Source organism: Rhipicephalus microplus, chromosome 6, assembly GCF_043290135.1.
Source record: "Rhipicephalus microplus isolate Deutch F79 chromosome 6, USDA_Rmic, whole genome shotgun sequence".
NCBI lineage: Eukaryota > Metazoa > Arthropoda > Arachnida > Ixodida > Ixodidae > Rhipicephalus > Rhipicephalus microplus.
The window spans coordinates 141,147,099-141,219,187 of record NC_134705.1 but is presented as its reverse complement, the minus strand read 5'-3'; the positions used below and the strand labels follow the sequence as shown (position 1 = coordinate 141,219,187).

The following is a 72,089-nucleotide window of genomic DNA, read 5'->3' as shown; positions in this document are numbered from 1 at the left end:
ACGCACAGATGGGGCTTAAATCCTGGTCCCTGCCGATCTGTGAGCGCCAGTTTTAAGTCGTTTTTAACAAAGTCTTCAACTGGGCAGAAGAAAGTGGGTTCACACTGAACCCACAAGAAAATACGTGCTTACGTTTTTCAAGAGATGCCTGCACCCCGATCCGCCAATTTCTACGAAGGGTCAACGTCTACCTGTCAAACCAGAGCATTAATTTTTATTGATTATTTTAGACGCAAAGCCCACAATTGTAGAGCAAATCAAGTACCTCAAAAGCAAGTTTCTGAAAACAATGGCCGTTCTGAGGGTACTCTCACGCACAACATAGGGCAGTGAGAGGAAACGTCTCATGAACCTACACAAAAGCTTATTAAGCACACGTATGGACAATGAGGCTGTATTTCATCAGTCTGCCACACCAAGCGTTTTAGGGCCAAACCTCATAAGCGCGAAAATGCACGCGACAGCGACGAGCGATGCTATGAGCGACGAAACAGGGCGTTCGCGCGACGTGTCGCGTGCTCGTTCTCGCGCGATCGCTCAGTTCTCCAGATTTGGAAACCGTCACTCATCGCCCGGAAGTGCTGGGCTCAAGCAGCCAATAGCGAAAAAGCGGAAAAGACAAAGACTACGCAGGTGCACGTGACCCTGCCCGAGTCACGTATGCGCAACAAGAAATAACGCAATGTTTACGCATGTGCATATAAAAAAAGTGCTGCAAGGCATTCATAAACACTTTCAGTTTCATTATACAACAATATATTTTATTTTTAGATTGCATACCGTTCACTACGCGGTTTTCTTAGTGCGAGTAGACGGCCTCATGCCAGCAACAGTGGAATTCGCTCGCCGAAGCCGTCGCGTGAATGAAGTTTGCCTGCGCTAGCGACTGATCGCGCGAAGATGATCTACGTCACGTCGCTTGTCGCTGTTGCGTGCATTTTCGCGCTTATGAGGTTTGGCCCTTAGCGATGTTGCACCCTGCCCACCATAGATATATGGCTTTCCACAGGCGCCTTTAGGACAAGCCCTGTGGAAAGTCTTTATGTTGAATCAGACGAGTTGTCACTACACTTACAGATATTGTACTTATCATTCGGCCATTTTCTAAAAGTAAACTAAAAGAATGAACATTCTTCATATTCTACAATAAACGATCTGTCCGGCTCTCAACTGTCCCAAAACCGTCTGGCAGTGAGAGAGCCCTCCTCTCTCCGTGTAAGAGAACTGACTGACGAAACAGATGTTCCTTTGCTTGAGCACCAACTTATAGCTCCTTAAAATTAGCTCCCGCAATTAAACTGGCAGGTTAATGACTGTGGCATTTGTTTTGTCGATGTTACAAAGCATGCCCCTCACGCACGTGTCTGTGTTCTCTTTCTAGAACTACAGCACAGACACTCCTTCGCAGAGTTTTTCACGGATGCGTCAAAGATCTATGCCGATGTATCTCATGCAGCGGTAGGTTGCTCTTTTTTTGATTCTGGCACGCTGCTTCCAAACACATGCATATCCACGAACATTCACAGCAGAGGCTTACGCCATGTTATTCACTGTTAAGCATATCAAAGTGACGAGGATACGAACATTACTTATATACAGAGACTCTCTGGGTGTTTCAACAACAATAAAATTAATTAGGAAGCACAAAAACCCAGTGCTAATATCACTCTACAAACTCCTGTGCGCTGCTTATGCTTCGAAGTGACATGTCGTATTATGGTGCGTACCAGGGCACTGGGACATTGAAGGCAATGTGCTGGCAGACCAGCTTGCCACCTCCATCGATAGAAAAGCTGGATACCGATCCATGCCTCTCCATTTTTTTCGATGTGAAGCCTTATATGCATAAGATACTACGGATGTACTGCCAGCGCCTGTGAGGCGCCAAGTCTAACAATATACATCAACCTATTATTCCGCATCTGGGGTATTGACCTCCTACCATGAGATCAAGACAAAACAAGGTTGTATTTGCGAAGCTGAGGACATAATTAAGGCACCCCCAACCATACTTTAAATGGCGGTGAACCTCCAACCTGCAGTATGCGTGCAGAGACACTGTTCATGTCTTAATATTGTGGGCAGGATTTGAATAGCTCAGGAGAAAGTACTTCTCTAAATGCTACCGTGAGCAGAACCCGCTTCATCCAGCGATGTTTTTAGGTAATCACGCATGCTTTGATCATCGGTCTCTTTAAAGGTTTTTTAAAGAGTCCCACGCATTTAACAATATTTATACCCTTTTCAAGAAAATGCTGCAACGACATTATCTGTTTATGCACTGCCCTCTAGTCCCTTGGGCGCAAGGTTTCTTGAGAGGTAGTAATTCTGTGTACGATGACAACTCTCAAAGTGCACTCTGCACATGTTGAACTTTTATCCTAGTCCAGCCAATACACTTCATGCCCCTAATCATCTTAATTCGGTGATTCTACGCAGCTTTAGTGCGCATGATTTTAGGCCCCTATACAGCAACCAAGAATCATTGTCCTCATCGCATATCATCACATGGTGCTCTTTGGTTATCGCTGACCCTTGCCCCATAAAGCCCCATATGCCGTCATCATCATACCTTTACAAGATTGACAACTGTTAGAAAGGAGTCTTAGGTAATTGTGCTGATAAAGTATTTTTATGCGAATCATTACTTCTAGTGATGACGGTTTTGGAATGGGGGCAACCACTGTGAGCAAAAAAATGAAAAAAATGGACGAGAGCTCAATTTTACTAGATAATTGCCACAAAATAATTTTGCGGAATTACTGGAAATTCCCTTATTATTTCTAAGGAAGCACGTTTGGTGACAGTATTTTCCAAGATCCGCAAAAGCACCCTTAAATTTTTTGTCAAAGAACTCAAAGGTTGAAAAAACGGTAAAGCCTTGTGTTGGAAAAAGATCTATGAAGAAGACAAATAACTGTATTTCGTTCAATTCACGCGCCGAAGCAACAATCAATGGATTCGGGCTGCGATTTATTTTAAATAAAACCATTTTTCTACTCATCAGAAGGCTCGATTTACTTCACATGGTGCCGAAACCCATCGAAACAGTGAACCACGATGATGGCGCCAAAATAATCAATCGCCTTCTCGCTTAGAACCGCCGACATAGAGCTGCTCATCACGGACATGGAACGTGAAAGGTCTGAAGCTGAAGCGTGAAACCGAAAATGCTGACTTAACACGACTCATCAAAGAGGCTGAAGCAACGCTCACTCCAGATAGCTTTACGGAAGAGAAGCCCGAAAGAGCAAGCGCGTGCTCTGAAACTTATGCAACAGAACTCTGATATCTGAGCCTTACCATTCAATTTTTGTTTTTTAAAATGCGGTTCATGTTCTAGGAACTGAACACCTCTTCAATTTTCACGGTGCAGTGTAACCGCATTACTATTTATGTTAGGTTCACCAAAAAGGACATTGGAAGGCTACAAAACAAGACTCTTCACGCCTCTATGTCACACCAAGTCACAAATGATATATAGTTACCAAATTGCTTGTCGTGGGTCAAGGCCTGTAACAAACACGTCTCAACAGTTCCGTTCGCGACCAAGCCCGCTGCTAAGCCAACGCATGTGTGTCTCAGTAACCACTACACGTTGCTACGGGTGTATCTTAAAGGTGCGTTTACACTAAAAAACACGACGCCGATTTTGGTCTCCAGGCTGTCTTTGGAAGTGTTTTTTGTCTTGTTGTCGGCCGATGTACATTGCAGAGACACAAAAAGTCCCCTGGTGGTCTCTCAAAGACTCCGACCGCACCTCGTCGTGCTCACAGGTTTTCGTTGGCCAATCCTGTAGTCACATTGGAGATACACGCAGCGACACGAACTATCGTGCACACCTGCACCTCAATTTCAGCCATGCTCCGTGCTCTGCCATTGTGCCTTTCCGGCAACGTCGCGCAGCCACCACCATAATCCATGATAACAAGGGACGGGGTTGGGAATACACAATACGGTCACGAAGAAAAGACTTCGGTTGGGTGCTCCAGCTGCCTATTCAGGCGCCGCGGAAGCCTCGGAGAGGGCATTGTTAACTACCCCGAGATTGCCCACTACGTGGTCGTTTGGAGTAACAACATGAGCGAATTTTCGCTCAGCCGCAGATCTTCCGAAGACACGCCGACGACAGGTCTGCGGATCTGTTTTGCTGGCCTTTTCGGTCATTCATGACTCATGACGTTACACTATGATGAATTGCTGTCTTTTGAGGCGTCGTCGTCGTCGTCGTCGGAGTAGTGTGACCATGGGGTCTGACGACTTCGTTAGTGGGCGACTCGTCGGCCGAGGGTTAGCGTGTGCTTCGTGTCTTCATCGGGGCCACGTCAGTGTCGTGTCACTCTAGTGTAAACGCGCCTTAACCGGGAGCTTGTTGACTTTCTGCCGTGGCCCATTGTGTCTGTGAGTAGCTGCTTATCTGAAGAAAAATATCACCCATACTTCTCTTTCGTGCCTCTTCCGACTGCGCAGGTCTGAATGCAGGGTTGATGATCATGAACCTAACGCGCCTGCGTGCCTTCGACCTGGAGGACCACATCACACGTCAGCTCGAGGAGTTCCAGGACAGAATTAGTTTTGGAGACCAGGACCTGCTGAACGTTTTATTCGCCCAATATCCTCAAGGATTATTCACCTTCTCGTGCCGCTGGAACTACCGTAGAGAGCACTGCCTAGGCGACGCCCTGTGTGCGGATGGCCCCATCGCTGCGATACACGCCTCGCGAAAGGTGGGCCACCACAAGATAGAGCCGGCATTCGTCGCTCTTCATACGGTCATGACGAACGTAAGTGTTCCTTCGCTCATAAACGGTGACGCGTTCGGGATTTAAGCGAAGTTCTCGTGAGTTTATATCTCGGTGGTGGCAGTGGCACAGTACGCTGAAAACCAGGTGCAGGTGACTCTACAGAATGCGTTGTGAGGGGTTCCACCAAGTTTCGAAGGCCAGCACAAGAAAATAACGTACAGTACAAGGCCTGAGTGGATAGAAACGCGCGTGTACACGAATTCGATTATGAAAGGTGTACTGGTCGCACGTCTCTTTCATTTCGTTTCATTGATTATCATCTCAGTGGTATTCCATTTCATAGATTTTATCGTTTCGCGCGTAAAATTCACTGTAATGCGCGTGAAGTGTGGCGCTGCCAAGAAATCCGATAAATGTCACACTCCTGCACGAAACAAGGAAAAGATACACGCATCTATATGAAGATGAAGCAAATCGTGCCAAATGGGTGAAGCACTGCAGGTGGTTCGGTGTTACTTTAAATCACCCGTGACATTGCTCAGTCTCTACGCAAATAAGTGTCCACCTTTGGTAGAGAACGCTTCAGCAGGCGTTTTTTCCACCTTCAACTCTGAGCTAGTTTGTTTGCGTTGCCACTTTGCCGCTCTTACGGTGCTGTCGTCTTCTATTTCGTTCTGGTTGGTGGCCTTACGTTTTCTTCTTGTGAGCCTTTTCTTTTCCGCATATGCTTTTATTAATGGCAGGTTCAATGTCAGTATGTTTAGGGTGTTGTGGCCTTTTATTTGGTTTGTTCTGGCTAATAACCTTTTGTTAACGTTTCATTGTTCACAAATTATCTTGGGTTGCTCACATGCACTTGCGCTACGTGTTCTGTATACGCCAACCGTTGGATTATAGATGGAGGGACATTGTTTAAGGTTCTGGACCCTAAATGTTACAGCACGTCCTTTAACACTAGAAACGCACACGCCAGTATTAAATCAACATGTTAGCTGAGAGCAGTGTTAAATTAGAACTTGAATCAATGTTAAGCTCGCATTATTGTCAAAATGTTATAACGGCTCCTACGCGAATCACTTCACAGTCATCAACACTCTTAGATCTTTTTATAACAAACTTTGATACTTCCCTTGTTACGGCTGGCACTTTGATTCACAATATTAGTGATCACATGCCTATATTTATGTTTGTTAACCAACTCAATAACGTACCCAAACAAGTGCGTGCAGAATTTTCCTATAGACTTATAAATCCTGAAACACTAACCCTCTTTAGAGAGCGCTTAGGCAGAACCGACTGGAGCAATGTGTTCGCAGCGAGTGCCGCCAATTTGGCATACGATTTATTTATGAACAAGTTCACCGAAATATACCTTCAATGTTTTCCCCTAAAGTCATTTAAAACATTTAAAAAAAGTCGGAAACCTTGGGTAAATAAAGAATGCCTTAAGCTAATAAGAAAGCGGGACCAATTGTTCAAGGCATTTATTGTGAGTAAGTCCCCTGAAGCCCTCAAAGCATTTAAAAAGCACCGAAACTTTGTCACCAAACGCCTTCGTGATGAAAAGAAACTATATTATTCGAACCTGTTTAACTCAACGCAAGGGCGTACAGAAAACGTTTGGAGGGCAATTAACAGTACGCTTAATAATCCACCGGAGGAATTAACCAAAATTGTGAAAGATGGTACAGAAATTCAAGGGCCTGATTTAGCTGATGCATTTAATGACTTCTTTTTGTCAGTTGGCGGCCCTACAACCAGTAGTACTTCTTTAAAATATATAAATATTCGAAATAACCAAACAATATTTCTAGAGCCAATTTCAGAGAGTGAATTAGTGGCGACATTTTTGACACTCAGTAATAGCAAAGCCACTGACGCGGACAATATTCAGATGAAACCTGTTAAGTATGTTATTGACATACTAGCACCCTGTCTTGCCTACATTTTTAACATATGTTTGTCCACAGGACATTTCCCGCGAAACATGCAGATAGCAAAAGTGACAGTTATCTATAAAAAGGGTCCCAGAAATGACATGTCCAACTACCGCCCTATATCGATTCTACCTGTATTCTCTAAGGGTCTGGAAAAAATAATTTTGAAACGTTTGAACTCTTTTACTGACAAGTTCAACTTGATTACTTCAGCGCAGTATGGCTTCCGGAAAAATAAATCTACTGAGCTCGCGCTACTGGCACAAAAAGAATACATTCTAGAGAATTTTGAATCCCGAAATATGGTACTCGGTCTTTTTCTTGATTTCTCAAAAGCCTTTGACCTCATTAATCATAAAATTCTCCTACAAAAGTTGGACCATTACGGTATAAGAGGCGTTGCACACAAATTAATCACTTCATACTTGCAACACCGAACTCAATTCGTCGTAATTCAAGGCAAACATTCCGCAACAAAATCCATTAAAGCAGGCGTCCCGCAGGGAAGCATTTTGGGACCGTTTCTCTTTATACTTTACGTTAATGAGATAGTTCGTATTGATGAATCTGCCCATTACATTATATATGCTGACGACACAAGTTTGTTTTTTTCAAGCAGATGTAGCAGCGATCTAGGTAGCCGAGCGAATAACGCACTGTCTAAAATTAACACATGGGCCCAAGAAAACTCTCTAAAACTAAACATAAAAAAAACAAAAGCTGTTTTATTTCACCCCCGCCACACACAAGTTCAGTTTCCCATCATTTCGTTAAATAATTTAGAAATTGAAGTCGTCAAAAGTTTTAAATCATTAGGCGTGTATTTTTCACAAAACATGACATGGGATGATCACGTGAACCATATTATTACTAAACTATCTCGTATAATCGGCGTCATGCGCCGTCATTGCTACTATTTTCCTGTTTCTGTAAACATGCTCATATATAACTCGTTGTTTTCTTCATTATTGAATTATGCCTTTCTTGTATGGTCCACAACGACAACTGTAAACGTTTGCAAACTTACCATCTTGCAAAAGAAAGCTTTGCGTCTTGCCTCTAAATTACCACATCGCAGCCACACAGCAGAATTGTTTAAAAAACACTACATCATTCAGGTTGCATCAATATATGATTATAAACTAAGCCGTTTATATAAGTTCGGTTTATTGAAAAATAATGATACGATTGCTAGAATAGCCAGGTTAGAGAAAAATTTTCCTGCTTATAATGTACGTCAACCTGAAGTGTGGCACATATCAAAATGTAGAACGAAATACGGAAATCAAATGTTAAAGTTTCAACTGCCTACACTTCTAAACCGCATAATTAGGGAACATAACATTGATATATCTAGCATATCACCAAAAAAATTGCGATTAGTGTTTATATAATAATGTGATCTAGCGACTACCTCGGTGATCTTTCATTGTAATCTTTCATTGTTTCTTTTTTTAGTGCACATTGTGAAACACTTTTATTTTGGTTGTCCTTAGCCGCACGTCTTTCTGTGCTACCCTGTGTACTAGGGGGTCAGGGCTTTTCAAGCTGTTCTCACAGCTTTTACCTGCCCTCCTCGTAACATGTATTTTGTTGTTGCGGAATAAATTTCAATTCAATTTCAATTTCAAATGGGGCCCATTGTTCCGATACGGGTAGGGCTCGTAATTTCTTTTTATATTGACCATAGGAATTTTTATGGACACAGTGTGTTCTGAACTGGTATTCATGCCGTTGCGATTGACCCTTGGAGATGGTAAAGTCAGGAAAGAAAGGCTAGATTTTCTCTTACCGAAGTGCACGCCAAAAGTATGGTTACACGAATGAGAAACTGTAGATCAGCTCCCAGTGCTAATAGTGTTGAACTCTACACATGGCAACGTGTAACCTTATGGCAGTTTAGAAGTTGGCAACAATCGCTTAAGTGCTCCGTATAAAAGTAAAGACAACGTTGTTTGGCAGCACCTTCAGGATTTCGCAATGCCGCTTAAACGGGCGCCACTCAGTTGGCTGATGTTCACAGTTAGGCAGGTTGCGCAAAAAGCTTCGGAACAGAAAGACTAAGATTTGCTCTATTTCTCTTTCAACAATCTCCCCCTCTCCCCTCCCCCCAGAAGAAATTGTGCACCTACGCACTAGTGCGAAGACTAAACGGTGTAGATGCTGACATTCCCCTCCTCCTTTCTGCCCACAATCACTTCTCTTCCCCACTCCTCGATATACTGAGTTATAACTTACTTCACCTTTTACCCTAGTCCTACCAGTGATATTTCCTCTCTTTCCCACCTCCTTCTTTTTCTATGCCTTACGTGACAATGGTCCGCTTTCTCTTAGACGACGATAGTCTTTCTTGGAATATTTCAACAAAAAATAATTGGCTGTCTCCACCCGATTCTACCACCCAGCCAAAGTTTAAGCACTCACTGAAAGCAAGGTCATCTTGAAAACAGGTGGCTGTGTTCACACTTGCAAACATCGTCCATCAAAAAAGCAAATAGTACGCAGATCTGAGGCGCAACATCAACACGTAAGTATTAGGTGATGTGTTCCTTCACTACTCAAGAGGTACATACATATTTCTAGAGTGTGTAGTGTTTCTTTCGCCGTTCTGAAAATGCAACGCTATGCGCTAAATAAACATGGCCGACAGAAGACTACCGTCTTTCGATGACATTTGCAGCAAGGCATGCTGACACGGGACCAATTCTTCTCTCTTTCTTTGTCGGCTTTTCTCTTTTTGCCTCCATCCGTTTCTCAGTCTTTCTTCGATTCTCTCTATTTTCCTTTCTGCCTTTCTCTGCGTTTCTCGTTTTTCTGCCTCTTCCTTCTCTTCCTTTCTCACTATTTCTCCCTTTCTATCTACGAGCTCGTTCTTCCACTCCTTTGTGTTATTGCAAAGAACACCTAAAAAATCGTGGTCGCACGTGTCTTGGAACGGAGGGAAATGAAAAGCAGAGGGCGAAGAGAGTGCGTACCGGCCGAGCAACACGCTCAAAAGCACAGGTCTTTATTGAGTATGATAGATTTTGTTCACATGCATTACCTCAACCTGGGGTCAAACAGCTCCAGTGTTAAAGTAATCTTTACGTTATTACTTATTTTAACGTTATTTTTTCAGTTCAAGCTTGGTCAAAATCTCGTGGATGACTTTATCGCTCCTCTCCGCACAAGTCTTCGGAACACAAATTTGACAGGCTGCACCAAAGAGCTCAGGAAGCAGCTACATCTACTTCGGCTGGCTGCAAGTCGTGTCGACAACAAGACTGCCCAAGCTGCGGCCGCAAACGAAATGTAGTCGCACAGCCCACGACCGCGTGGCTGCAATAAATGTTTACTGGTGGCGTTGTTTTGTCAGACATTGCCTATATTACAGTAGTTTTTTTTGACTTGTTAAGTGCTATCAACCCCTGTAGTCGGATGGACATTTCAATTAACCCGCTTACGGTGCACGTAAAGTGATAGCTGTTTCACCGTGGTAGTGGGTGAAGCAATTTGAGTCAAGTTTGTTGCATAAGAAAGAGAAGGCTTTTATACCACACAGTCGAGTTATGATGTAACATCTCATAGTTTTTGTGGACTTTCCCGAAGTGTTCAAGGTACAGTGAGAGAACAGTTGAAGTGTTGAGGCAACTTATATCAATTTAATCTGCAGAAACACACACACACACACACACACACACACACATATATATATATATATATATATATATATATATATATATATATATATATATATATATATATATATCATTATCATTATCATAAGCCGGACTACGTCCACTGAAGGGCAAAGGCCTCTCCCATGTTCCGCCAGTTTACCCGGTCCTGTGCTTGCTGCTGCCAATTTATACCTGCAAACTTCTTAATCTCATCTGCCCACCTAACCTTCTGTCTCCCCCTAACCCACTTCCCTTCTCTGGGAATCCAGTTAGTTACCCTTAATGACCAGCGGTTATCCTGTCTACACGCTACATGCCGGGCCCATGTCCATTTCCTCTTCTTTATTTCAACTATGATATCCTTAACCGCCGTTTGTCCCCTAATCCACTCTGCTCTCTTCTTGTCTTTTAAGGTTACACCCACCATTTTTCTTTCCCTTGCTCGCTGCGTCGTCCTCAATTTAAGCTGAACCCTCTGAGTAAGTCTCCAGGTTTCTGCTCCGTAGCTAAGTACCGGCAAGACACAGCTGTTATATACCCTCCTCTTGAGTGATAGTGGCAATCTACCTGTCATAATTTGAGAGTGCTTGCCCGATGTGCTCCACCCCATTCTTATTCTTCTAGTTACTTCAATCTCGTGGTTCGGCACTGCGGTTATTACCTGCCCTAAGTAGACATAGTCTTTTACAACTTCAAGTGCACTATTACCTATCTCGAAGCGCTGCTCTTTTCCGAGGTTGTTGTACATTACTTTCGTTTTCTGCAGATTAATTTTAAGACCCACCTTTCTGCTCTCCTTGTCTAACTCCGTAATCATGAGTTGCAATTCGTCCCCTGAGTTACTCAGCAATGCAATGTCATCGGCGAAGCGCAGGTTACTAAGGTATTCTCCATTAACTCTTATCCCTAACTGTTCCCATTCTAGGCTTCTGAAAACCTCCTGTAAGAACGCGGTAAATAGCGTTGGGGAGATTGTATCCCCCTGCCTTACACCCTTCTTGATTGGTATTGTGTTGCTTTCTTTATGAAGCACTATGGTAGCAGTTGATCCCCTGTAGATCTCTTCCAGAATGTTTATATATACTTCATCTACGCCCTGATTCGGCAGTGTCTGCATGACGGCTGATATTTCTACTGAATCAAACGCCTTCTCTTAATCTATGAAGGCTGTGTATAGTGGTTGGTTATACTCTGAGCATTTCTCGATTACCTGATAGTATAAATGTGGTCAATTGCTGAGTATCCTGTTCGAAATCCTGCTTCTTCCTTTGGTTGATTGAATTCTAATGTTTTCTTTACTCTGTTAGCAATTACCTTTGTAAATAACTTGTATACTACAGAGAGCAAGCTGATCGGCCTGCAATTCTTTAAGTCCTTGTAATCTCCTTTCTTATGTATTAAGATGATGTTAGCGTTCTTACAAGACTCTGGTACTCTCACCGTCAGGAGACACCTCGTAAACAGGGTGGCTAGTTTTTCTAACACAATCTGTCCTCCAACTTTCAGCAGATCTGATGTTACCTGATCCTCACCAGCAGCTTTGCCTCTTTGCATGCTCTCCAAAGCCTTTCTGACTTCTTCTATCATTACTGGTGGGGAGTCATCTGGGTTACTGCTAGTTCTTATATAGTATTAAGGTTGTGGTTGTCTCGGCTACTGTACCGATCTCTGTAAAACTCCTCCGCCATTTTAACTATCCTATTCATATTGGTAGTTATTTTGCCTTCTTTGTCCCTTAGTGCATACATCCGACTTTTGCCTATCCTAAGTTTCCTCTTCACTGCTTTGGCGCTTCTTCCGTTTTTCAGAGCGTGTTCAATTCTCTCCATGTCATACCTTCTTACATCGCATACTTTACGTCTGTTAATCAACTTCGAAAGCTCTGCCAGTTCTATTTTGTCTGTTGTACTTGACACTTTCATGATTTGACGCTTCTTAATTAGGTTCTTCGTTTCCTGGGAAAGCTTGCCTGTGTCCTGTCTAACTACCCTGCCTCCAACTTCCACTGCACACTCCGTAATGATACTCGTCATATTATGATTCATTGTATCTACGCTAAGGTTGGTTTCCTCACTAGGAGCCGAGTACCTGTTCTGTAGCGACACTCTGAATTCCTGTACTTTCCCTCTCAGTGCTAGGTCATTGATTGGCTTATTGTGTATCAGTTTCTGTCGTTCCTTTCTCAAGTCTAGGCGAATTCAAGACCGTACCATTCTATGGTCACTGCATCGTACCTTGCGAACCACTTCCACATCCTGCACGATTCCTGGGTGTGCACTCATTATGAAGTCTATTTCGTTCTTATTTTCGCCATTAGGGCTCCTCCATGTCCACTTGCGGTTTTCTAGCTTTCGGTAGAAGGTATTCAAAATTCATAAATTATTGCGTTCTGCGAATTCTACTAGTAGCTCTCCTCTGGCGTTTCTAGTACCGATGCCATAATCTCCTACTGCCTGGTCTCCAGCCTGCTTCTTCCCTACCTTTGTATTAAAGTCGCCCATCACTATCGTATATTGTGTTTTTACCTTACTCATTGCTGATTCCACGTCTTCATAGAAGCTTTCAACTGAAGCGTCATCATGGCTGGATGTAGGCGCGTATGCCTGTACCACTTTCATCCTGTATCTCTTATTCAGTTTATTTACGATACCTACCACCCTTTCATTAATGCTATAGTATTTTTCTATGTTGCCAGCTATGTTTCTGTGAATTAGGAACCCCCCTCCCAGTTCTCTTCTGTCAGCCAAGCCCCGATAGCAAAGGACGTGCCCATTCTGTAGCACCGTATAGGCCTCATCTGTCCTCATAACCTCACTGAGCCCTATTATATCCCATTTAACATCCTCTAGCTCCTCGTATAGTACAGCTAGACTTCCTTCCCTAGATAAGGTTCTAGCATTAAACGTTGCCAAGTTCAGGTTCCAATGGCGGCCTGTCCGGATCCAGAGATTCTTAGCACCCTCTGCTGCGTTGCAGATCTGACCGCCGCCGTGGTCAGTTGCTTCGCAGCTGCTGGGGACTGAGGGCCGTGAGTTATTTGACGTATGCATGTGGGAGGTAGGGGCCAGATACTGCACCAGGTTGGCCAATCCTTCTCTGGTGAGGGAGTGCGTTCCCGGCGGTGGTTACCGGTGAGGCCGCACCCCAGGCCTCTTAATGCAGTTCCGTCAGCACGCGGATTTTTTTTTATTCCGGTTGGGAAGTGCGCGGCACCGGGATTTGAGCCATGGACCTCTTGCATGCGAGACGGATGCTCTAACCACTACGCTATCGCCGCACCTAAATATATATATATATATATATATATATATATATATATATATATATATATTACAACTGCGCTTTTTAATATACTTGAAAACACCTCTCTCAAGTAGAGGTCGTATAGGTAAACGCGTTCCTTCTGCTCAGCTCCCTGGCTCGTCATCTTGGCATTGTAAGCACTCGGAGCTTGCCTAAGCGATGCACTGTAAGCGTAAATGCCCCCGCGCTTCATACATTATAAACATTCCAGAAAGCATTATATTCCTCCGCAAAACTGGCAGGATAAAACTCGGAGTCGCCACCAACATAAACCTTGACAAAATTGCTTGTACTCAGCTTTCTCATGGAGCAATCGAATGCATGAGAATGCGATTCAGTGCTCTGGATATGGCAGACACTGCCGACAAAACGAGCGCATGCTGTCATCGAGGTTTTGATACTTCACAATTTGTAGTTAGTAGCCACTGATGATGTAGCGCAGCTCGGAGCGCTCCTTTCAAACCACACAAGTTTGAGTGAGACGCTAGGCGGATCCGTGCTGATTTTGCTCATACGTGTTTTTTTTTTCTTTTGTGGGTCGGCAGGCTCCTGTCAAAGGTAATTTCTTGACGCAGTTTTGGCACACCTGCATATTCATTTGTGCACCATGCCACTTAGCAGGTGTGCATACACCGATAAACGTCCAGTAGTCCATTAAACGCGCTAAATTACTCTCTTTCGCAGACTACGACGCACGTGCTCCAAATGCAGACGCTTGGGACATCTTTAGTAGAAATAGGGAGCCTACATGACCGTCTGGCCATTAAGGCTCCATAAGTAAAAAGTAACCACAGCGCCACCGCTACTGTCATTCGCCGGAAATCAGCCGAGAAGCGGGAGGGGCGCCTTGTTCATTCCACTGCCACCTTTTAGTAACACTGCACCTGCGTGCTGCAGATAAAGGCCCATGGGGCCGACACTCCTTCCACACAAGTATGGTTACTCCAGTGAGTGTCATAGTCCGCAGAATACTAAAGGCAATAATGAAGAGATGATAAACTAGAAAAAAAATAAGCTGAGAAGCCGTCCCAGATTAGTCTACACGGTTCGTCGGGCCCCGCAACACATCAGAATTCATCGCATGTCCTTGTCCTGATGGTCACGCCGAATGAAGCCTGCCCACAAATCGCATCACAATATGTGATCTGTCCTTGTCCCGCCCGTTGCACAGAGCGGAACGTGCTCGTAGCACATGTCGGTGTTCACAATAGCCTATGTCGGCGTTCCATGACGGGTGTCAGTCCTGTGCTCTGTCGCAGGCTAGTTGGCTCTGAAGTTGCTGCGGGGCCTTCTGCGAAAGGTAAGATTAGAACATCTCGACAATATAAAAGCTCCGCATCCTGACTAACAACAAGTACGAAGGACAGCTTTGTCGACACAGAGGGGGGATGTGTTTACGCGTTTAGTGGGCGCTCGCGGTATAACCTTTGAGGTCGCACGAGTTCAGAGGGTCTGTTACTAGACAACCGGTTTTGTTTTTGAGAAGGTATGCCAAGTTAATTCGCTTTACAATACCGTAGGGACCATCCAATCTTGGTGCGAGGGAGGCAGCGAACCCTTTTGCTGCATCACTGAGTAGATGCGTGCGGTTGGAGCACCTCATCACCAACTCTGAACCCCAGTGATCACCTGCCCTTGCTATATTACTTATATATTAACCCCAATGTTCCAAGCGGGCTAGTTCAAAGTTGCCCTGGCCTCCCGCAAAGTTTCGCTCCAGCAATCAGATAAATATTGGGCGAAAATCGCGTAGTTTCAGGTGATGATTCGGGGTCAATGTTAAGCGCGTGTACGGTAGAAAAATTGAGCGACCTGGATGGATGGCTGCCGGAGCAAAGTCAATTGAACGGTATACACTGTTGTTCGCGTGGAAAATGCTATTTCCTTTACGTGGTCATCCCAGTCCCTGTGCTGGTCTGTGAAAGCCGCCAAAATTGTTTTATTGGTTATGTTGACGCACTTATTAGTGCTTGCTTCAGGGTGGTAAGGTTTTTTTTTGTGGTATACACCAAGAGCTTTGCAGCTGTCCCTAAATATTTTGCCTGCGAAATATGTTGCAACATATGTTATTTCTACTTTAGAAAACCGAAGCGAGTGAACGTCTGCGACAGATGGTTCCAGATCACTTTCAAATCCAGCTGGCATGACAGGTACAGCTATACCCATTTCGAACAATGGTCAGTTGCTATACAAACAAGTATCGAAATCTCTTAGCTGATGTAGGAATGGGCCGACAGCGTCACATCCAACGATTTCCGTGCACAGATTGGACGTAATCCGGCAGTTTGCCAACCCTCTGTTTCGCAGTTTAGCATGCAGGTAGGGCAAGTGTGAACGTACGTTATGACGTTCTTTCTCATCTTCGTTCATGTGTCGAGGCGACACAACTTTTTAAAGGCTTCTTGCCCACACAGTGACCAGCGAGGCTTGTGTCATGAAAGTATGCCCACAAAGTTTTGCGTTGCTTCCGAGGAATGAAAATGCGAGACGAGGACTCGCCATCATGCGTCTAGAGAGCGGGTTCGTAACGTAATTGTCTTGCAAGTAGCAGTCATAGGTGTTTGCGCACCATGTGTTCCCGGTGGGACTGGTAGCGCCCAGGCCACTGCATATCTGCTCCCACTGATTGTCGCTTCTCTGAGCACCGAGGAGCCATGGTAGTGGGACCAGTGTTCTCCAGGCATCTGCAGGCATCGTCACAACCATGATATCGGCGGATGCTTCATCATCCCCGGACAGTGGAACTCGAGAAACCACGTCAGCCACTTCGTTGCCGGTGCCTTTCTTGTACTCTACTCCGTTTATATACTTCTGAAGAGAAAAAGCCCACCATGCTAGATTACCGGATGACTTTTGCAGCTTTTACAGCCATAAAAGCACATGGTGATCGGTCTGAATCGTAAACGGAGCCCAATCCAGATATATGTCGAACTTTTTCAGCGCGAACATGATTGCAAGGCACTCTTTCTCTGCTATGGTGTAGTTCTTTTCTGAGCCCCAAAGCGAGTGGCTCATGAATGCCACAAGGTCAAGCATTCTTTGATATTCTTGGAGCAAAACTGCTCCAAGGCAATATTCGCTTGCGTCGGCCTGCTCAGTGAAGGGTATGCTTAGGTCGGGGAGGTGCAGCCGTGCTGTAGCAGCGATAGCCTCTGACAGAGCCTGGACTGCATCCTATTCTGTGGTAATCTAAAACTAATGCGCAACCTTGCTCAGGAGCCGATGACGGGATCTCGCCCTATCGTCACAGTGAGGAATGAAGTGACAGTAGAAGTCCACTATACCCAAAAACCGTTGCAGGCTTGTTACACCTATTAGTGTAAGCCCACTATACCCCAAAACCGTTACACCCATTGGTGGTAGAAAGTGCTGGATGGCCTGTAGTTTTTGTTCGCGTGGCCGTATTGTGCTTTGCTTAACAATAAGACCTAGGAGGTTGATCCTGTATGAGGCTAACTGAATTTTCTGAGGTTGGATTAAGATAACTGCGTTCTGCATTCGTTGTAGCAGAGTGGCTAGGTGGATCAGGTGCTCATCAAAGGTTTGTGAAAATTATACCATGTCATCTATATAAGCCATTGATAATTGAATTGGGCATCTCAAGGCACCATGTTCATGACACAATGAAAAGTGACCGATGATTTGCACAATCTGAAACGTAGCCTCGAAAATTCCAAGAGTTTCTGTGGAAAGAAAATGCCGTTTTCTTAGCATCGCACTCTGCTAACAAAATTGGCAGGAAACCACAGTCAAGGGTAGAGAAGAATGAGCAGGCTCCAAGAGAGTATGTAACAGCGCCGATTGATGGAAAGGGTACGAGTCTCGTTACCATGACGGCGTTTAACCAACGGTAATGAATGCACAACTGTGCAGTTATATTTTCTTAGAGCTAAAACAACTGTAAAGGTCCAGGGGCTGTTGGACGCTCGAAGAGCTCCGGAGGCGAGCTGATAAGAATATAACGTTTTTATTGCTTGTTGCTTACAAATATCATAACGGGTTACAAAAGACGAAAACAAAACAAAAAACAACGATAAATTTGTATACGTTAAAAGCAGGTAACAAAGGCTAAAACAGTTCGTATGTTAGTATGAATAAAACTGCAAAGCTGTATAACAATTAAAAAAACGTTATCGCTTGTCCAATAAGAACACTGTTTACAAAACACCTATAAGGCAATGGTAAATATTCGCAGAGACGGCGATCATGTCACTGATGCAAAGTCTTTTCAGAACAAAACCCGCATCAGACATGGTCGTTGGCCGGATCCCACGAGCTGAGGCAGCCGTCGACGATGGCATCTACGGAGACGCGCAGGAACCGGTGGAGGAGATGTTGCTGTAAAGGGGCATAATTCTCCTCCTTGAGCCTCCGGACCTCCCGGAACGCCTGTATGTGGTTGTCGAAAGAACAGCAGACGTCCAGGACCAGGTCATCCTTCCCACGGGCGAAGAGCGGGTCGGGCCACAGGCCGGGCACGCCGACCAGCTGGCTCTCCCCGATGACGGTTGAACCACTCCAGGACCATCTTCTTGAGGTGCGTGACTATGGCGTAGTGTCGCCCCGTTATGGCCCGGCTCTGCCGCATACAGTGGCAGAGGACGTGCGGCAGAGTCTCTTCCCCGTGCCCGCCGCATCGATACCCCTTGTCTGCTGCTGCACCAACGTTCGTGTGTTGTTCAGGAGGGAGGAGACTCAACCGGGCCTGGTGGACGAAGTGCCACTCTTTAAAGCGGGTGTAGTGGCCGGACCTCTTGAAAGGAAAACTGGTGGGGTCCGCCGCTACACATGCCATCGCCTTGCTCTGGGACGGCTTCTCTTAGAGAGAATGTTCCAGAGTCTACACTTTCATTTTAGCCAAAAGGCCGGTGGCGAGCATTTTGTTGAGAGCAGAGTCCAGAAAATCCCGCTTGTGAACGCTGAGGGGATGCCGATTGAAACGAATAGGCTGGGCGTCACCTGTATCAGTCCTGCGTTCCGGTACATTAACCTTGTCAGGAGCGTCTCTGAACATTGTTTCAAAGGCTTTAGGGTTCTGTCGATTTTGTCTTTTAGCTTTGATGGCTCTTTGTAGGCTTCGATAACAGTAAAAAAGGTGCTCAAAGGAGGGATATTCATTCGTTGAAAGCAGATGAGACTGGGGAGGTGGTGAAGTACTGGCTTTGTATTGATGTCAAGGCTGTAGGTGCTCATACGGCGATCGAGCGGGATTCCCGACTTGGCTATAAAATTACAGCCCAAGATAAACGGGCGAGAGTGTCAGGGTAGGTACGATAAACGTTTGCGAAGTTTTCGCCTATCGATCGTAACCGCTAAACGAGCGGCGGACGTAGCATCAATAACATGAGCAGACTCCACGCGTATATTAGTGTTTACACTTCGCAAGGCTTAGCCTTTAATGTCGCACGCATTTTCGATGCGATTTCCCGAAACCGATACAAATGAGCCAGTATCTAAAAGAGGTGGCACCTTTAATCCTGCGATGAAAACCATAATAAGTGGTGCTTTATTCGCGTGGGCAACGAAAAGAGTGAATGAAGACGAAAGAAAGCTCACCGCCTTGTCCAGTACACCGTGGCGGTTATCGGGTGGGGGGCCCTTAGGAGCAGCGTTGGTTGCTGGTTCCTCTGTCAGGTGTCTGAGTGGGAAGAGATGCGGCTTTCTCCCTTTGGGCGTATGTTTCGTTGTCGAAGGTTTTCCGCGGCTTTCTTTCTTGGCAGCTAGATCACGTCAATACTAAAACACCCTGCGACAAGGCCTTTGTGGTGCACCTGGTTGCTTTTGAAAACGAGCCGTAGCACACGGGGAGGCCGCAGTGTGTTTTGAGACCAGCGTGAAGTGGGAGCACCCTGGAGGGCAGCAAAATGTTGGCCGGCGATTGGCATGCGCTCCCTATGGCCAGCACCGGCCATTTTCTAGGCGGCCAGAAAGGGGGCTGCTTGGGCACTGTTTCAAAGACGATGATTGATTTGTGGGGTTTAACGTCACAAAACCACCGTATGATTATGAGAGATGCCGTAGTGGAGGTCTCCGGAAATTTCGACCACCTGGGGTTCTTTAACGTGCGCCCAAATCTGAGCACACGGGCCTACAACATTTCCGCCTCCATCGGAAATGCAGCTGCCGCAGCCGGGATTTGAACCAGCGACCTGCGGGTCAGCAGCTGAGTACCTTAGCCACTAGACCACCGCGGCGTGGCTCAAAGACGATGGTCTTTTTTGGGGACCTTCGACGAAAAATTTTTGGTCTGTCTGTCTGTCTGTCTGTCTGTACATTTGTCTGTTTCAAACGGCACTAAACGGCCAACCCCATCCGCAGCGCCCACCAATATTGCTCAAGGTTTAGCGTTCGTAGTAGTGCGATTGTCAATTAAAAAAGCAAATATTGCGCATATCTGATGCGCCATAACAACAAGTCTATGTTTTGTATCTGCCTTTATACTAGAAGAGACGCACACAACTAACTCCAAGGACAGTGGCGTTTATCGCGCTGCGCTGACAGTGCAACCCGATGCTCAAGAAGGCGTTTCCAACGCTTTCCAACGACGACGCGGTGGTGGCACCTGCCCGTCCCTTTGAATTCTACACCTTATCACCTCCGAGACTGGCGCGCATCTTTCTCCGTGGTCGCGCATGCCTTCGTTTTTGAAGATAACAGCCAGATGGCGCTCATGTCTAACCTGCCTAGATACGCTCTTGCGCCTCCGCTACACGCTCGAGGTACTCTAACGCAGCGCCTTCAGAATACCATTGAGCGATTTTCTTGCAGAGAACATCTAATAAACGTTTTGTTCGCTCTCTCCAGACGCAAGACTATCGTCTTTCGACGACATTTACAGTGTAACGTGTAGATTCGGGCCGTCTTGTTGTAGTGGCCCAACCTCCACATTAGAAGCATTTACTGGAGGGTTCCTGCTTGTGCCGCCAGCACAAGAATGAGTGGCGGCTGCTATGGGCTGGCCTTCGGTGAAGGCACCCGGTATGGGTGACTCACGGTTCTGGGTTGTTGACGGGAAGGTGGCCGGAACAGGCAGATTGTGGTGGCTCAATGGCTTTAGAACCATTTGTTGGGCTCGAACTTCGTGCGTTCCCCGAATACCTTATGTTACCCACCCCGCGGCCGGCGACCCCTCGCCAACAAGGAAGCAGGGCCACCGGAATGCGGGACCATGACTGTCTGCTGGCCACAAAGGACGCGACAACTCTCGTGCCGCTGTAGGGCTCAATTATGGCGCCTTACAGGAGATCAAGCCAGGCTGCAGGTGGCCGGTACACGTGGAAGGTACACGTACGCGTCCGCCGGACAATCAGAATCAGCGGAGGCGACGGCATTGGCGCAGGGGCCAATTGTATTGATGGCCTGTCAGCCCGGCATCACGGGAATTTACTCGGAGGCGCTTTTCCACGACCTGGCAACACCCGTCATCGACCATTCCGGGAACCGGTGTGAAAGAAACCCGAGCGATGGCGGAGAACCGATGAGTGGGCAAGAGGCGGTGGGTTTTCGAGGTTGTGGCGAGGAGAGACACATCTGTGCGTTTTGATTGGACTATAGGAGTGGTGCGTTTTGATTGGACTGTAAGAGTGGTTGAATGGGGAGACAGGGGATAAAACCCGGGGTGCAGGGACAGTGAGGAGAAAGAAGAGAAACGAATAAACGTCTCTATATTCAGATGATGTCGGAGCGGTCATTTCCTCAAGGTGCCAGCAGATGAAAAGTTCTCGTCTTGGGCTTCCTTGGCGGCAGCAGCAAATGTCGCGCAACAAGCGAGAGGCGAGTGGAAAGAACCAAACGGAACGTAACTGGCGCAGTCGGCAGGGTCTGCATGGCTGAACTGAGGAGGACAGCGGGGAGCGACATCGGCCGAGACTGACGACAACCACCTTCAACTGACTACCACGCTGCGGGATCAACGAAGCAAGGCTAGTCCACCGGATTCCGAGGAGGAAGAGCGCACCGCAAGGCTACTTCAGGCGGGTACCTCTTGATTTTCTGTTGGACGCAGGCGATGACAAAGCATTACAACTTGCGAGACAGAGAAAGGGACAACTCGGAAATGAATGGGGACGGGGCAGGAAACTTGCAGGCGTTGGGAGTCGCCGACAGCGGCACGGGGGGTCATGGTAGTGGCACGTCAGATACGGCGCCGGAACAGCAGCTAGCGCTGCTCCAGCTTCAATTAAAAATTGCTGAGGCGGAAATGGAAAAGCAGCGCTTGATGCTGGAAAGCCAGCGGCTACGAGCCCGTAATGGGGCAGAGTCCAACGAGAGCGATGACAGCGTAGCGCTTGGCGGAAGGTCAGAGGAAGACAGGCGACTGAAATTTGCAAGCTTGTTAAAAGGTGTACTGGCACAAATGCCGAACCAAGAGGCGCTTGTGCCAATGTGGTTCGAGGATGTTGAGGCAACGCTCGAGTCGTATGAAGTTCCGAGCGAATGGTGGGCCGGGCAAGTTTTGCCACAGTTGAGTTAAAGGGCACGCGGGCTGCTGTGCAGGCTTACAGCAGAGGAGCGCAAAGCTTATGTTAAGCTTAAGTCAAGCATTTTGGAGGGTCTCAGGCTTTCGGCGGCGGAGTACAAGAGGCTGTTTGCGGGATCGGAAAAGGGAGAAAGGGAGTCCTGGGATCAGTTTGCCGTACGCCCTGAGAATTATTTCGACTATTATGTCCAGAGTTCAAAGGTAGGCACGTTCGAGGAACTCAAGCAGCTAGTCGTCGCGGATCGCTTGAAAGAATGTTTGAGCCCGGAAGCGAGAGCGCATGTCATTTGTAATCAAGAGGAGTCCTTTTTGCGGCCAAGTGGCGTGGCTAGGCTCGCGGAGAGATTTGAGGAGAGCGAAAAGTGCAAGGCAGCACAAAAGAAGGCAAATGTAGAGGAGTGGCAAAAGAAAGCTAAAACAGCAGTAGATAACTCACGGACGGAAAAGGGAAAAGGCGATGTTTTGAGTGTAAGGGTGCCGACCACATTGCCAGGAATTGCCTCAGTAAGGGCTCAGGTGCAAGGCAAGGCACTAGGCTAGCAGGACAACAAAACGGTTCAGTGGTCGCGAGGGTGACGGCTTCTGCATTCGGGTCAGAGATAATAATGACAGACAGGTTTTGGCAGCGTAAAGAGCAGAAACAACCCTCACTGGAAACTGTAACGCTTAAGAGCTCAGGTCGACCATTAAACGCTTGGTAGACTCAGGAGCGGAGGTTAGCGTCATCAGAAAGGCAGTGGTACCTCAGTACGATGGTACGGGTTCGCAGATAAAGTTGACGGGAGCGTTCGGGCAACAGGTAACCGCTGAGTTGGCTTACGTGCCGCTCATAGCTACTGAAGGAAGTCCTTACGTGATGTCCGAGGCGGTGCAGTCGGCCGTGCTTTGTGCAATCACAGATAAGCTGCTAGACGGCACCGACGCGCCGATCACGCCCAACGATTACGCAGAGCTTCTCGAGGAAAGGGTTAAACGTGACATAGTGTCAGACGAGTGTTCAGCAGTCGAGGAGACCGAAGCTATAGTAGAGCTGTCAGATGAGGCATGTGAGGAGCAACGGGCGATGGCAGGCGTCATAACCGCGGAGAGCAACAGCGAAGGTCCCGAGCCAGTCAAAAGCAAACGACAGGAGTTTCGTGAGGCTCAGGAAGCAGACCCGGCTTTGCGAGATGCTTGGGCGCAGGCAAAGGCCGGAACGCATGGCATGCTCGTTCAAGACGAGCTATTGTATCATCAGAAACACCTCGCGGGTCGCATCTGCAAACAGTTAGTGCTACCATCACACAGGCACAAAGAAGTGCTGAAAATGGCTCACGATTCACCATGGGCAGGTCATTTAGGAGAGCGGAAAACACTACAACGAGTGAAAAGCTCATTTTACTGGCCGCAGATGTCGCGAGATGTAAAGGAGTACTGTAGGTCAATAAGGTCATGCCATGAATGCCAGGTCAAATCGCCGACGAGGCAGATAGATAGGGTTCCGATAAAGCCCCTGGCCAGGCCCAGCGCGCCGTTTCAGACAGTAAACATGGACTGCATCGGTCCTATGATACCCCCTTCGGCTAGAGGTCACCGCTATGCTCTTTGTGTCGTAGACTTACATACCAGATGGCCAGAGGTGGTATGCCTCCGTTCCCTAACGGCAAAGGCTACATGGGACGCGTTACTGCAGATATTTTCTCAACACGGGGTGCCAGAGACAATTTGCTCAGATCAGGGCACCAACTTTACGACGAGGTTTACACAGGAGATGTTGCAAAGACTTGGGGCAACTCCGAGATTTTCCACGCCCGATCACCCGCAAAGCAACGGCTTAGTCGAGCGCTGGAACGGCACGTTCAAAAGAATGCTTTCTCACATAGTCAGCGAACATGGACGCGAGTGGGATAGAATGATTCCGTTTTTGTTATGGACATATCGTGAGGACCAACATGCGACTACAGGGCGGTCACCGTTCGAGCTCATGTACGGGTGGGTGCCGAACGGGCCCCTATCCATTCTCAAAAGGACTTGGTCAGGAGACTGGGAAGTGCCGGAATCATTGGGTATGCCAGCAGCGGAATATCTTGCGAAGCTCCGAAGTAGTTTGGAAGAAGCTAGCGAAGGAGCCGCCCGACAAAGTGAACTCACTCAGAAGGAGTACGTAGGACGCTGTAACTTAAGGGCCACAGACAAACAGTTTGTCACAGGGGACCAAGTACTATGGCTCGAGAAGGAAGGAGAGGGGAAGCTAGTGGCGAAGTGGAAGGGACCGATCACAGTGGTCGAAAAACTGCGACCGTACAGTTATTTAGATGAGCTCGAGGACAGTTCACGCAGAACCATTCACGCTAACAAGCTTCGCGCATGTCACGCCCCAGTAACTGCAGTAGGAGTGATATTCGGGGCCGATCCAGAGAAGGTCAGGGCGATAAAGGAGATCCCGGCTCCCGAAACAAAGAGACAGCTTGGTAGTTTCTTAGGGCTAGCCAACTATTATAGGGACTACGTGCCTGAGTACTCCAAAGTCGTTATGCCTCTGACTAACCTAACTGGCCGACGTATTCCGCAGAAATTACCTTGGAATACAGAGGCGCAGGAAGCTTTTGACAAGGTGAAAAACTGTCTAGTGCAGGCGTCAGCGTTGCAGACACCAGACCCGGGGAAAGAATTTATACTCGCCACAGATGCATCCGATTACGCCGCTGGTGCGTGCCTGGCACAGCAGGATCTGGTGGGCAAGGAGCGCCATATCGCTTTTCTGAGCAAGAAGCTTAGCCCGGCTCAGACCCGATGGGCCACAATAGAAAAGGATGCTTATGCAATCATTTGGGCACTGGGGAAGTTGGATGTTTGGCTGTTTGGCGCTAAAATCAAGGTGATTACCGATCATAACCCACTCAAATTTCTGACTCTAACCACTCCGCAGAGCGCTAGGCTGACACGCTGGGCGTTGGCACTACAGAAGTATAACCTGGGAATTGAACACAAAAAGGGGTGTCTAAACGCTAATGCCAACGCAATGTCGCCGTTAGTGACTCCTAACGATGACGCAGAAAAGGGACGGCGAGTTATGGGGGGTGTATGCTTTGTTAGCGCGTGCGCGCGACGGAGTCAACGAGGTACGAGTGACAGTTGGTGCCTCACGTGTCGAGCCAGTGAACATGTGTGCATATGTGGTTGTGTTTGTGTCGCATGTCATAGATATAGTGCAACACAATTGGAGGGGAGGTGTTGGGCTCGAACTTCGTGCGTTCCCCGAATACCTTATGTTACCCACCCCGCGGCCGGCGACCCCTCGCCAACAAGGAAGCAGGGCCACCGGAATGCGGGACGATGACTGTCTGCTGGCCACAAAGGACGCGACAACTCCCGTGCCGCGGTAGGGCTCAATTATGGCGCCTTACAGGAGACCAAGCCAGGCTGCAGGTGGCCGGTACACGTGGAAGGTACACGTACGCGTCCACCGGACAATCAGAATCAGTGGAGGCGACGGCATTGGCGCAGGGGCCAATTGTATTGATGGCCTGTCAGCCCGGCATCACGATAATTTACTCGGAGGCGCTTTTCTACGACCTGGCAACACCCGTCATCGACCATTCCGGGAACCGGTGTGAAAGAAACCCGAGCGACGGCGGAGAACCGATGAGTGGGCAAGAGGCGGTGGGTCTTCGAGGTTGTGGCGAGGAGAGACACATCTGTGCGTTTTGATTGGACTATAAGAGTGGTGCGTTTTGATTGGACTGTAAGAGTGGTTGAATGGGGAGACAGGGGATAAAACCCGGGGTGCAGGGACAGTGAGGAGAAAGAAGAGAAACGAATAAACGTCTCTATATTCAGATGATGTTGGAGCGGTCATTTCCTCAAGGTGCCAGCAGATGAAAAGTTCTCGTCTTCGGCTTCCTTGGCGGCAGCAGCAAATGTCGCGCAACAAGCGAGAGGCGAGTGGAAAGAACCAAACGGAACGTAACTCCATTTTTGGTGCTATCGTGTTGAACCAACCGTGCCACACACAGGATGGCTCGAGAGTGGATTCGGGCGGGAGCGGTGGTTGGTATGCGAGTTCTGCCAACATCGCAGCCTGAATATCATCCGCTTCTTTGGTGAGCACGTCAAATCAGTGGAATGAACGATCCCTGATGCCCGAATCACTCTTTACGCTTGAGATGCCGAAGGGCCCGCGCGGTCATAAAGTACCTTTAAGGACCATATGTATTCTTGGAGGCTTTCACCCTCAACTTGTGTACGGCTGCGAAGTTCATCTTTCATGTGAATGACGTATAGCCGGGATGGGGGAAAGAATTTTGACGCGAAATAGCTGCTCGAAATGGGATCAACTCTGATTGATTTGTGGGATTTAACGTCCCAAAACCACCATATGATTATGAGAGACGCCGTAGTGGAGGGCTCCGGAAATTTTGACCACCTGGGGTTCTTTAACGTGCACCCAAATCTGAGTACACGGGCCTACAACATTTCCGCCTCCATCGGAAATGCAGCCGCCACAGTTGGGGTTTGATCCCGCCACCTGCGGATCAGCAGCCGAGTACCTTAGCTACTAGACCACCGTGGCGGAACTGGGATCAACTCTGGAAAGACTGACCACAATACCAACGTGTGGCAGACCCAAAGAGGGCCATGGGCAGACCGCGTAGCAGAAGGCTGTCATTTGCGAGGGCTTGCGCGTCGGGGTAATCTTGTAACTCTTGCAAAAAGTCGGCAATTGATTTCTTCCCGTGTTTACTTCGTATATAGCCACTGCCAGCGGCAAACGAAAACTGTCGGCGGGTGTAGCCTGGCGTTCTAGCAATGTGGTCAGCTGGTTGACGGTACGAGACGTATCTGGCGAGGACACGTCCCGTTTTACCTTGTCGGGCATTATATCGAACGTTCGGTCCGTAGGGTTTTCCCCTTTGCAAGCTGTAATTCCACCGGAATGCAAAAAAAAACATTGCAATATGCGCAACACATATCCTGTCTGAGATGGACTAACCGGATGGGTGCCTTATGAGTGCGCGACCCACGTTACAGAAGTGAACTCCCACGAAAAGAAGAAGAAAAAAAACTACACGAAAAAAAAACAACGTTGGGTGCCCTCGCCTCTGCTCAGGGGGTCAGCAAGCCGCAATTCACATGACACGAGCCAGCAACAGTGGGAACAATGACCGCTTTTTATTCACGGCTGAAAATAATCTCACCAAGCCTTCCAGGTCGGCACAACACGGCACAAGCGCATGCAATGGCGCCAAAAGCCCAGAACGAACCACCACTGCCTACCCGCGGTCAAGAGGACATAACGGCAGGAACACAAACGAAATTCACATGCAACTCACGGTATAGTCTAAGACGAGCCAGAGACTCACCTTAGCGGAAGCCCCAAACCGGCGCGGCCTTTGCTCTGGAGTACTCACGTAGGGGAAACTCTGGCGCATCGGCTGACCATCATCGAATCTTATAGATCCGCCGCCAAAAAGCCCGCGAGCTCGTCTCGCCTCCCTTGCTATCGACTGGCGTCCTTCTGCCTCGCCCCCAGTGGCTTGCTTCAACGCTGCCGCTCGTAACACGCATGGGCAATGCTACGTGTGTTATCCTGTCGCCTGCTTCTAACCTACGTGCTGCAGATAAGTGCCGATCGGCCCGACAAAATATACACTTTGTTTTAGCTTTTGAGCCTTCTTTCTTTTCTTTCTCTATATCGCTGGCTTTTTCTTTCTATGCCATGCTTTGTGCTCGCCTCTCGTCTCCTCATCATCACCCTCATTTTTGTTTCCTCCCACTCGGCCCAATGCACTATAAAAGGCTGTGTTAGGTCCTGTCCCGCTGCCTGCATAGTCGAGGTGTGACGATGCTTGTCTTTGGATCGGGGATAGATGGATTCGAATTCCACCTCGTTAACAATTCCTTCTTCGCTTTTTATTTCCTTCTCTCTCGGCCCCGTTTTTCTCTCTCTATCTCCGTGTTTGTTCTCTGCATCCCACGCCGGACCAATCGGCACGCGTGCTCTCGGAGTGAACCACAAGAAGAGGAAGACGCAGATAGCGCAGGCCAGTTTCTAATGTCCCGGCCCTGGACGTTCGAGAATGTTCAAATAATTTACGATGCGCAGCTTTCATTGGTGCTCAGTGACTTCTTTCAACATTTCTTTTCCAGAAACGTTTTTCTCTAAACAAAGCTCATTTCACAATGCATAAATGAATCAAAGAGCCGCACGTCACGGAGTGCTACGGCAGGCTATTCTCATATAACTAGCCGAGAAATGTTCTCTGTGCACCCATATACACAATGACACCTCAACAACGTGGGACATTTCCTTCTGTGGGCACTATTTGCACCAGAAATATTCCATCAACTGGGCTGGAGTGGAGGACATTACTTACGACAACAGAACTTCACCGCGTCACAGAAGCGGTCCTTTCTGTTCTGTGGGGACCGTGTGAGAGATGTGGGATTTTTTTACCGATTCTAAATCATCGTTAACCCAGCCGCACTTCACTTGTCATCATTATCTGGTATTTTTTAATAAAATTTGGTGTAACAGAAAAAAACAAGACCTTAAATCTCCACTTATTTTCTTGGTGACGAACTATAAACATATGTAACGTACTGAGTGTGCGATCGCACGGCTCAAAATTCTTGTTCTTCGAGTGCCTTGATCATACTGAGAGTGGATCACTCTTAGGACCTAGGCTGCTGTATACTGTCATCCCTTCAAGCAACAAAGGTGGAGCCAGGAGTAAAAATAATGAAATAGAGGAAACAAGCAAGGAATTTACTAGAAATAAGAGAGGAGTAGAAACGACAAAACAGAAATAAGTAGAAATAAGCGAACAAAAGCATGACAGGAAAAGCTGGAACAGAGAAAAATAAATAAATAAATAAATAAATAAAAAAAGAAAGGAACAAAGAAACAAGGATGGCCACCCAGCTCCGCACTCCCTTCAAGCTTGGCAATATACTCGGGTGAAGCTGCTTTAATTTTTCGTCAGCAATTGCATGCTTCTGTTGTCATTCAAAGCCAACAAGTAGCTAGTCAGCAGGAATACGACGACTCTGTTCCAGTTTATATGATTCGCCATAGCAAAACGCTAACAGAACGCGTGGGTGCGGGGAGGCGCGGAAAGATCCAGGACATATTCTGCGCCAAGTGTCTGGTTATCGCTGTGCGTGACAGAAAAGGCCGCGTTGCATTTCAATGACGTAAGCAGCGTCGACGACGGGCGATTTCGATGGCACTGGAGTTAGGTGTCTGTACGACCGAAGGCATGCTTATTAGAAGCGTTTGATCACCCAGAGATGTATACCACTACCCTGTGTTTTAGGCAGGTAAGCCCTCCTCAAGAAACATAGATACGTGACGATTCTGTACTTAAATATCTGCATATATCGGTAAGCTGGGCAGACTTTACTTGTGCCTTGTCTGTGACAGTCATTCTTCTTTTATATGCAGAGAAATTTGCCGCCTTTTTATGGGACGACGCAAACAAGAAATGACTAGAGCAGCACACTCACCCCCACCAAAGCAACCAAGAACTCTGCGTTTGAATCTTCTTTCCAGTTTAGCCATCTCAGTTTACTTTTTATGCTCCGTTCCTTTCTAGTTCTTTACCCCTTTTCCATATCCCCGTAGAGAAGCATATGAGTGGTTTCTATACACGCGTAAATTCCAGGCTTTCTAATAAAATGCTTTCTCTATGTCTTTCTATTGCTTCGTGATCATGGTAGCGTGGTAGCAGAGACGCGTAATGTCAGTAACAAAAATTACGATATCAGCACTTTTGGACCGGTAAAGGCACTTGTCGTACAATTTATTTTTTTTTAAGTGAACCATTACGTTCACCACACAATGTCGCCAGTGGCGTAGCCAGGGGTGGTACAACACTCTTCCGCGATACGGTGGTGACAGCCGGCAAGTTCCCAAGAACGGATCTCGCATGGTAGAAGGGGCATTATTACTAATAGTAATATTCAGGGTTTTACGTCTGGGAGCGTATGACGATGAGAGACTCCTTGTAGGACGACTCCGAAAATTTCCATCATCTGGTGTTGTTTTGACGTGCACTGACAATGCGCAGTACACGGGTCTCCACTATTCCACCTCCACTGATACGTGACCACCGACGAGTAACCACTGCCCAACACACAGCTGACACAAACTTCAATAGAGTTTATTTACATAAGACCACACACCAACGAGTTCAAAGGAATCGTTATGCCCGCAACATTGAAGGTTATTGAAGAAGTGTGCTTTAATAGTGTTTATAACGTTCTATGGAACACTGGCACTTTGGCCCTTGTTAGCACTTTGTTTCGTACGTAATGTAGATGTGTGAATATAAGTGGTTGTCAGTTGGCTTATATGATGATGACATAAGTTATGCAGGTGTACTTTACGGCTGTTCGGTAGACCTCCGATCTCGTAAATGAACACATGTAGGCCACACAGTGATGATACCTATTAAACTAGTAGAGAGCCCATGTAGACACGGAACATACAATGTATTTACAACTCCGATCGATGCTTGCTTTCTCATTCCGTCTCGGCCGAACATTTTGAGTCTTTGGGCATTTGTTCGCGGCAAAATCTCTCAAGTATTTTCTAGAAGTCCTTGATATTGGTCCGCGTGGCTGGACGCCACGAAGTTTCAGAACTGAACGAGGGAACTCACAAGGTAATACCGGTATCTTAATAAGTGGTATAGAAAAAATTTTTTTTCTTTGCATACGCTCACACAATTTAGACGAGTTTGCTTATGAGTGGTGTGCGCTGAAAGAAGGAATGAGAAAACAGCCTTAAATTATTCCTGTATATACATATTTAAAACATCAAAACATCACCGTCAAGTTAGTAGCTATATAAGGCTACACCTCTGAAATCAAGTTATAACATACTTACCTAAGTGCATTTATTACCAGTGGAAAGCACAGAATATCAATCTACATCTACAGTCTTCCCAATCCAATATATTGATAATGAGTAATTTCGAGAAAATCTTGCAAGCGTAGTAGCAACTACTGATATAGTATACGTCGCACAAGGCATGAAGTTGCACATTTTTGTTGAGGACTTGATTGAGACTAAAATGCACACTGAGTGGAGATTTTCTTGTAAGCATCACACTGCAATTATCCCCCGTTTTTTTTGTTCAACTTAAATATTTTTGGGAACCGAAGAAAAACGCCGACATGATGAATACGCGTTTTGTTTGCTATAGTCGGTCGGCTATCGATGTTTTCCCTTGAGGTTATTTCGGATCTCTTCCCCAAGTTGCCGCAGCGAATATCTCTAGAGAGGCGCATGTTCGAAGCTGGTTAATCGAACTTTTTTGCTTCTCTGAGATGAGTCGCCCTCTCTAACAATCGCCTATCCCAATCCTGGCAGTGAAAAGACGTCGCGACACGATCCTAGCGTTCACACAGTGTGACTCAATGTGGCCCCGAGGAAACTTCACTCTAGCCACGCGGACATGCACTCAACAACTACGGCTTATATGTGGCCACAGCTTGCGTAGTGATCTTGTCAACACGACTTGCGGATAGCCGAAGTAGATTTAGCTGTTTTCTCAACTCTTTAGTGCACCCCGTCAATGTAATGTTCTGAAGACTTTTGTTGAGAGGAACGATAAAGTCATCCACCAGATTTTGTCCAAGTTTGAACTGAAAAAGAAAGAAAAAAAAACGTGAATATGGTGAATGCTGTCTTTGCATGAGAAACTGACAGATGTTTAACATCTCTCAGCCTTAGATATTTATTATTCATGGATTTTGGGCGTAAGCAGGAGCCACTGTCTGAAATCTAGATAGGGCAGGTAGTGTGTGTCGGACATGTTACTATAACATCGCAAATGTATCATAGCACAGAACTCGCTCTACGGTTAGAGGTTATATTTATAGTTTAGTTAGCAAGTTTTCACTCATAATAATCTTAAACGTCATGATGGGTGGCCACGGGCATTGTCGATGGTTTATGAACACTCTGCAGCACTTACAGTTCATCAAGGTTTCTTCAGTCGCATACTTAGGATGCGAGTAAAAAAAGGGACACTTTTACGGTCGTTTGCAACTTTTCAGATAAAAACGTCGGCCATCATAATTTTGCGCCCACAGTAGACAATTATCAATTATCATAACATATCAAGCCCCTTTTTCTAACACTCACGTTAGGCATTCATGGTACTTAGCTGAAAACGGGTGCTTTGTTCTTAAGCTTCCTCATTGAAGCTCTTCGGCGTTACAGCCGCACAGATCTCTTTATTACTTACTATTGAATCTGACTTTTAGTGTGGAAAGTATGACTGTGATAAGTACGTGCCGAGCAACACACGTAATGTGTGAATCAGCGGATAATCTTAGTAACGACTGTTTATCGATGTGTAGTAGTCTCCATACAGGTAAGTCCATGAGCAAGCATTGTCGTGAGGAGGAGACTGTATAACGCTATCGTTCTTGTTTTGTTTACGCTGGATGTTCACCAGGTGTGAACGATGCACAAAGGTCAAACGTGGGCGTGAGGTGCTTTAACAATGTTTATATACAGTGTGCATATGAGTGCGTAAAAGTGTTTCACAGAGTGCGTATATTTCTTTCATAGTGACATGAACAGAGTAGGCGTTCTCAAAACGAGACGTTCTGTACTCTATGTTCCTGTCGCAGTGTCGCGCACACTGTTGAATAAAGTGCGCATGTGTGACCAACGTAGGTTTATGATTGCCACTTTACCCCACAAGACTTATTGAGCACAGTTGCGATGAGAATTTCCTAGTCGTTCAACGACAGAAATACAGAACGTTGGCAGCTGCATCAATCAGCCATTATTTCATAATCAGAACAAGAAATCCGTTCGATTGATGGGGTGTAATATCGCACGAGACATTTTTTTCTCTACATATACGCACTTTTTGAAATAAATTTTTAGTTGTTAGATCAGCGCTCATCATGTTCCCTTCTTTCACATTTTATCAATTTTCATGCTACTCTACGATAAGGATAAGTTCCAACTCGCCCGCTTTTCAGTCCCTAATACATCTTCTACGACAGTGACAGTGTTACAAAAGACAGGTTTCCTATATCGTACCCACAAAACGCCACTATCAAAGTGAGGACAACAAGCACAACAGCGACGTTTTGCATCAATAAAACGAAGGGTTCAAGCTCCCTCTTTCAGCAAGAATTGTTCTAGCGTTATCACTCTCTCTTTCGTTCGGCAAGCTCTTCAATCACAGCGCGACTTGGTTCTCATAATACGTTTCTTCATACGACCGAAGTACAACTTTGACGTCAATACTCTGACAAAAAGTCTTCTCATTCTACATTCTGCCACATTTTTTTCACTAGCGACTCAGGAACTAGCGCCTGTTTGAGTGCTTACGGCATCTACGTCATCGCTGCTTTCAGTGAACTTTGCGAGTGGTGGAAACCTTCCGACCTTGTATCAACAGCACGTGCGCAGGTGCTCTTTTTCTTGAAGCATGATGGAGACGTCGACAGAAAAGCGAAGCAGTGACGTTGCTTTTCTTTTCCTTCAAATTGCTGTTTTGATGCAGTACTTATGGGCACGTTTGTTTATGCAGAATAAACTATTACACATGCTTCTGAATCGTACATGGTTGCAGATCTTGACTAAAAAATACAATCATATTTTACTCATGGACATATTCGTGAACCTCTTTAAGAGGGCACTTATGTCAAAGACAAAATTAACAGAACTTAACGTTAACCGTACGGAATAAAATATTTTGTATCACTGAGAAAACACCTAGTGCAAGTTGAGAGATTGATCGATTGATTGATATGTGTGTAGTTTAACGTCCCCAAACCCCCATACGATTAAGAAAGACGCTGTGGTGGAGGGCTCCGCAAATTTCGACCACCTTTGGTTCTTTAACGTGCACTCAAATCTAAGCACACGGGCCTACAGCATTTTCGCCTCCACCAAAAATGCAGCCGCCGCAGCCGGGATTCAATCCTGTGACTTGCGAGTCAGCAGCCAAGTACCTTAGCCACTAAACCAAAGGCAAGTTAAGAGGGAAAACATAGAACTTAATAGGCGGCGTAATGCAGTACATTTACCGTTTCAGTATGCAGGCTAAAGAAAAGAAGCATTTGCTGTTTGTCCGTTGCCCTTCATGTCTTCTGTTTCGTTAGCGTTGGACCGCCAAAATTTTGTGGTAGATGGGCATAATAGGAACTTTTCGAATAGGTGCCTAAATGTCTTGAAGATACAAAGAAATAATGTCGAGGCCACAGCGGATGCGTGACACTGAAAAAGCGTTTGCGTTTCGCGTTGAAGATGCTGTTTGCCAAATTTAACAGGGGCCCCAAAGCCGGTGAAAACATCCTAACGTAGAACACTCAGGGAAGCACACACTGACGCGACGGCTTTCAGCGTGCACTAAAATTTCGCTTGAAACGTTATAACGCCACCCGCCACGGTGGTGTAGTGGCTTAGGCACTCAGCTGCTGACCCGCAGGTCGCGGAATAGAATCCCAGCTGTAGCGGCTGCATTTTAGGTAGACGCAAAAATGCTGTAGGCCCGTCTGCTCAGATTTGGGGGCACGTGAACGAACCCCAGGTGGCCGAAATTTCTTGAGCCCTCCACTTCGGCGTCTCCCATTATCATACGGTGCTTTTGAGAGGTTAAATCCCAGATATCATTATTACGTAGTAACGCGTCAAGTCCGCAAGCTAGCCGTGTGACTGCTGCTATTGCTCCATCTCAACACATGTAGCGGAGACCGTTGATCTGAAATTCAAAAGTCGATAGCTTGGCTCGCAGATGCAAAAGTGAAATGCTTTGGCTGTGAAAGAACAAAGTCCCTTAAAAAAAAAAACGTCGACTTAGGCAAGGCGCAATCGGTAAGCGCGAAACCATTTAAGAAACTCCACGTTCGTTCCTGCGTGCGCAAACGCTAACACCAGAAAAGCTCTTTGTGGCACCAAGGATTTCGGGTCACTATTATTTAAAGTCCCCCAAACATTCGCTCACAAACAACGCCACCGGTGTCGACGAAGATGTAAACAGTGGAATTCTGCGACATTGTTTCTTTAATGCTATCACTTCATTGGCAGTTAACTAAATTGTCGTGGGGTCGTGACGTGGACGAAGGGAGCAGACTGCAGGTCGAATAATTACGTTTCATTCAAACCGAACTTGTGGCCGCGCAAAAAAACAGTAAGTCAGATTACAGCAAGACACTGGCACTAATAGCGGCGAGCAGAGCATCGGCCGTCGATCAACTGACAAGTGGCCGAGCGCGTCGGGATTTATACACTTGTCATTGAATATTCTAGCTTTATCGCTAGCGGCAACCTAGGTTCCAGAATAATCTGTAATGTTCACGAAGTGGGCATATTCCTAACAAAATGATCTACTGCAGTCCCGAAGCTTCTCCAACAATGTAGGCATGGTTTGTGCTGAGAGTTACTGACAGTAAAACGGGGCGAGAACAAAACTTGAAGCGTGAATGTGGCAATAGGGAGTTTTAGAATAGCTCACTGCAAGCCCTTGCGGTGCGGGCGCTGCCACTGCGCATGCGTCGTAACGCGAGTCGGCGTTCGCGGACCGCACGCAGAAAATCCGAAATTGCGTGCGGCGATCGCGGCCCGCACGTGGCCCGCAAGCGCTGGTTTCGAGGCTACAGTGTAACTGCGATTATGCGTTGCGGTTTGCAGCAGGGCAGACGCTACTCTAAAACTCATATGGCACTCGCTACGCCCGCAACCCCCGCAGCGCTTGCAAACGGTATTATAAAGCTCCCTATTATCCCAAAGTACAAAGATTACTCAGTGAGTGGGCGATTTGCACAATAAACAAGTGAGAAAAAACGTCGAATGTTTGTGAACTTATCGTTTATAGTACACTTACATTCCGCATAGTTTCATGAAGAGTGACAAACGCCGGCTCCAGGCGGTCTAGAACCAACTTGCGGGAGGCATGCACCACCGCTATTGGGCCGTCAGTGCACAGGGCGTCGCCGTAACAGTGTTCTCCGCGGTAGTTCCAGCGGCACGTGAAGGTAAATATCCCTTGCGGATAGCGGGTGAAAACGATGTTCAGCAAGTCCTGGTCCGCAAACGGAATGCGACCATGGAACTCTCGATTCAGTCGCATCACGCGGTTCTCCAGGTCGAAGGCCCGCATTCGTGTGAGGTTCATCATCAGCAACCCAGCATTCAACGCTGCACAAGGAAACAGAAACGAAAGGAAAGTGAATCACTTCCGAACTCAAATGGACCGTTAGTACCTGATAACGTCAGTTCTGGCAACGTGTCTTTGAGTTCCCTTTTACATACGTAGCTAAGGCAGCCAGCTGCTGAGGCTAAGATGCCGATGAGTCAATAATGGTATTATGTGACGTTTCGCTCCACTAAACCATCATACGATTATGAGCCACGTCGTAGTGATAAGGTGTAAAAATTTTGACCATCTGCTGTTTTAAGGCGCCCTGACATTGCACAACACACGGACATCTAGCATGTCACCTCCATCGAAATGTGACAGCCACGGTCGGGATTGAAACCGCACAACATCGTGAGTTATTAGCTGCTTTATTGTGAAATCGAAGTACTCAGGCTTATTAGAGTATATTAACTTGAGCTGTTTGACGTTCAGTTAGCTCACAAGGTCTTTTACGCACGCTGTTGCTTTCACGAAGACATGTAGAACTCTAAATGCAGTGACCGACAGTGCGGTATGTGAGGTATGTGGCACCGACGAAAGCATCGATCATCTGCCATGCCATTGCCCTCAATTCGCGTCTGAGACTAAAATATTCTGACGCGTTGCAGTGACTGAACGATCAGCGACTATCCATGCAGGTGCTGCTGGAGCGCCGTCTTTGTCTTTTGTCAGCTCACAAGGCTGTCATTGCTATCTTTCGCTTTCTGAGTACTACGGGCTTATGTGAACAGCTTTGACTTTTGTATAATGCCACCGATGCATACACGTCGGGCCATTTACTGACTATTTTTTCGTCTCTTTCCGTTTTCTCTCACCTCACCGTTATACTGCTCTTTACTATTACCGCAGCGCAGTGAAGCCAAACCGGCATGTTCCTGGTTAAAGACCCTGCTTTCTTCTTCTTGTCTTCCACATATGGCACACACGCATTGGAGAAAATTGGCTGAATAGAAAGATAATTCCTCCCATAACTACAGTTTTTATTCTTAGGTGCACTGTGTAATGATTGTATTTAGTGTCTGATTTAAAGTTTCAATTACTTGTAATTAAACATGCTATGCCTTCTATATATCTTGTCCCTCCTTATCCTCATCGAGACATCAGCTGTGAGTAATAAGCATGCACTATATATCAACGCTCAACGTTTACTAATGAACAGGCGTATTTCGATAGAAAACTCTTTACTAATTAATTTTATTTTACTATGACCATATCAATATCTTTAACGAGTACCTAACACTATCGACCTTCATGGGCCTGCACTGAGCGCTTACACGTGTTGTCTGTGTGTTAATTGTACTAATATAGAAATACACACGTTGGTATGTTCTGACATTGAGCGAATATGGTGGCAGGAACAGTGTATAGAGCATACAGCCAGCCTCTGAGCTCCCTCTTCATTATTAGGACCCCTTCATATATTTTCGTAAGAAAAACGCAAGTTTACATGAACGTTGTATTCAGCATTCTGGATGCTATGACCAGCGCCTCCCCCCCCCTTTTTTTTACTCCGCTAGTGCCCACAGGTGGTCAAAAGTCACGCTGCTCCATCGAATGCTTCAAACTGTCCGCAAGAGCTGAGGACCGGAAGTAAGCAAACATGCAGAGTGCAGCGATCACGGCCGGCGAGTGAGAACAACAGCAAAAAACACGCATGCGGAGGAGCACATAGCCACGTTATAAGATAAATGAACTGTACTAAAGCGCTAAGCACGTGTGACGTTCTTCCACGAGAAAAAATAAGCCCATTCCATGCTGTGAAAGCCGTCATCTCCTTCTGATATTGTCTTCGCCCATGTGCGCTGTTCTATGATGGCCTGCCAACTCGCCCAGATAATTATTTTGCTGGAGCTGTAAGCGAGATCACTGGCATTATTGTCATCATCATCACTACTGTTCATCATCATCATCATCACCATCATCAATGCGTTTAAGTTATTTGTTTATTTACTCTCTCATCTAGCCAAGTGATTTGCGTGCCGCCGCTGCCGCTGCTGCTACTACTACTGTGATACTGCAACTACTACTACTACCACTACTATTGCGACTAATAATATTACTACAACTACTACATCGCTTCTGCTACTTGTTCTACTGTCACTATTACTACTACTACTACTACCACTACTAATCTTACTGATACTATTGTAATACTACTTGTTACTAGTTTTACTGCTACTATTACCAATTTTACTTACTACTACTACTAAAAATACTCATACTTTTGCGATGACTGCTTGGATAACTGCGATGACTGCGGCACATTTAGGTGTAAAAAAGTATTTAAGTTGAAAAGCGTAGGAACAGTTGTTGTTACCAAACGGCTGCACGAATGGGTGCAGTGCCTTTGTCGTATAGTAGTTCATTGTGTAGTTCTCTGTCTCCGGTGCCATGCCAGCCATCTGCCATTCGTTCATGGCGTAGAATTTTCTCCAGAAGTCTTCGACAGGATGAACAAATATCACGTCTGTGTCGACGTAGATGACGGCATCCTCGTTAGGAAACATACTCTGTGAAGATAAAGTCACGGTAGGGGGTAGACAGGTATGTCACGGTAGGGGGTAAATAAGTAAACCAGCCTATAGGCTGCTTTACATAATAGAGATATAAAGCATTTACTACAGCATATCATTTAAAACTGTACTTGAAACGTGCACTTGCCTCGCTTGTTTCATTTTCTCATAAAACCACGTGATCTATACGACAATGTGTGACACCAAGAGACCTCATTACAGCACTAAATAATGAAAGCAGTGTCAAACATAAAATAAACGCACCCTCCAGATTTTGCTGACCTGCGAATATCAATCTCAAATCACTGTTGATATTAGCGCATCCGGTGTAATGATTTTCCTGACGCAATATTTCTGTAAAGTGTACGCACATAATTTTTCATCAATGCATAGGGCTCGACTCAAAAAGAATTCAACATACATTTTATAGAGCTATCGCTATCAAGCAATCATAAAGTTGGAATATTTCCCTTTTGATAACATATGGTTAGCCTGATGAGCCAGAGTCCACAAAAAATAATAATATTAAGATTCGTGCGCTGGCAATAAGGAAACAGACGACCATTTGTCGAAGTCCCCACAACGGATGCTTTTCAAGCAAGTGTTCAGCAGGCCTTGACAGGCAATTCCGAAAATGCTTCGCATGTGACACAGCCTTTAACCATGTTTTTCTCTCATGCGTCTACTGAGGTATTCAACACTCTCCGGCTCATCTTGAATGAAGTATATTCATGCATAAGAGATTAGGCAGTAACACATGTATAATTACAAATCTTCTCTTCAATTATTGCTTATCAATCCCGAAAAGCATGGCTGTGCACGAAACGATTGTCCTGGTTTAACAGAGTTGTCATGCTTTCAACTAATCAATACATGACCTTACTATATCAGAGTTCATTGCCCCTTGATTTCACCCTTCATGAATTTCTCGATTCCGCCAAGAACAAACTGAGAGACAGGTTTTAGTCACGCGCTTCAAGTGCGTGCTCTCATCTCTCATCTCGATGATTGTGCGGAAAGCTAAGTGGGCAGGGATGAAACGGGGCAAAGAAGTTGAAGTCACCACGCGCCATAACCTTGGGCACACGTGATCAGACGCGATCATTACCTCTTCTTGTGGTTACGGTGCGAGAGCCTATTGCGAGTATAGTGAGTAAGTACTGTTAGCAAACTATGGCTCGCGGCGCCTACCAGTGACCATGGTCCCTGAAATGAAATGCACCTGATATAAACACTGCTCTGGATTTACGCCCACTATTGCCAGTAACTTGGCAGTAGGCGTCAGAGAAGGCGCGAGACGCAAACAGTAGGCGCGAGACGCAAGCATGTGGCACGATACGCGAGGCGCGAGCATGCCCAGGGGGGTTGCCGACGCCAGCGCTGAGGCTGGATTTGCAAGTAAACGTGCCACTATGAAATGATTCGCATTAGAAAATAACCCTCACCGCAATCTCAACTCAGTAAAGCTGCACAGGTAGCCGGCGCCGCTTACAAACTATATTGTATTCCAACCCACACTTACTCTCTAAAATCCACTCTCACAAGTACCCATCACACACATGTAGGCTATGCAACGCTAATCTAGCTACACTCTATCATATAGCATAGGGGTGCCAGAGAAACACGTCTAAAACAGATGTCTTCAAGGATTTCGGTAGAGATGAGTGAGAGGCGGCCCTGTCCAGACTGGACCGGGGGGTCCAATATCTATATGTAGGGTTTAACCTCCCAAAACCACCATATGATTATGAGAGATGCCGTAGTGGAGGGCTCCGGAAATTTAGACCACCTGGGGTTCTTTAACGTGCACCCAAATCTGACCACACGGGCCTACAACATTTCCGCCTCAATACCGGGGGCCGTCCAAGGGGCCCGCACAAGGGCTGGGGTGAGAGCCAATGGTGTCCCGGACTAGGGACTCCACCCATAGATCAGTAGGTGCTAGTTTTTCATCATCATCATCATCATCATCATCATCATCAAAACAAGCATTTCTCTCGCAATTATTTTCGGATGCCTCATTGAGCATGAAAAGACAGTTTATGCATCTCACTAAAACGTGGAGTTAAGAGCCTAAAAGGTCGATCCAAACAAGAATAAAAATCAGGCTTCATACTGGCATTTACTTCAGCTATTCTGCGCCCCAGTCAGCTGTCAGCTAACTTTTGATGGTTGGGCTATAAGTCATCCTCAATATGATCAGCAACAGTATCTACAAGTGTGCATTGCTGAACAGTTGTTGCCTTACAGACATGCAATGCTGGACACTTCGCAATTGTATTGAAGTATGCGTATTAGGAAATCTCACAAATGCCGTGGTCACGTGTGTGTGCGTTCTTTCAGTCGCGACATGGTTTAAATATTTATTCAAGTTCACCAAATTACGACGAGTGAATAAGACGCCAATGCGAACGGGGCCTGATAATGCTGCCACATTGCTTTCTTGAAAGCCTGCCTTAAGCATCCTCGATTGTGGTAAGCCTCTATCCTCACGCACTCTAACACATGTGACATTCACGATATTATTCTAAATTGCTATTTTTTACATTGATTATGAACTTGTTTATTTTGTGATCACACTGACCTCAAGTTACTTGCTCTAGTGAATACCAGTCACAAATTTTACTGTTTATTTCACACTTATGGTGAGAACGTCCGCGTTTTTTTCCCCTCAATGAAATGGAATGTGTTCTACATTTAGGAATGTGTATTTCAAACGCCTCAAGATCTGCTGCTTGTGTCGTGAGGCCATGCGTCAGCTGTACTTCACAACAACTTTCAAAGTTAGTTAGCAATAACAAGCCTTCCGAAACCCGAATCAGCACCATTGACCTTTCACATTGAAGCACTTGTGTCAGGAACAACTGGACATAAACAATTGTTCCTGGTCTGTTGAATCAATACTTCTTTGAAAAACATATCAGCTGTCAACATTTGTTTACTAAAATGCCAATCAGGCGTCAATACGTAGCAAATTTTGTTCTGTACTAAATTCCTATAATGGTATGCACCGAGCAGAAAAATAATCTGTTATTTCGAAAGAACAATAGTTTTTGTCCCATTTTTTTGAAGCAAAAGGCTGTGGCTGCAAGTGTCAACTGCTCACGAATAAAGCCTGCAAAAGTTTCCAAACTTCACAGCTTGTCATTGGCTTCTACGCTGCAGAGTATACACTATTGTAAAAAGAGTGCTTGTGAAAGACACCATCGCCATCCCGAAAGACCTCTATAATGAAATAAATGGTATCTGTATAAAGTATATTTAGCATGATTGACTAAATAACACTCTTGTTCGACTACACGTTGAGTCAAGCAGGATGCTATGTGAAGAAAATTTGTAATAATCACTGTTTTATTGCATAAAAGACAAGACCAAGTTTGGACCAAAAAAAAAAACAAAGCAAATGTAATAACTAAATCAAGCAGAACAACGCTCAAGGAATTAGAAGTGTATGTACAGTTTGCTTTCTTTGGTGAATAATGTGTTTACCTAGTTTATTTCACTCAGCACAAGGAAATGGTTCGTTTCGTCTCACACTGAAACTAATGGTATTGAAAAACATACTAAAGTAAATATAGAGAAACATCTGATACAGTCAGAATATTGCTCTTCAAACAAGAACTTCGCTTTGTTCAGTTGGACTATCACAAATCAAGCGGCCTGCTCTGCTGCAAACAGTGATGCGTGTGAACCAAAGTGAGATATATCAGAAATGTGTGGTTTTCAGCCATGTTTTTAAACTTCGGCATGATAATCCACGATTACGAAGCGTTTCTAATAATGTGTAGATGGAAGCCAGCAACGCATCAGCTATGGCAAACACAAATAATTGTCAAGTGACAATAGGATTGGGCGTGTTGGTATAACATGATAAACAGTGCTTACCAGCGCAAACGACAGGGCAAGAGAGGACAGGGAGAAGAGACGAGACAGAGCGCTGAACTGGCAACATTTTATTTCTTGTGAACGTCTTCGCTTTTATACAGTTACCAGTCGCAATAGTCATACGCGAAACACAATGACAATGCATAAGTACATCACATCGACAAGCAAAGGAACAAGTTTTCCTTATCGGTGAGCACAACAGAAGGCAGTTACCACTTGCCGAGTTCGCGCTGTTTCATTTTGCATCAAGAAAAAAAGTGTTTCCAGAAAAAGTTTCTCGCCTGTTTGGTGGGTTTACGACATCACAATGACACGGGTCAAAGATCTGCAAGATCATGAGACAGAGTTGCAGAGACAAGTACGGCTCCACAATGAGTACTTATGTGCTCACGTACAGATCTCCAGTACACCTGTTAACGCTGCGAGGAATCTCCGAGAACTTCGGCGGCATATTTATCTGTCAAACGAGTTCCTCTGAAAGACTGAGCTCCTTCGGCTCCGCAACCTAGCGCCCACACGACAGCAACCGCCGAAGTGGCCGATCTGCAATCAGGAAGACTTGGACTTGCCCCAGCATGTCTTTAAAGTGCTTTCGTTGGGACAGAAGTTCGCGGTGGAGCCTAAGCGTTCCCCGCACGACCTTTTGGCTACCGTTTGACAAGTCCCTCAGTGTGCTCCACCAGAAGAGCAAAACCGCTGCATAGCGGACGGCGTAGATGTCTTAAGTCGGTGTATGGCGAGCCTTTCGGCTCTTCCGGTAAAACGCGTTGTAGATTTTTTGAAGGAGCAATCATTATGTGTGTTACTTGATCCCAAGGAGGGCAGCTTTGCCGTAATGTGCCTTAAAAAGTACCGGGAAAAAGTTTGTCACATGGTTTAGGCCCTTTTTAACTGTCATGCGGAAGTGTCGACGAAAAAGGTCAAAAGTAAAGCTAAGAGCCTGCTTCGCAAGTTAAATCTTATAAATGTCCATAAGAATATGTCAGATGCCAAGGAAGATTTTCTTGAAGCAGTCCTCAGCGCGAAAACGCATAAGGTCGACATGCCTTTTAGGCTAATTGTATCTGAAAATAATACCTGACTAAAATGTATTGCGCTCTACCTGCACAAAACCTTGAAATACCTAGAAGCGAACGATCCATTTCTGGTAAAAAGTTCATGTGAAGTCCAGGAGTTTATTTCGTCGCATTGGAATAAGACACTATTCGCCTTCTCTGTAGACGTCAAAGACCTGTACTATTCTATTCCGCATGGCTCATTATTAAAATGCATTGGAGAATATATAGAGGAGTATGGAGCCTCAAAATTCCAGACCCAGTCTGGCGTCAGCGTCAGTGGGTTTTTAGAGCTTTTAACGTTTTACCTTCAGTCGACGTACATCATATAGAATGGAAAACCCCACCTTCAAAAATCTGGTATCTGTAATGTATCTTGCATCGCTTCCATCGTCAGTGACCTGTTTTTAGACAAATTAGACAGATTCATGTCGGAAGTTTTTACTAACACGATTGTGACGCACGTTTTCAGATACGTAGATGATTTTTTAATATTTATGGACACTGATGTTGCATCATTTAAGAATGAGGCACTTACAGTTTTAGACCTGATGATAAATGGTTTTAAACATTTTGAGCTTACTCATGAATTTTCTGAGAATTGTGAAATCAGGTTCCTTGACTTTAAGCTATTCCTGAATAATGGACGCACTTGCTGGATGTTTCAACCACGTGGAAATAAGTCTGTTTTTCCATTTAATTCCGCGCATTCTAAAGCGAGGTGTCGCAAAATCTTGTTTCGTGAATGCTTTGCCAAAATTCTTTGTGCACAAGATTACAGAAAGCTTTGTTGAGCAATCTTCAAGGCTGACGTCGGCTGGTTACCCGGAACACGTGCAAGTTTCCGTTGCCGAAAGTCTGCTGCGTGAACTTAAGGCCAAAGGGACCGATAATGCAGTCCCACCTGTCACAGCTAGACAGGCTTTCGCCGTGGTTCCGTATATGCACAAGGTAGCACACAATATTAAGAAAGTAGAATAGCGAGTTAATGTGAAGGTGGTCTTTACGGCCCCTCAGAAATTGAGTCGCCTGTGCAGACTGTCCGTTCCTCCGTCCAGACACATCCTCGGTTGCTCTAGAAAACATGTAAATAAATTCATAGATTGCATCTGTAATATGGTGTATCTATCAGCTGCTGTTATCGTTTGGAAGGTATTACGTTGGTCAAACAGGTCGTTGTATAAATGAGAGGCTGAGGAAACATATGTACAATGTGGATCCCTATAAACAAGGATGGATGTCCGTTAACTGCACCACGTGTGGCTGCCGGCCAGTATTTCCAGAGTGTACTATTGTTGCTAGATGCAGGGATCGCACCACACGTGAGATCATAGAGGCAGAAAAGATTTGCTCATTGAAAGATGCTTGTGTTAGCACCCCTTCGGTCGCGCTCACCGATAAGGAAAAGTTGTTTCTTCGCTTGTCGGTGTGATGTGCTTATGCGTTGTCATTGTGTTTCACGCATGACTATTGCGACTGGTAACTGTATAAAAGGGAAGACCTTCGCAAGAAATAAATTGTTGGCAGTTCAGCGCTCTGTCTCGTCTCTTCTGCTGTCCCCTCCTGCCCTGTCGTTTGCGCTGGTAAGCACTCTTTAACAAATATAATTGATGGCCTGAAAGGACAATGATAAGCCAAAAAAACGAAATTAAGAAGATGTCCTGGAAAATCGACGTAGCCAGTCAAGCTGTAGACACATTGGTGAGCATTGTTTTCTATTAGAGAAAGCTGGTCTGGCTGCGTCACTACCGGTTGTCTCTCTAATGTTAGCCTGTGTCATCTCTGCCCTTATTTCACTTTGCCTACTTCTCACAACTACTGGACTGAACACCTTCGCCAATGAAAAGAAGTGATGAAACATTATTGCACAATCAGAAGCACTGCACATGCAAAAAAACAAGGGCGACACTTTGACTCAGCCATACGCTTAGTGTGAAAAAAAATAATAACGACCAAAGTTAACACAATCACAATTACAGGCCAGGGAGAAACGTGGAGCTCACTTATGAAATATACTTGGTCCTTGGCGCTCACATGGACGCACTAAAATTTTCCTAAACTGAACTCACTCGGACTCATACTCACCAAAATATTGCTCACTCGGACTCAATCAGACTCACGGCTTGATTCGAGTTGAAGAGAGTCGGCTGATGTGCCTCTCAAGAAATGTCCAGCCTTTTGGATCTAAGCGTCATTGAACTGTAACTCGATCGTCTCGCATAACAGCTGTTCTACGTCGCGACTAATAATGTACCTTCAGATGCAAGTTATCTGGGTTTATAGCTCACTAATTTTTCAATAAAAATTTTCGGACAATTTTATTGAAGCATGTGACCAACGTGATATAATTTGACGGAGAACTTCCCGTGAAAGAGTTTGCGGAAGGATGGAAGCTAAACCATCTCCCCCCTCCCCTTTACTCTCGTCTCTCTCAAATAAATATTGAAATATTGAGCTGGCGTCTGAGCGCCAGTGCGCTGTTGGAGTAGACGTTAGTATAAACGTGAACCAACTTAAGGCTGCTATAGTAACGCTCAAGCTGAATGTTATCGCCACATGACGGCAAGAAAAAAAAACGTGGAGCTCGATCCGACTCCAGAAATATGCTTTGCGCATAGGGCTCACTCGGATTAACACATCAAGGTGGACACACTTGTACTCAGACGCACTACCATTATCTCCAACCTCAATCACTCCTAGGGATGCGTATGGTATTTTGGAGGAAGAACAGTGGACGCAGAATGTGCGCTGACGTGCACAGAAGCCTGAATAACTAGACAACAACGTCATTCCGCGACGATAGTTATAGAGCAAAAACAAAATGACGACACAGAGACAAAAAAGACTTTCTTGTCTCTGTGTCGTCGTTTTCTTTTCGCGCTATAACTATCGTCATGCCATACCAACTAGCACAAGCTGCCACACTTCCAAGTCATTCCGCGGCCACAGAGCATGCAACTGCAGCTGGTGCTTTCGTTAAAAGCGTGGTGGCTTGAGCTAGTTAGTATGACATGACGATTGTTATGGCACAATTTCAGAACGACGACAAAGAGACAAGAAGAAGACGAGTGCTCGTCTTCTTCTTGTCCCTTTGTTGTTGTTCTGAGCTCGCGCTATAACAATCGTCGGTAGTTACCATCTTGAAGGGCTGTAAATTTTAAATCTTCCTTTTAGTTCGAAATTCTAGTGCACTAGAGATTGAATCATTTAAGACTGTATGAAATGCGGTATCGCTAGATTCTAGCCTCTGTTTATTATAAAAATTCATGCGTACATACCGATAAAAAGAGCCTCTGCGTTGCACAAGGCCTGAACATGGCCCACCATTGGTAATAGTTCTTCTTGGGGAACCACACAGACACCACATCACAGCTGACACGCTTCTTGACGTGATCTGGCCAAGAGGCATACTGGCAGAACGACGGGTGTGGTATGTGGAGGAAAAACAAAGAGAACATGAAAAATCAGAACATACATACTCATTGTACTGTATTCAGAAGTCTTACTTCTGCCACTGCCGTCGAACAAGGCACGTGAGCACAATGGATCTTACAGTGCCGACAGACCCATTTCTCTAACGAAATTTCCCTTTGCAGTGATAATGAAAGACCAAACTAAAGGGAGCTGAAAAGGGGTGGGAGTGGGGAATGCAGCATCACTGATTGATTAAAGCTAACAGTGAAAGGGCCTCTGTTGACAGGAACGCTCACCTTGTCTTGTCTTGAGATAGCGTGGCTAACTCATTTTGACTCTTTCAGTCGTCAATCGACGGAAAGATTTAGTTATGTGCCTAAATACGCCGTCTTAACACATCCAGAGGATACTTAGATGCAATGAGGCATGGTAGCGAAAAAGGGGAGGGGGGGGAGACTGGATATACCCTAGAGCACGCTTCTTGCTTTGTAACTAAAGGGTCAGAATGTCTACCGAATGTGGTGGCATCGCGTCTGTACAAAGTCGGGTACTTGAACGACAGGACGAAACTGAAAACTTCAGTTCGAAAATGCCGGAAGTTTCCCCTATGTCGAAGAAACCTTCGCACAGCGAAAAACGGCCGCATCCTCACTCGCACGGCAACCTATTTTTCTGTTTTTCTAATTTCTCTGTATGCCTGGTATTCCTTGATTCTGTTTAGCTTTGTTTTTGTGGAACTATTTTTTGCACTGTTTCGCTGCCGTTTCTTTTGTCCTTTCTTAGCTCTGTTTCTTTCACATAGCTCTCTTTCATTCCTATGTTTGTCATTTTTTGCTTTGTTTCGCAGCCAATTCTTTTGTATATTCTTAGCTCTGTTTCTTTTTCTCAAGCTCTCTCTGATTCCTATATTTCTCACACTATCTCTCAAAATCTTGTGTGCTCCTTTTTTCATAGAGCTTCTCACAAAACATTCTGGATGTAAATATGGCGCTAGTGAGCTGCTGGGTGCAAGGTAATGCCGGGATATGTGAGCTTCGAGCTTGACTCGGATTTGTGCACCTCAAAAACGCGTCTGGCTTTGCGTTAAAATGGTTGGTTTCTTACTAAAAATGCATGTAATAAGCTATTTATGTTTTTTCAGTGCAGAGAAGCGTGTTCTAATTAACGCTCAAAACTTCTGCGTCGATTTACAATTCTACAAAGCGTAAAAAGTAACCAACGGCCGCTAAATGTGGCAGGCAGACGACAAAGGCAGTGTTCCTTCCACCATTTTATGTCGTCTGTTTTCTTGCTCTGTTTGGTTATGCCGTCAAAGTGAGTGGACCTTAATTTTAGAATATATTACTATTATCCGCTAGTGAAAGTTTTGTTTTAGAGAAGATTTATTAGCGCAGTCGTATCCGCTTTTAAGCCGAAGCCTCGCTCAACACCAGGCTACGCAAGCCTCGCAGACACATCCATACAATCATTTCCAGCGCTCTCAGAGGCCCCTTAAGCGCACAATAATGAAAGGTGAAGTGGTCGAAGTTTCCGTAGCTTTCCACTACAACGTATCTTATAATCATATATAATTTTGGTAAGTAAAACCACACATAATACTTGTATCATTATCAGCTTTCTTCATCTTCTATCCATCTCTGACGGTACAATTTTTCTTTGTGCACGCCTTGCTTCTTTCAATAAAAAATGTCATGTGCGAGGCAATGAATGCACTAAGAAAAAAAAGAAAGGAAATACAAAATGAGGCTAGGGGCTAACTATTTTGTATACAATAACTAGATTAAACAGTGCGCAATAGACTAAGCGACATTTTTTTTTCCTTTTCGCCAGACGACACGTGATATATACTGCCCCACGCAGCTAAAGATAACCTTCGAAGCGGTATAGAAGGTATATAGTGGACAACGCCTTCAACGTTAGAAAGAAACATCTGTAACTCCAAGGTTCCACAATTTGTGCCCATGGTTTATTGCAACGTTGCCGGTACGGATGACATAAACATTAACTCACAGAAGCATTCAGCCTTCTCTCGATCTATCTTGATGTTAGGAGTATCCAGTTGGAAATTTTGAACAGGTACTGACCTCTTTTCATTGCAAACCTCTTGTAACAAACTGAAGGTGTTTGTTGCCGTTTGCTGCACACTGAATTTTCGATATGTTTCGTACTCAGTAAGTGTGGTAATGTCGGGAGAAGTTCATTTGTAATGCAGTCATTACATTGTTCGCGAGGTGAGCTTCACTGCCAGGGGAAAGTTTGTTGCGCGTCTTAGGCTAGAATCCACAAGCTCCCCCTATCGCTCGTACGCTCGCTAGCCTACTATCAAGTGCGGGAGCAGAGGCAGCACGTCGTGTAGACGTGACACAGCTTCTTCACTAATTTCTTTCTCATTCGTTTCTTGGCGCATTACTAAAGCCTACTTTGCGCTTTATTCATTATACGTAAGACTGAAGTCACTAGCCATCCTCAGTCATGTTGCATGTAGGGTATAGGTGCGGGCGCTTGCTATTCCAGAGCGGTTGTGAACTTTTCAAAGAACATCTCTAACATAAGCATCTATTTTTGTTAAATTCTTTCTCAGTTCATGGTTACGGCGAAATAAAGTGCTCAAAAACTTCTGCCTTAAATTCCAGAACTGAAATTATGAAGTACCCATTTAGACGTAAGACAACTTGGTCTTGGGTCTAAATGGTATTTCATAATTTGTGTACCCAAGCATCCTACTGAGAAAAAATACTGACAGAAAGGCTGCAACGGGAAATTGGTATACCACTTCATTTTACCTTAAATAGTTTGTGTTGCGTAACTTAACAAAGGAAGTTCGCTGATCATTAGAATGTTTTTTTGTCATTCGACTCAGCTCCTTTGGTATGGAGCGAATCTGATCTTCGATAAGCCATTATAGTTGAAGAAAATGATTGTATTGTGTGCCAGTGTTCTGCTTCCTGAATATGTTTCGCATGCCTGACATGTTTATGCTCTTGTATTACAGGGAAGCCTAAGGCTAACTGAGGCCTTGTCAGGAGTACAACAGTTAGCCGTCGTGAATCGATGAAGCTGGGCGAGGAAACAGAACGGCACAAATGAGCGCAAACAACGCCTTACAATCGCTGATTTACTGAAAAAGCTACCGTTAAATTCCTAGACATCGTTCGGTAAACATTATACAGAAAACTCCCGGTAAAAGCAAGCTCACGTGTGTAGAAGAATTGGTCGGACATCTGCACAGGCTTACCTCGTTTCGCATCTTGTCCTTGTTATAATCATCTGCTATGACGATAAGGTGCAGTCTGGTCGTGGAGTAGGCTACGGCTGACTTGATAGCCACGAGGCCAAGATCAAAATGATTCTCGCATATAACGTACACCAGCGTCATTTTCTCACTGTGAAGGAAGTAGAGTTGGAGAAACGTAAGATTATCGTCTAAATGAAATGGGTAAGGTATGTGAAAGCGATGCGTACATTTACATAACCTAACAAGTCTCGCAATGCAGCGCGACAAGGTTGGGGGTAGTCATACATAATGATACCGAGTGAGAGGACGAGATACGAGACAACAGAGAAAGAAGGGATCGCTTCATACTTGTTTGTGTCTCATGTAACCCGTAATGTAGCATAGTCCAACGTGATTGTTAACGACACGGCACGTCATATTTAGGATACTGCGCATGGGATTTCCCTGGTCTACCTATTACCAGTCGTCGTGAAGTCGATAGACGCTGCAGCGGTACCTCCTTAGGACAATGCACGTGTCGCTTAAAGATGTCCATTGCAAAGTCTTGCTATAAAATATGAGAATTGAACACCCAAAATACACGAGGCAAAGTGGGCGACAATTATTTCAGCAAAATATGGCAAATCAGATGAATGCTCTGTCCGTTATTTGGGCTAACTAAAAAGGCATGTTGAGTGACGTCACCTTTTTTTGCCTCTGAAACTGGCTGCAGCTTCCCCTGAGTGCCCTATTCGCAGACAGTGTCAAATTTCGTGAAGGCTATTTGAGCAAACATTCATGGACAAACAAGAGGGTGGGAAAATCAGACGACACCACGTGACAGTTCACAATATACTGAGATAAAATTGGCATAGCTCCATTGTGAGGAAACTTCTGCGTGGCCGACGAAAGAATGTTTACTATATTTGGTATCCTTAGAGGCCAAGTGTAGCAGGTATTTAAAACAGAACTTTATGGGATTACATGTCTTGCCCACAAGTACCATTCCCGAGGACTTCATTGTTTTGTTTGTAGCTATAGGCCATGCCATTAATGTCTAACAGGCTTACTAGGACATTCTGCTGTCTGCTTGCGCCTATTTATATAGCACGCTTGGTACGAGTCAGCTTTAACACAGTTGCCATAATGTAGTCATGTCACCACTGTCATGTTCTACCAATGCTTTTCGCCACCTTAAGCATGGCCACCTCAAGTCTCCTGAAACGACTGCACACGTAACACAGATGCCATTTTCAATAGTTCTTGATGACTTCTCTTTGCTAAACTTTACTATGAGACCAGCTGAAACGAATACCACCGTTATTTACCCCTTTCTCGTTATAGAGGACTTCCCCGTCTTTGTGTCACCAACTAACACACGGGGCCGAATCGAAACAAAAAGATCTCTTTCGTAGGTGCACATCCCCACAGGTCTGCTAGCTTGCAGAATTTTGTGTTCCGCATTGTCATTGACGCAACTATTTTGTGACGAAAACATTTAGCATATAATCAAGCTCTTGGCAGAGGATTGTCTTTTGATAAGTTATCGGCGTCAAGGACTACCAGATATCACGTTTTACGAACTCGAAGTTCCACAAAGTTCTAAAGCCTAGCCTAACACACCCGTTGTTACCGTCATGTCGTACTTTGGCAGTCTCCTCGAAACGAATTAGAACGAAGATGTTTTGATTTCACGGTTTCTTCATGACTTTCCTTGCTTAGTAATCTTATTTGTGGAGAAAACGTTGGTTTCCCTACCACTGATTAGTAGCTAGCGCCTTTGCGTCTATCTTGCGTGTAGAATTACTCAGAGTAATCCCTGCCTCGTGCCGGGTAATAGTGACACTGTGTACTGCCTTCATCTTCAGTTCACATTACTTCATTCGACATAGCAACTAGCCCAGGCCGTTACCCTTCAAAGTTACGAGGAACCATGTTTGTCTGGCCCATGGACCCCTTAATATCAATGTTAGGTGGAGGAAGCAGATGGCATGAACTTTATGGTACATTTTTCGGTTGAATGACGTGGGCGTCAGCTGCTGCCCTTATTTGCAACTGTCTCACGAGTTCAGAACGCCTCATTTCAGGTTTCAGGTAGCATTTTTTTGCAGATAGGAATGGCCAATAGACCAGCTAAACCGCACAATAAATCTTTTCTACCACACTTGCGTCCGAAATAAGAGAAGGAGGGAAATAACAACTGCGCGATCTGGAACATCGACGATAATAAAATCTTGGACTGATGCAAGACAGTGATATAAGACCCGGAACGAAGTGTATTTGTGAGTTTGTGTTTTCTGAAAATGGCTTGTCTCTGTCAGGACAAGTGTGGTCCATTGTAATTTTGCGTTCAAATTTTTTTCGCGACTATTCGTCTATGCGTCTGTAGATTTCAATACAAGTGTTCTGAAGCAGTTGAATTAAGCAAAATCTGTATGGTATCTGCTGAGGTTCTTTAAACGTATGCGAAGGAAGACAACTCGTCACTAAATTATAACTCAGATTGCCACTGTTTCAGCAGCGATTACCAGTACTCACCTGGGTGGAGGCCTTACCAGCGCCACATTACTGAAGGCAGCAGATTCCTGAACTTTTTTTTCTGCCGCGTCACGGAACTCAGGCCAGTTGACTTTCACGTGGACGTACCCCAGGCGGGTTACAAAAAGGCAGCTTAACACTCCTAGAACGCACAATGTGACTAGTAGCTGCGAAAGCCGGACATCGGCCATAGTATTCCTTGGTCCGCGCTGCAAAAAAAAAGACATATAGCCAGCGCTTTTCATTAGTCATGACAAATATAATGTGGCCACAACAATAAACATTGCACATAAACACAAAAAACAAGGCACCAGCACATGATTGGGCTTACCGTCTGATCAGCGCTGGTTTCCCCGATCATTAGCTGGTTTCGGTGGAGGAAAAGTTGCTTAGGACAATTAAACAGGGACGAGAAGCACCAGTGAACTACGTGGCTAGTAGCCTACAGCACGTGGCTGTGATTCCCTATCTACTTAGCATTTCTCACAATTTGAAAAAAAATAGGTGATAAAGTAGACGTGAAGGTGGTTTTCTCTGCCCCAGAAAAGCTTTCAGCGCTCTGCAAACGGGTGAATGCGCAGTCCGCACGAAGGAGCTGATGCACAATCACACATAGAAGGCTACTCGTAGCATGTGTGATAGCTATAGATTATTTGCTCCCGTTGTCACGCGGCAAGATGTATGTTGGGCGAACGGGCCGGTGCCTGAATGAGCGTTTAAAGGAGCATCATTACAATGTATACTCAGCTGTGCAAGGTCATTTAGGCATCCATTGTACACCGGAATTCGAAAAGTGCACTGTCGTAGCCAAACACCGTCAGCAGCTAACACGAGAGAATATGGAGGCCAATGAAATGCAAATGCTGGGTGATCGATGTATCAGCATGCTTTCACTTGCTCTGACTAAAAAAGAAATCGTGTTTATGGCTTTGCCAGAACAGATCGTGAATTTGTGCTGAGCTGTGGCGTTGTAACCATATAACAGGATGATGATTGTCTTCCTGTGATGCAATAGGCTGTGCGATTGCGCGGTGGTGTTCTGTCACGAGTATATATGTCCAGCGTTTTCGCTAATAAAATTTCAGTTGAAGTCAGCGTTCTTTCTGTCCTTGTCTCTTGTTCTGTAGTTACGTCGTAACTACTCCTAGTCTTGCGTAGTGCAAATATGTTTATTCTTGAGACGACACACACTGGTGTGCCTAAAACAGGGCTTTTTGTTAGATTATGCGTGATTATACATCGAAGATTCTAGAATCATCATTTGCCTCCGAAATCTAGCCCCTACTATAAAAGATGTTGTAGAGGTTATATTGCTAGCTGCAGTCTAGCCAACACTACTTTCGCTAGTGCATCAGCTGTTTCATTTATGCCTCTATGTCCAGGCACCCATATTAAACCTACCTTCTTTAAGTGGTTAGGTACTACAAAATTGAATTCGTTTATTGCTTTCAAATCACCGCATTCTCTGAGCGCACTGCAGATTAATAAATTGTCCGTTATTATTACGGCTTAATTTATTGATGTCAGTTTTCAAAGGGCTAATACTACACCTAAACCTTCTGCAATAAATATTGGTGTAAAATCTGGAATTCGGAGGCACAAGGACCAGCCGAGAACAGGGCAGAATAAACCGATACCACTCTTTTCATCTCTCTGTGAAGCGTCTGTTGGAATGATGACATTTGCTTGTATTCTCATCAGGTAGTCCCGTAAAGTAGCTCTTAACATATAGTTCGGTAGGTGTTCAGCACTGTTAGACAAGATGTCATAAATGTATATTTGAAGATAATTTGTTAGCACTATCAGACAAGATGTCATAAAAGTATATTTGAAGATAATTTGTTAGCACTGTTAGACAAGATGTCATAAAAAGTATATTTGAAGATAATTTGTTGAGTTGGAAATTGGAATAACCTCCCTAACATTCCCGGACAGTCGATACAAACTTTACTTTAGGTGTGTGAAATCTATGCCAGTGACAATAAAGAATAGCCCCGCCGCGGTGGTCTAGTGGCTAAGGTACTCGGCTGCTGACCCGCAGGGCGCGGGTTCGAATCCCGGCTGCGGCGGCTGCATTTCCGATGGAGGCGGAAATGTTGTAGGCCCATGTGCTCAGATTTGGGTGCACGTTAAAGAACATTAAAGAACCCCAGGTGGTCTAAATTTCCGGAGCCCTCCACTACGGCGTCTCTCATAATCATATAGTGGTTTTGGGACGTTAAACCCCACATATCAATCAATCAACAATAAAGAATAAGTCAGATTGCACAATAAAAACTGTTTTTTACGCCTTAAAAGGGATTCAACTGCCTCTAAATATGTTTGTACAGCCAATATTCTAAACCTGGTGACAAGTGAGGGGATTCAAGTTCTCATATATAAAGCATTCTTTGCTACAGATTTCTATAGTCCTAAGTACATGCGCAGTGTCTGCTTCTCCAGAAGAACAAGAGGGCGCACCTTATAGGCAAGAACCCCGGAAGATGAAACACATCCAAGTTCTAGAACCAGTTAAACATGCATGCGGTCTATTGAAAATAACGTAGCTCGGCGCATTCATGATGCGTTGCTTATCCTCCGTAATAAGTGAATTGCCCGAACGGCCCTAGCTGCAATACATTCGATACGGTTTCGCCGTAAAAGTTGTCATGTATCACTCCTAGTCATTTGATGCTTGAAAATTGTGGAATGATATCAGATTTGTATGAGAGATATATGTACAGGGTATTTTATACGAAAGACTAATGAAGGACACTTGTTCAGGTTTAGAGAACGATGAATAACGTCCAGCCAGAGTTCTATTTCAGATATCTAGATATGCAAGTTTTAATAGGAAGCATGAATGTAGTTAGCTGACGAAAAGGATGAGATATCATTAGCATAGACATACGTGGGAACATTCACATCATGCTATCGAGCTTAACAGAATATTGAATAGTACCGGCTACAGAACAGCGCCTTGGGGAACTCATTTTTCCTGTTTATAAATACTTAATAAAACACCACTTTGCGAACAATAAAATTTCCTATTACCTAAAAATTCCGTAATATTCGCTTGTAAATAATGCGGGGAAGTTATTTCTCTCGGACGACGAGCTAGTACACTACGTTCGACACTATCATACGCATTTGTGGTGTCGAGAGTATCTAGAGCTGCATATTACCCTTGACGGTGCGCCAGATTTATACGACTCTAGAGGTCAGTTCACTTATTATATGGGACATCCCCTCCTGAACACAATTTGACATGGGCGAAGAATGTTTTGTCCGTCGACAAATTTAAATATGTGAACGTGCGATACTTTTTTTTATCTTGACCAAATCGGACGTGAATGCAATTGGTTTGATATTATCTAAAACGTAGCCTTTTTTTTAAGAACAGGTATGATTTTCGTGATTTTTCATTCAGGAGCAATCCAAGCTTCTGTTAATAAATATTTTTTTACATTGAGTAGATCCCCCCGTGGCTCTCAGAATAAAATTTTCAACCTTGCTCAATCGACTTCATCAGGGCCTGGAACAGGCGTCGGATGTTTGTTTATATAAAACCCCTGAAACCTCATCGATCAATATTTTGGTAAATGTATTGCCTGGGAGTGGGATTTATAAAAAAAGATAAACAGACGAAATGCGTCATTATATAAGCTTTAGTTACGCCAGTTATTTTTTGCAGTGCACACTTGGCAGTGACCCTCTAGGTGTGCAAAAATCGAAGTTATGAACACTTACATTACTTGAAATTCACTTGATCGCAGAAAAAGAGGGCTTTCCAGATGCTGATTCTGGAGTGGCGTCAAATTATCAGTTTTGTTTTGAGAATATGAATATATACGCGCACAAGCACAAACGAGAAAGTGTTCGCAGCCGGTTATTCCTGCAACAATCTCGCACACAAAACCACTGAAATATCTGGGTGAGAGTGACTGACGTCAGCGTAGCCTCAACATTCAGCTTTTGCGGAAATGTGGCATCGCGTTTAGTATAAAAGGTTAAATTGAATTGTTCGCGAGCGTCGTAAATGACATTTTCAGAGAACGACGATGGCCTTTTGACGACGCTGTGAGAATTGGGAACTCCTATAAGCAAGCTGGTGTTTGTGCATTTAAACGCGGCAGATGCTTTTAGCTGAAAAGATGTGTATCAAGCGAGTCGACAAAACCACATGACAAATAAAAATTTTTAGCTACTTTAACTTTGTATGCACATCATTTGGCTTTTCACGATGACTTATGTAGCGCAGACAACAAGTAGCTGTATCTCCTGCGCACGTGTGGTTTGCGGTTGTTTAAGCGATAACAGAACTAATAATAAAGCCATTGTGGCACAACAAAGGCCGAGTTGTCAACCTTGCAACAGAAGATCTGGCATAATGTTCTCGCATAAGAAGCATTAAGGCTGGGGCACTCAAATCAGTGTTTGCCAGTACTTTGGCCAGCAGGCGATATGTACAGCAAGGTATTCGCTCAAGTAGAACAAGACCCAAGCCTCTTAGCTGCTGTGTGAACAATATGAGAGGTTCACAAAGGAACTTTCCACTGCTAGTTTTCAGCGAACTGCTACCGGCACAGAAGGAAATTCTGCGTGCCACTTAGGGAGCAGAGATGCACTTTGAAGTAGAAAAGAGGCACCTCTGGCTTTGTCTAAGGAATGGTGGAAGAAGCTAACATAATAAAAAATGGCGGAATACTGAAATAAACAGACGAAAAACGATTTGAGCCATCTCAGGGCTTGATATAAACAGAGGTCAACGCTCCCGTAAAGAGCATGTCTTCACAGTTAGCGTAAGTGGATGTGTTTGAATGTTAGAAATTTAATTGTGGCACTGGAAATTCGCACAAGTCTATAACGAACACGTTCGTGGCCTCGCCCGTCTACCTCTTTGAATGATTTAATATTTGCCAATTTAGGCCAATCATACCCAGTATTGTGACGCTAAAAATATGTATACCCTTATAAGTATAAGATGAAGGAGCGATTGGGTGGGAGTCTTCTTATATAAGTGAACGACACACTGGCTAGTCCAGTATCAAGTCTTAGGATGATTATACTTTTGTCAGAAAGGTGAAGCCAACGCAAAATGCTCACATAACGTTCACATTGTGCTCAAGTGTTCTGCCCTGCCAGGTTTAAACTGGCCAGAAATGGTGAGTGGACAATCTAAGATGTGAAGCTGGTACTATAGAACCACTTCGGAGCCATGGCGAAGATGTTAAGAAAAGCCTTCTGCTGAAGGAATGCGGTAGCTTGTAGCCATGATTTTAGATGAAGTGACATGAGCCACAAAATCACAAGAAAAACTTTTCGCACTAGTTGAAAATATCAACATGTGTTTCGAGCAGCAACTTATTTCAGGGTCAAAACATCACCGTACATACAGCACGGGCTCCGCGATTAGCTCTGGCAGTGCGCAACGTCAAAGCTAATGCGGCAGTGGCCACGGTTTTAACATTGCTTATTGAATTTCAGGTTAATGGGTGAACTTTATAGACATTCGTCAAGTCTGGAGACCACATTACGAATGTATTGAGGAACAGGTGTCAGAAGCGATATGAAGGAAGAAGGCGTTGATGGCAAGTATTTGTGCCATAACTGCGGTATGAATGACAGATAGTTTATTAGTCTGTTTTGAGACTCCAAACGTTCGTTTTCACCGTCTCCTTTTTTTCCGACATCAGCAGACCAAATTCAGGAAGTCTGTCCTTGAACAATGTGGCCCAAAAGTAGAAAAGTATGAATATCACGTTGATAAAAGATCTCTCAAAGCCAGTGATGAAAACTGTTATAATTACTATCATCACAACGGTAACGCGGAGTATGAAGAATACATTGTTATATCCATACAATGCAATAAATTTTGGAAGCTTCCTCGCATTTTCTAGCACTTTCAGATCAAACCGCCGAGAAACCATCAGTCGCAATCTACGATATCTTCATAGAGGGCCTGTGATGTAGCGTCAGAACTGCAAAACTTGCCAAAAGTGTCGCAATTCGTTCTTAATTCATTTTAGTTACTCCAGTATCACGGCTTGTTTAATTGCAGGAAAAAGCCAAACTTGGCATCTATGTTTTTGGGCGACTAAACATCTTGTTCATTTCGAAATGAAGATGTCAAAGTGTGTATTTCATGACCTTTTTTATTCCCCCTTTAGTCATCAACTCTTTTCCTTTCGACGTTTTGCCAAAAATCTGTTGCTTTTCGTCTTAGGCTTCACTAAAAGCAAGTCGTTCGTCGAGTGTCTCACTGACCAGTTTCTTTTTGGTCGCGAACATGACATCTCAAAACTTGTACGTCTAAGATAGCATCGTAAAAACTCCTTTTCAGATCTCACAACCTTTTTCAACACGATCTATGCGAAGCAGTGTCTTGTTTTAAAAGTCAAGCAAAATAAAAAAAAAGAAGAACGTATAGAATCTCCATTACTGTGAAGCCCGAGGATATGCGTTACTCGGACACCCAGTGATCTTTGATGGCGGAATTCGCCCTGCTCCGTTTGCCGATACGTCAATGAGGCCAATGTTTGAAGTAAAAAAGTTGCGTGTCACCGGCACGATTAGAATTTGGTTAGGGACATGTGCACGCTCACTGTGCGAAATGAGCACTCTTTTTCGATGCGCTTAATCGGCTTGCCGCTTCTCACGGCCGTTCAGATACGCGCTGTGGGTTTTTCCTTTCGTAAGATGTAGACAGGTAAATATGGTACCGCAGCGCCGGCGTATAGGGGGCACAAAAAGGACATATGCTTGCTCAATGACGCGATGGTGCCCTTTCTTCGGCCCGACTGGAATCAGCCTTTCGTTAGCAATGTTATGTTAATTGATGCCATAATTTTTCGCTATTTTTCTTCATTATATAATTCTATACTTTGTTTTCTCATTTTAGCTCGGGTCTGAGTGCTACCAGCCTTGCTTTTGCCGGTATTCAGCGCTTTCTTCGAGCGTGATCTGGACGAACAGTCAGCCTCCTGAACTGATACGCAGTTAAAACTACAGCATCCGCTTGTGCAATAAAGCACCATGTAATCGCTTATCTCTTTTCTTGATGTCTTTTTTCGTTATTCGCAATTTAAGTATTCCCTCATGGTATCCACCGACTGGCTTCAGCAAGTCGGTGGATACCTTGGTGGAGTCGGTGGATACAGTCAGTGGAGCTGGTCCTTCAAGTCTCAAGAGATGACGCCGAGGGAAGAGTGAAGAGTTTGAAAGACTGTCTTCAAGTAAAGATGTGAACGAGAACGACTCGTCCGCACTACATCGCACATTAAGGAACATGTCGAGTCGATAGATATGAAAGGGCTTGAATTGTTCATCGAAAATTGTGGAGCTCTTAAGCTTTGTCGTTAGGAGTTCAATGAGATAGCGACATCTTTTCTTTAGTGCTCACTTCTACCGCCTGGTGCATACTTTTTCATTGTTCGATGTTGTTCGGGATGTTTAAATGGTGAATTGCAACATTAAAATACATAAAGTTCAATGTGACCTGTGTCCATGAAGGTTTTGCATGAGATTGCCTTTTCTGTAATGGGTTGCAGGCTTTATGCAGTGACCAATTATGCGCGTGAAATGTTTTTGAACTTGCTATGCACCCACTAGGCGGTCTTAAGAAACACGCACAGTAACGCGTGTGTCTTTACACGCAAGTGCGTTCTTATAGAGTGAACGAGATGGTGTAGGATGCTTAGTATTGCTTGCACAGCAAAACAGGTCACATCTGTCCCAGCGATGGCAGCGCTCAAGGTCAGCGGCAGACGTGAGAAACTAATCATCCGAACTGTCGAACAGTCGAAGCGCCATGAGAGCTAACCGTCTGATTGAGCGGCGGAAGTAAGATGGAAGACCCAAAAACTGTACAGGTGTCTTTCATTTTCTCTGCGAGAAAAACAAATCAAGGCAGCAACCTCGTTATTACGCTTGAAATCAAAATGTTGCGCGAGATTGAAACGCGTTCGCTAGCAAAGACATGAGACAAAGCGCCAAATAACACTTATTTATTCATGGGTGGAACCATTGAATAAACAGGAAATAGGAACACCTGGAACGTCAGCTGCGGTGGTGTAGCGGTTAAAGGGCTCGACTGCTCACCCAAGGGTCGTGGGTTTAGTTCCGGCCACGACGGCTGCACTTTGATGGAGGCTAAATGGTAGGGGCTTGTATACACTGTGTGATGTCGGTCCACGTTAAAGAATTGCCGGAGCCCTCCACTGTGGCGTCTCTCATAGACATATCGTGGTTTTCGTACCGTGAAACTTCAGATAATAATACAAAACTCGGCAGCCTATAAGCTGTGCTTACATGCTTCTAAGTCTTCCTAAAAACAAAAAAAAAGGTACTCCAGCTGCTCTTTCAACTGGTGAAACACTCACCATGTTTAAGAAAACGTAGATTAAGGTCGTCAGTCGTCGAGACCCCGGTCTGCAGATGTGATGCGTCAGCTTTTCTAGATGTGCTACGATGTATACTTCTCGGCACTATCGACTGTACACCTGTTGGCTGCACTATACACTGTGCTGCTTTTTTGACGCGCGCAGGCTACTAAAAAAAAACAATGATCCGGAAATATTCTGATGTGACCGCTAAGGGGTAGCTTGTGTCACGTAGTCCCCAAAATAAACTCTCTTGTTAAAGCCCTAGATTGTCTCACCCGCACACTATGTAGAACAAAGACTAAACGAGAATGTTGCTGTTTTTATGGACGCAAAACAGAGAGAAAGAGGATGGAAAGGACTCAGCGTACACCTGCCTAGTCGGAGCTATTCACTTTCAATTTCTTTTGAAGTAGCACGGCGTAAACGCTGAAAAAGGTCATAAACTACTTTATCGGAGCCCAGCTGGGTGTCATGCGAATTTGTACTACGAAGCTTTCACCCTCGAGTCACTGCGGGTGTTTGGCGGCTCAGACAACTATGCGAGACTTCATACCCTTCAAGAAAGTGGGATTGATTTGATTTATATGTAGGGTTTAACGTCCCAAAACCACCATATGATTATGAGAGACGCCGTAGTGGAGGGCTCCGGAAATTTCGACCACCTAGGGTTCTTTAACGTGCACCCAAATTTGAGCACACGGACCTACATTATTTCCGCCTCAATCGGAAATGCAGCCGCCGCAGCCGGGATTCGAACCCGCAATCTGCGGTGCAAAAAAGTGGGAAGCGTCCGTTACTACTTCAAAGGACAAAACAATACGCCATCGACTGGCGTCATTACACGATAGTGAAATCTCGAGGCATCACTGTTGAAGGCGACATCATCGCTTAATGTAACGCTTAACATAAGGATGTCATCCAGAGACGTTTTGCTTTATGGTGTCACTTCTCCATGTAACGTGACGTCACCATACAGCCGCATGCGTTCTAGCCCCATCGAACATTGACTTCGCATTTCGCGCTGCATAAAAATTGTACCAGCCGTATTCAACACAGGCTCTGTGGTGGAATTACGCTTTCGCGGGCCGGGAAGGGCAATAAATTTCCAAGCACAGATAGTAGCTGCGATATACAGCATCTAGCATCGGCCTCTGTTGTCCACTAGTGAACGACGCAGCTAGTTAAACACCTATTGGCACGCTCGTCTCAAGCCACGAAAAGCTTTCCTTAACATGCCGAGGCAGTCTGGATAACTCTGAAATTTTTTCCTCTGAATACAAATACTTTCACTGGTACAGCTGTGGCCACGTCTGTGTAGAGCACGCGAGGAGCCAGTTCTCGCTCTGCGGGACGAAATCTCTAGGTATTTTCGGGCTCTCATGTGGTCAGCCTGACAGCTAGGCTGCACATGCTTCTGATACAGCACTTCAGAGCACGAAACTGCCTCAAGGTTTCGCGGCACGGAGCGAAAACCGGCTTCTCGCGCGCTCTACACAGACGTAGCCGCGGCTGTAGATCGCATCACGGTACAGAAGAAATGGCCGAGTGGACCAACACAAGACGACAGGGCGCTAACTTCCAACTGGCGGAAACATGATCCGTCCCCTTGTGTCTGTCTCCTCGATCATTTCTTCTTTACCGTGACGCACTATACCATTTCTAGTACGAACACCACCTCACCCAACTTTCAACACCTGTGAATAAAAATAAAGAACGTAGAGGTAAAGAGAACAAAACAATATGATAAAGAGTTCTCTGCAAATGAAGCTCAAGTCTCCGCGAATAAGAACTTCGATACGCAAAGCAATATGAAGGAAAATAGAAAAGAATTGAAAACAACGACTTATCTATTACTATACGCGCATACACTTCGCTCCCAACCTCATTGCCTGATTACATGGCAAAACAGGAACACGAGTTTAGCTGCGCTCACATTTCGTCTTAGGTATCGTGGCCATTGTTAGCAATTCTTCAATTTTTTCCTTTTTACTAAGCGAGACATGCAAAAAAATCTTGAAAAACTTATGCGAGGTTTTAGGCTCATGGCGTATCCATATTCTTTAGACGCGCCTAAAAAAACTACAAAGTCAACGGTAGTGCATGAACTTTCCAGAAACATACAACGTCGAAGAATATACAACGTCGCCGAGAACACCTGCGATTCTTCATGCAAATACCACTTTATCATTCCCAGAGTACAGGAAAGTGAAGTGCTATACATACCTTCATCGAGTCGTCAGTCATAGGTGTGATCGCATTAACCCATCAAATACGGACTAGATATATGTCTCTACTGAGCTTATTTTGAAAGTAACCAGTGTCGCTACCCCGCAGGGGCGCCTGCTCAAGTAGGCGTTTGGTGTGTAGCGACACCACGGACCCGAGCTAACGGGGGAGTTTCTACTCCCTCCCACGCCTAGCCGTGCGTGGCTTTGCCGTGTCCGGGGAAAAGGGGATCCTGGGGGTTGAGCCGACGCTGGGTGATTGGACCTTTAAGGCCCCCCGGCAGAGGCAACACACCCCTTTGGCCCCGGCATCACGTAGACGGCACACCTGGGCTGACCCACCCAGGGGAAATCGGCAGTCGCCTTTTCCTATCTCTCTCTTCCTACATCTTAGTCTTTTCTCGTCTTTAAATCTATCCTGTCTTCTTCTCTCTTCCATTTACTTCCGATTTTTCCTGGCGGCAAGGGTTAACCTTGTGTAATTACTCAACCTCGAGTAGTTATATTTGGTTATAGTGGCAATGTTCGGCTGGCGTCTGCAGCCTTATGCTATTAAGTGCTTCAGCGTCCCCTGGTTGGACTCCATGGTGGGTGGTCGCCATTGCTGCCGAAAAAAAGTACACTACTAAGGGAACACCTGCATTTCCCCATCTCCTAGATCGTCTTCCGCTTAAGAGGGGACGCACCGATGAAATATTACTTTTCAACCAACCCAGACAATGCTTTCCGAAATTCCATGTAGTACACAGCGAAAAGCCAACAAAACAAGCCAGAGCCATATCTCCATTTCTTGTTGCTAAATCTCTGACTGAGCTCTTTGGCCAAGGATACAAGGTTACAAAGATGGCTTGCGGAGACCTTCTCCTTGAGCTGCCAGAAAAACACCACTATGAAAAACTTGGCAGTCTCAAAGCATTTGGCAATATCCCAGTATCTGTTTCACCTCATAGATCAATGAACACCTCACGCGGAGTTGTTTCAGAAGCAGACCTTCTTGAAATGTCTGAACAGGAACTGCTTGAAGGGTGGAAAGAGCAAAATGTCACAGATGTGAAACGAATCGTCATCAGACGCGACAACAAAGAAATACCTACCAAACATATAATACTCACTTTTGCATCTAGCACACTGCCTTCATCTATAGACACAGGCTACATCAAACTCTCTGTCCGTCCCTACATTCCCAATCCGAGACGGTGTTATAAATGTCAACGATTTGGTCATGGCTCGCAGAACTGCCGGGGTCAGGAAACTTGTGCAAGATGTGGTGGCCGCGGCCACCCATCTGATAACTGTGTTACCACGCCTCACTGCGTGAATTGTGACGGCGAACACGCCGCGTATCGTTCGTGTCCTAACTGGAAGAAAGAAAAAGAAATCATCACTCTTAAAGTCAAAGAAAACATAACATTCAAAGAAGCAAGACGAAGAGTGTCGCCATTTTACGGCGCAACATATGCTGATGCGGCGCGTCAGGGGGCAACGCCGCACCAGCCCTCGCCACCCCTTCGGCCTGCGCAGAGCAAGCCGTCGGCTGTGGAACCTGCCCCCAAGGCGGCTGTAGCCCAGGCTACACCGCCTACTCCCAAACAGAGACCGGAGACTCCAGAGTCTTCGGGTCTCAAGGCCTCCCCTCACCAGGCGAGGCCCAAAATTCGAACTAACAGCCCGCATGTGCGGGCATCCAGTGCCTCCGAGGAGGCAATGGATACATCGGCACCCTTGGTGCCGAAAGAGCGGCGTGGCTCCTTGGAGCGCGCCAAGAAAACAAAAAAGCAAATAACAGGGCCTGGTGATGGCCCTGTTAAGTGAACTCAAACTCCCCGTCTAAGCAGCCACTCGCTTTTCGTACACACAGCACTATTTCACATTCACCATGAACACTCAAATTATACAATGGAACGTCAGGGGCCTTCTCAGAAACCTTGACGACATCCAAGAACTCCTACACGAACACTCACCAAAAGTGCTGTGTGTACAAGAAACACACCTAAATTCAAAACACACAAATTTTCTTCGTAAATACGTTATTTTTCGAAAGGACCGAGATGATGCCATGACATCATCCGGAGGTGTTGCCATAATAGTAAATCAAGGAATTGCATGCGCACACTTACAACTCCAAACATCCCTTGAGGCAGTGGCTGTTCGAGCGGTTCTTTTCAATAAACTGATCACAATCTGCAGTATTTACATTCCTCCTAGCTATCAGCTGAAAAACAAGATTTATACTCTTTAATTGATGAACTTCCGGAGCCCTATGTTCTCCTTGGAGACTTCAATGCGCATAGCAGGCTATGGGGTGATTCTCGGTATGACGCGCGAGGTCGACTGATCGAACAGTTCCTTCTCTCGTCGAGCGCGTGTCTGCTGAATCGAAAAGAACCAACCTATTATAACCTCGCTAATAACACCTACTCCTCCATAGACCTGAGCATAGTATCTCCATCTCTTGTGCCTCTACTCCAGTGGAAAGTTGTCAGTAATCTGTACGGAAGTGACCACTTCCCCGTAGTTTTAAGCACAACGACAGTAACTGAGTGTCCACCACGTGTTCCCAGGTGGCTCATAAACAGAGCCGACTGGGAACAGTTTCATACTATCGCTTGTCTAGGTTGGAATGACATCTGTGCTTTGAACATTGATGTTGCTGTGAAATACTTCACAGCGTTTTTGATTGATGCTGCAACAAAATGCATCCCACAAACAAATGGACACCCTGGAAAACGATGTGTGCCATGGTGGAACTCTGAATGCCGAAACGCGCGCAAACAGCAAAACAGAGCTTGGAGGCTGCTTCGGAACTCACCGACAGCCGAAAATCTTGAAACCTTCAAGAAAATAAAGTCTCAAGGCAGGAGAACGCGTCGGCAGGCCAGAAGAGAAAGCTGGCAGAAGTTTTTGTCAGGGATCAATTCTTACACACAAGAGGCCAAAGTCTGGAACATGGTCGGTAGGATAGCAGGGAAACAAGTACACGCACTTCCACTCGTAAACACTCAAGGTAATACCTTGGAAGATCAGGCAAACTTCCTCGGGGCACATTTTGAACGGGTATCCAGCTCGTCCCACTATACTGACACTTTCCAAAAATACAGAACAAGAATAGAAAAGCAGAAACTCGAACACAAATGCACTAGATACGAGGCATATAATCAAGCGTTCAGTCTAGCTGAGCTGCGAATGTCTCTAAACTCCTGCAGTACTTCTGCCCCAGGTTCTGACGGTGTCGTATATGAAATGTTAAAAAACCTACCGATCGAAACACGAAAAACCTTACTTTGTTTGTACAATGCTATCTGGTTTTCTGGCACTATCCCTAACTCCTGGAAAGAGGCTATTATAATTCCCATTTTAAAAGAGGGCAAGGACCCTTCTTTACCTTCGAGTTATAGGCCTATTGCACTCACAAGCTGCTTGTGCAAAATCTTCGAAAAAATGATAAACTGCAGACTTGTACATTTCCTCGAAACAAACAATTTGCTCGACCCATTTCAGTGCGGGTTTCGAGAAAGTAGATCCACCACAGACCACCTTGTTCGTATCGAGGCACAGATCAGAGACGCCTTCGTTCATAAACAATATTTTCTCTCTGTGTTCCTCGATATCGAAAAGGCTTATGATACAATATGGCGTTTCGGAATTCTAAGAGACCTGTCCCACCTTGGCGTGCGCGGAAGAATGTTTCAAATAATCGAAAGTTACCTGTCAAACCGGACATTCCGTGTCCGAGTGGGCACGGCTCTTTCCCAAACATTCGTCCAGGAAACAGGCGTGCCACAAGGTGGTGTACTTAGCTGCACACTTTTTCTCATCAAGATGAATTCCTTGCACTTGTCCATCCCTCGCAATATGTTTTATTGTACATATGTCGACGACGTCCAGCTTGGCTTTAGATCTTGCAACCTGGTAATGTGCAAGCGACAGGTTCAGTTAGGTTTAAACAAGGTCTCCAAATGGGCAGAGGAAAACGGATTCCGACTGAACCCACAAAAGAGCACGTGTGTCTTGTTCTCCCGAAAGAGAGGCATGCACTCAGAACCTGACATTGAATTGAACGGTCAACGTCTGTCTGTCAATGCGGAGCATAAATTCTTAGGATTAATCTTGGACAACAAGTTGACCTTCGTACCGCACATCAAGTATCTAAAAACAAAATGTTTAAAAGCCATGAATGTTTTAAAAGTGTTGTCACGTACTACGTGGGGTAGTGACAGGCAATGTCTCATGACCCTGTATCGAAGCCTCATTCGCACCCGCTTAGATTATGGGGCCATTGTTTATCAGTCTGCGACTCAAAGTGCTTTGAAGATGCTGGACCCCGTGCACCATTTGGGCATCCGCCTTTCTACGGGTGCTTTTCGCACCAGCCCCGTAGAAAGCCTTTATGTTGAGTCAAATGAGTGGTCGCTTCATCTGCAGAGAACTTACATCTCCTTTGTTTATTTCCTTAAGGTGAAAGCAGATAAGAAGCACCCCTCATACTCCACTATTAATGATTTGTCGAGCTCCATTCTGTTTCAAAACAGGCCTTCGATGAGGCAGCCCTTCTCAGTTCGCCTGAAAAGTCTAGCTGAGGAAACTGGAGTCTCACTTGAACATAGTTTAATGGCTCCTGTAGCATATCTGCCACCGTGGCAATGGCAGACTATAGACTGTGATGTGTCCTTTCTTGAAGTTACAAAACATGCGCCTATTGCCCATATCCAAACATACTTCCTGGAACTTCAACACAAATACACACGTCCTGAGTTCTTTACAGATGCCTCCAAGTCCAACTCCTCTGTGTCCTACGCTGTTGTCGGCCCATCCTTCTCGGATGCTGGCCCTCTACATCCAGGCACAAGTATCTTCACAGCGGAAGCTTACGCGATACTTGTGGCAGCTAAACACATCAAACAATTACACATTCAAAAAGCAGTAATTTATACAGACTCCCTCAGTGTGGTAACGGCTCTGCACAGTCTTAAAAAACAAAAAAACCCGGTCCTCATCTCACTTTACTCCATTTTGTGCACACTCTACACACTCAAACAACATGTTGTAGTGTGCTGGGTGCCAGGGCACCGTGAGATTCAAGGCAACGTGAGGGCGGATCAGCTCGCTGCATCCGCCCACAAAAACACTGCCCCTACACCTATATCAATCCCGGCCCTCGATCTTAAGCCGTCTCTCAAACGAAACCTCAGAGTATACTGGCAGAGCAAGTGGGATACACATACACAAAACAAACTACACGTTATTAAGCCACACCTTGGTCATTGGCTGCCCGTATCGAAATCGCGTCATACAGAGGTAATACTAACGAGACTCAGGATAGGACACACATACATGACACACACACACCTTTTGTCTGGTGGCGATCCACCATTGTGTGACAGATGTGGGGAACCATTGACAGTCCTTCACATTTTAATTGAGTGCAAACAATTGGACACTGTAAGAGAACAACACTTTCCATTACCCTACCGACAACATATACCTTTACACCCTGCAATGTTCGTCGGTAGGGAACCGCTTTTTAGTCACAAATCATTGTTAGCGTTTGTTAAAGAAATTCATAGTTTCCATATCATATACCCAGGCATCCCGTAGCATGACCTCTCCAGAGAGGTTTCTGCTGCGGTGGTTACACAAGAAAGCACTTGCCTCACGGCCCTTGGACGCAAGGGTATAAACGAGTGAGGCACTTGTGCTAATGCCAATCATATCCACCATCGTCTTTTATTATCACCAACTTTTGTCATCTATTCACACCACACACACCTTTCACGGCATGGTCATGATTTTATCACTTGTATGTTTTACCCGCCTTACCGCGAGGAATTTTATGGCCCTTATACAGCCGCTTATCACAATCATTGTCCTTTTTTTTTAGCAAGATGAACTGGCGCTCTTTGGCCGTGAAACGGCCCTTGCGCCATAAAACATCAAACATCATCATCAACCAGTGTCGCTAACCGTGGAGGTGGCATCTCACAAGCACCAATTCGTCATTCATTGCTGCGCTTCCGCGAAAGTGCTACTCATTCAGTCTTCTTTCCGGCGGAGAAGTCGATGTGGGATTAGTGGATGCCTTTGTAGCTGTGTGCCTTTCTTGATGCTGAATGCCCACAGTATGAACGAAAAGGACATGGGTGCTAAGGCTCTGTTTCTCAAATCATGGACGGAATACACCAATGATACTGGCGGTCGAATGCTGTCGTCGTCCACCTGTCTTGGCGGAACGCTGGTAAAGTCACATATAGCATATCCATCTCTGGCATAATGAGCAACAAGTCAAGTCAAGTTAAGATCTTTGACGATGTGGCGCACACCTACGCTGAGGGATTGGCCAAGAATGAAGCATTGCTTGCATACTTGTGCCTTTGTTTCGCTTGTATCCACTACTAGGTATTGGCCATTCAATCAGCGCTTATTATATAGAGCAGAAATTTTGAAATTTAGGAAAAATGAATAAAACAAATACCTAGAGAATATGAAAGTAACCTTCCTATAGTTACGTACAATTAAAGTAGATACAGCTATTTAACCATTGTAGTGGAGAAATAGTACCCCTGTCACACGTGGCAATTTTAGTGCACTTTGAGCGACTGTACCTACGCTCACGAAGTGTCATTTTTGGCGGTTCGCTGCTACACAAGAAAGCGAAGTGTATACTTTGTAAATGATGACAGTGGCGATTAACGAATTTGTAGCACAGCGTATGTTTGTTATTTTTGCGCCTTTGTCTCATCGTCGCACCACGTTGTCTTAGTGGAAGTAGCACCTGTGGCACATTCCATCTTAAATGACTAGAACAACTCACACACGTTCAAGTGCACCTGGAAGTAAACAACGCGACGGACGCAGCCATTGCTGTGCTTGTGCTGCCGCATTCCCCAAGCGGGTGTGGCCACAAACAGCCCGACGGTGAAAGTAGCGAGGTTATTGTTGTATTTCATGATTTTTTTAATAACAGTATCCATCTTAACAAAAACAATGGCTTAAATATAGTATGAGCGCCGCTTTATGTAACAGCGTATTTCCGTACAAGTCACTGGTACCGAGGCTACACACTTCATCGCAGCTGTCGCTGTGAAGTGGGGATGGAGAACGCACTTGCCGGCAAGTGTGCTTTGCAGCGAGTGACACTAAACTTGCTCGTGTGACAGCGTGCAAATGACACTCGCGGCTAAGTGTACTCGCTCAAAGTGCATTTAAGTTGCTACGTGTGACAGAGTTGTAAGACACAACACCCGTTTGCTGGGCCGGTTTTTCTTATTGTACTTCGTCCTTCTCTTCTACGCGCAAGCTCAGCTAGCGCCAGTGCCTGGGAGCCATGGTTGTTTCCTTTCACTCGGTCACGCTTCAAGTGTGTCATTCTGTACGCAGTGCTTTGTCTGTAGTAGTCATGGGTGATTCATCGTCACCTGTAGCAACCATCTCTGGTGGTCAGCATTTGCTGTTTCTCGGTGGTCGGTCTTTCTAGCGTTGCAGCCTACCTGTATGCTCTTGCGCAGAGAACTCTGGAGGGCTGCTTGCGCTGTAGCGCCGAGGTTGGTTTTTGTGTCGATAGGAATTGCTGTGATGGCAGCTTGTCTGGTCCAACTGACGGACATTTCGGGGTTGACGTTGGCTTTGTGGCAATGGTCGACTTCGGCCACGAAGCGACGTCACTTCAGCTGTCAACAATGAATCGGGTGATTGGCACTGGCCCAGTCGAGGAGAAAACGGGGCACGTGCCATATAAAGAGGAGCGTACTAGAGCCGCATACGAGTAGCCAACAAAGTTGACAAGTCTCTTAAGTATGCGTTTCCCACACGTTTCTTGTGAATGTGAGGCTGCTTCTTGCTGTATTTGAGCTTATGTTTTCCGATATTTGTTTCTTCCATACTGTGGCGTGTCATGGCAGCTTCCTAATTAATGCCTGTTGTGAAAATCTTCTCTCCTTTGTTCGCAGCTTGTAGTGCAAAGCGATAGAGGGAGCATTGAGTAGGTAACTGCTCTAGAAGCTGAGGAAGTGGTTCTAGCATGTCAGCGAGCACGGCAGTGGATGCGATGGGTTCTTCCAGTGCATGTACTGGAGGCATGCCAAGCACGACAGGAGACATCTGCGCGCGTTTTTGCGACGGCGAAGTTGGGGTTTGCTCCTTCACCTGCTCTGCATGAGTAGTGGTGTCAGCCACCGCTAGCGATGTTATGGCGTCGAGTACAGGCGCAGAAACGGAGACGAGCAGCGGAGCGCAACACATGCTTTCGACGTCTTCGATAGAGCAGCCACAAAAGCTATCCGTTGTGAGACTCGAGGGAACCAACGGGCAATCGAGGTGGTGCTCCACGAGAGCTCCATCTTACACGGAGGGCAGGTTCGTGGGCAGCCTAGTTGTGCCACACTGGTCTGTGCGGCGTTGTGGTGGTACGTTGTGAGTCAAAATGGCGCGCATCCGAAGCTTCGAAGGAGTGAATGCGGTTCGCGTCGACAAACTCTGCTCACACGAGCTAAGCACAATGTACGGTGCTGCCGAAGCGGGGGCTCCTATTGTGGTAGGGATAGCCACTGACGAAGGGAGTATATGCCCCAATACTTCTCGTTTGCTTGGATTTTTAGTCATCGTGGTCA

The 72,089-nt window shown here is 45.4% G+C and overlaps 2 protein-coding genes across 4 annotated transcripts; one reads left to right on the top strand and one right to left on the bottom strand.

Annotated features, from left to right (window-relative positions):
* The first annotated feature begins 4,287 nt into the window (after positions 1–4,287).
* On the top strand, positions 4,288–10,016 carry LOC142764971 (glucoside xylosyltransferase 1-like). The gene is made up of 3 exons (XM_075865519.1): positions 4,288–4,401; positions 4,471–4,784; positions 9,801–10,016. The coding sequence occupies exons 2-3, from the start codon at positions 4,488–4,490 to the stop codon at positions 9,975–9,977; spliced, it is 474 nt and encodes a 157-aa protein (XP_075721634.1). The 5' UTR covers positions 4,288–4,401; positions 4,471–4,487; the 3' UTR covers positions 9,978–10,016.
* Positions 10,017–30,246: 20,230 nt separating this feature from the next.
* On the bottom strand, positions 30,247–61,545 carry LOC119167290 (glucoside xylosyltransferase 1-like). 3 transcript variants are annotated; one of them, XM_075866750.1, is made up of 7 exons: positions 61,259–61,545; positions 52,899–53,107; positions 50,382–50,529; positions 47,011–47,142; positions 38,597–38,789; positions 35,965–36,278; positions 30,247–31,756 (listed from the first exon to the last, which is right to left on the bottom strand). In XM_075866750.1, exons 1-7 carry the CDS (start codon positions 61,259–61,261, stop codon positions 31,580–31,582), a joined length of 1,176 nt encoding a protein of 391 aa, XP_075722865.1. In that variant the 5' UTR covers positions 61,262–61,545; the 3' UTR covers positions 30,247–31,579. The 3 variants fall into 3 exon arrangements, with proteins under 3 accessions (XP_075722865.1, XP_075722866.1, XP_075722864.1); XM_075866751.1 differs by lacking the exon at positions 61,259–61,545 and adding an exon at positions 56,628–56,782; XM_075866749.1 differs by lacking the exon at positions 61,259–61,545 and adding an exon at positions 53,230–53,579.
* Positions 61,546–72,089: the final 10,544 nt, after the last annotated feature.

Bases quoted from the DNA above. Each gene is read 5' to 3' on its own strand.
- LOC142764971 (XM_075865519.1), top strand. From the start codon at position 4,488: ATGATCATGAACCTAACGCGCCTGCGTGCCTTCGACCTGGAGGACCAC. The intron at 4,785-9,800 runs GTAAGTGTTCCT...TTATTTTTTCAG, and splicing joins TTCATACGGTCATGACGAAC to TTCAAGCTTGGTCAAAATCT.
- LOC119167290 (XM_075866749.1), bottom strand. From the start codon at position 53,259: ATGATCGGGGAAACCAGCGCTGATCAGACG. The intron at 50,530-52,898 runs GTGAGTACTGGT...CTTCCTTCACAG, and splicing joins CTGGTAAGGCCTCCACCCAG to TGAGAAAATGACGCTGGTGT. The intron at 47,143-50,381 runs GTAAGCCTGTGC...TCGTTCTGCCAG, and splicing joins AGGACAAGATGCGAAACGAG to TATGCCTCTTGGCCAGATCA.